At 44.1% G+C, this 67698-nt stretch overlaps 1 protein-coding gene and 1 pseudogene across 2 annotated transcripts; both read left to right on the top strand.

Annotated features, from left to right (window-relative positions):
- The first annotated feature begins 12402 nt into the window (after positions 1 to 12402).
- LOC101600505 lies at positions 12403 to 31637 on the top strand (annotated as a pseudogene).
- Positions 31638 to 44933: 13296 nt separating this feature from the next.
- Positions 44934 to 53373, top strand: LOC123457660 (histo-blood group ABO system transferase 1-like). 2 transcript variants are annotated; one of them, XM_045141801.1, is made up of 7 exons: positions 44934 to 45103; positions 46413 to 46482; positions 47140 to 47190; positions 48618 to 48668; positions 50617 to 50652; positions 51133 to 51267; positions 52084 to 53373. In XM_045141801.1, the coding sequence occupies exons 1-7, from the start codon at positions 45076 to 45078 to the stop codon at positions 52769 to 52771; spliced, it is 1059 nt and encodes a 352-aa protein (XP_044997736.1). In that variant the 5' UTR covers positions 44934 to 45075; the 3' UTR covers positions 52772 to 53373. The 2 variants fall into 2 exon arrangements, with proteins under 2 accessions (XP_044997736.1, XP_044997737.1); XM_045141802.1 differs by lacking the exon at positions 48618 to 48668.
- Positions 53374 to 67698: the final 14325 nt, after the last annotated feature.

Genomic DNA, 67698 nt, shown 5'->3' with positions numbered 1-67698 from the left:
AAGGAACCCACATTCAGTTCCCTAGGACCCACGTAAGCCACATTCACAGGTGGGTGCATGCATCTGGAATTTGTTTCCAGTGTCTTAAGGCCCTGGCATGCCCATTCTCTCTCTCTCTCTCTGTGCCTCTTTCTATCTCTCAAATAAATAAAATATATTTTAAAAAATCTCCCAACTAAAGAAAGTCCAGGCCCAAATAGCTTCACTAGTGAATTTTATCAGATCTTCATAGAACTGAGACCAATGCTTCTTGAGCTAATCCATAAAATAGAAGCAGAAGAAGTAATACCAAACTCCTTTTATGAAGCCAGTATTACTCCAATATCAGATAACAAATTACAGACCAATCTCCCTCATAAACATAGATACAAAAATTCTCAGCAAAATACTGGTAAACAGAATATAGGAACATATCCAAAAGATCATTAACCCTGATCAAGTGAGTTTTATTCTGGAGATGCATGGAAAGTTTTACATATGAAAATCACTAAATGTAATTCACTATATAAATGGACTCAAGGACAAACATTACATGAGCATTTCAATAGATGTAGAAAATACATTGACAAAATCCAGTAGCTCTTCATGATAAAAGTCCTAACGAAACTGGTAATATAAGGAACATATCTCAACACCATAAAGGTGATTTATAATAAACCTATAGCCAAAATTATACTAAATGGGGAAAAACTGGAAGCATTTCCACTAAAATCAGGAACAAGACAAGGGTGTCTACTTTCTCTACTCTTATTCAATAGTACTTGAAGTCTTAGCTGTAGAAGTAAGACAGGAAACACAAATAGAAGAGATATAAATAGGAAAGTGTGGTGACGTGAATCAGATGTTTCCCATAGACTCATGTGTTTTGAATGCTTGGTCCCCAGATAGTGGCAATTTGGAAGGAGGAGCCTTGTTGGAGGAGGTATGTTTCCTGGGGCATGTTTTGAGGTACTATAGCTAGCTCCCCCTTGCTAAAGCTCAGCTTATACTCTTATTGCTTTCTGCCAGCTGTTGTAGCAAAAAGGGATGCCCAGTCTCGGCACTACCATCCTTTCCCTGCCATCAAGAAGCTTTCCCATAAGAGTGTAAGCCAAAGTAAATTCTTCCCTCCTATCAGCTGCTTTTGATCAAGTGTTTTGTCTCAAGAACATGACGGTAACAACAACACAAAGAAAGAAATAAAATTACCATTATTTACAGATGATGTGATTGTGTGTATATAAGAGACCCTAAAGACTCTTCCAGGAAACTATTAAAGCTGATAAATGCTTTCAGCAAAATAAACAAAATAAACACAAAAAAATCAGTAGTCTTCTGCAGGGCTCCTTCCCGCTCAGGTAGTGCCGAGGGAAGGACCAGGCCTGCTGGTTCCTCCCTAGGGGTTGAGGCGGATGATGAGCATCGGATGACTCAGAAACCTCTCCTGGCCACCAGAGAAAAACCACACTGAGTCGGGAGTCTTTTCCATGCAGAAACAACTCGCTTTATTACTCTGAGCAGTTGCCTATATCATGTTGGGACAAAGGCGGGGATTTTAGGATGGGAGAAGAGGTAAGGGCCAATAGTAAACTTTAACTATTGAAATGGTAATTACAATTAACACATGGAAGTAGCAGGCCAGAAGCCATTAGGCGTCCTGCTGAGTCCTAGCTGGCCAGAGACAGGTCGCCAAACTTTAGCTAGGCTCAGGAAGTTCCACTAGGCTTCACGCCTGGCCCTTTAAGGGCCCAACATCTCCCCCTTTTGTTTTTGTAAGAGTATTAGTCACCGTGGCCCCTGTCTTAGGTTGTCTCCCTCTGGGATCTTACCCCGTCATTGAGTACCAGGTGTTTAGCTCGCTGGGAAGCCACTCCATGGCCTGTCTTAGGTTGTTCCCCTCTGGGGATCTTACCTGTCATTGGTCACATGGAGGGCAGGGGAAGTGGCAGTGGGTCATCTGAGGAACTTAATTCCTGAGTTGCCAGCCTGTGATATCTCGACCTGATGAAGTTTTATTGCCTCTAGCCATTGGTGAATAAATTGTGTAATTTTGTTAATTACACAAGGCCCGACAGTGAGGAGGAGAAGGGGAAGGAGGGGGAAGGGTCCAGGTAGAGGGAGGAGGTAGGGTAAGAAGTCATGTAAGCCCATCCACAGCAGGTTGTCCTGGGGGTCCCGTCGCCTCCTCTCCAAGTCTTCCTGGAGCTTCTTAATCTTGTCCTGGATGATTCCCGATTTATTGGCATAAAAGCAGCATTTTTTTCTGTAAAAACAAACATACGCCTCCCTTTTCGGCTGTTAGTAGGTCTAGTCCTCTCCTGTTTTGTAGGACTACCTTAGCCAGGGAATCTAGCTTCCAGGAATGATATCTACATCTGGGATTAAGGTGGCTGGGGCACAAAGGCCCGTCTAATTGCTGGGCAGAAAGTCATAGGCCATTTTGCCTCTGCAAACATAAGCCATTCCAGAAGGCAGGCAGCAGTGAGCATTGGGCTCAGTTTTATTAAAAGTACAGAAGGAAGGATGAATGTATCTCACATCTATACTGGAATTATTAGGGGAAGGCGGGGCCCAAATGCCCGGAGGAAACATTGGGAAAAGCTGGACGGGGATGGGGAAGGTGGCTGAATAGTTCTTTAAGGTCGTACGGACAATGGTACTGTAATTAGCCAGAGAGGCCCAGATCAGAGGCAAAACCTGCAATCGTCCACAAGGGAGGGAGTTATTTAGTTTAGCAGGGTGAAGGACCATTTTAGGACTAGTCCTCAGGGGTGGGACAAACACTCCCTAGAAGTGATTGTCAGTGTCCCCTTGTTGGGACAAATATTTTAGGTCTCTCGCTAGTAGCCAAATGGGTCTTTTTCTTTTTATAAAGTTTTTCCATGGACAACAATTTTATGAGCTTCATACAAGTTTCTATCAGAAAAACTCCTTTCTGTTACAGAGTTTTTGTATTTTAATTACTTCTCAGTACAAAAGACTATTAAGGCCAGCCAAATGGCTTCCAACATTGAATATACATAATCTTGCTTATATGCAAGTGCTAATGTCTTGCTGATGGAACGGCTTTCTGACACTGAATATACATAATCTTGCTTATTATAGGTGCTATAGTTTTGCTAAAGCCTTGCTATAGTTTTGCTAAAGTGTTGCTGTGGAAAGCCCAGAGCTATGGATGCAAGTCCAGCCAAAATGGCTCCCGACAATTCCCCCTGATTTATTTATTTATTTAATGAACTGGGCCCCTCTGGGCCTCGGTGCAGAAAGACTGTGTCTGTCTTAGGTTGTTCTCTACGATGTTTAGGCCTTACCCATCATCGGTACATGAATTCCATCATTCATGCCCTGTCTTAGGTTGACCTAACTTGAGAGAATCTTACCCGTCTTTGACTACCAGCTTCTGCAGGGGCTTTAAGATAATGTTTCAGGAAACTGAGGTCGGGTCTATAGCTGTATCCCATGTATTTCTGCACAGATATCCATAATGGATCTCAAAAGTCATTTAACGAGTATGGGCAGTAGACACAGAATGAGTAAAAGACAAACACCTGTAGCAGTAAAGCTTTCTATCCAAGAAGTGAGAGAATTTCATCTAGGCAAGGCAGACTTAAAAGTAGATATTAAGTCATCAGCAGCTTTAGCTGCACCAAAAATAAGCTGATTATTTTGTAAAGACAAAATCTCTGAATGTAACTGAATTAGATCTAAGGAAATATTATCGTTGTGCCAAATATCTCTTAAATGTATTTCCCTAATGCTGTTAACTGTTATTATATTTTTTAGAAGTAACACAAATCCATTAAAAATCTACATGACACTCCAAACGAGTTTTAACTTTTAATCCTAGTATATAGAGTATCTAACAGGTATCTATGTATGTATCTATGGTAAGGATCAAGCCCAAGATCTTAAAAGGAGATACAGTTTGAACTTTCTCAGGAATTACTTTAAAGTTGTGAGTATGAAGGATAGTTAGACATTAAAAGTACAAGCCTAAAGCCTAAAGCCACAGCACACTTTAGGAACTCCTGTTAGGCACACTTTGTATATCTTTAGATTGAAATCTGAAACCCACCATCACACCTTAAGATAAACAATTGAATATATTGGGGGCCATTTATTTAAATTATCACATTATGCTCCTGAAGCCCAATAGATTTATAAGCGTCACATTATAAATTGTTAGAAAAAAAATTAAAATATATTTAGGGTAAATAAGGCCCTTTTTAGTTGGTCTTGTGGGGGTATGGATTCCCCCTTTTGTTTTTGTAATTGAGACCTGAGAGTTTGATTATTTTTATTTATTTATTTGAGAGTGACAGACAGAGAAAGAAGCAGATAGAGAGAGGGAGAGAGAATGGGCATGTCAGGGCCTTTAGCCACTGCAAAGGAATTCCAGATGCATGCGCTCCTTGTGTATCTGGCTAACGTGGGTCCTGGGTAGTCAAGCCTTGAATTTTGGTCCTTTGGCTTCACAGGCAAGCGCTTAACTGCTAAACCATCTCTCCAGCCCATGATTGTATCTTTTAATAATAGCCTGGCCCCGGGGGTTGTATGGGATGCCTGTGGAATGTGAGATTTTCCAGGTCTGGAGAAAATCCACACAGGCCTTGCTTACGAAGTAGGGGCCATTATTTGTTTTAATTTGATCAGGCAGCCCAAGAGTGGTGAAACATTGAAGCATATAACTAATGACATGTTTAGATTTTTTTTTTTTTTTTTGGCATGTGCCAATGCCCAGTAGGTGCAGGAAAAGACAGTGAGCCCAGTCACCATGAGATGGCGGACGTCTCCCCTGTCCCCACCTGGGTCAGTCCAAGGGGGCCACGTAGTAGTCTCCTAGAAGGTGGATTGTCCACCATTTCCCAGTAGGGGAGGGTCTGGCACAAGCTGCCAGGAGGGGGCCATCTATTTAAATTACCAAATTTCACCCCTGGCTCCCAGTAGATTTATAACTATCATATATTATAAATTGCACTCAGTTTAATTTTAAAGGTCTCCACAGTCTTGACCAATTTAAGATATTGAGATTTGTAAAATTAAACAAATTAAACACTTTTAATATATAAAGGCACAGAGTAAACATTTTTAACTGGTATAAGGCATAGCAAGGAGAGACTAAAACAATGTAAACTGAATCATCATAACCTAAAATTAGTCTCAGTGCCTGTAACTTGCTTGAGGTGTTTTAGATTAAAATCTTAAGTCTCAGCCAGGTGTGGTGGTGCATGCCTTTAATCCCAGCACTCAGGAGGCGGAGGTAGAAGGATTACCATGAGTTTTAGGCCACCCTGAGGCTCCATAGGGAATTCCAGGTCAGCCTGGGCTACAGTGAAATCCTACCTCGAAAAACCAAAACAAAGAAAAAACAAATCTTAAATTTTTAAATCTAATATCTCTAGCTAAGCATATCAGTCTATTACAAATTTAACCTTGATTAAACTCTTTTTGGGCCTGGTCAGTAGGACGCAGCCAGCCCTTATGCCAGTAGCCCAGTTCCAATGAGGTTCCCTGTAGTCTTTCTTTCCTCTTAGAAAGCTTATAAGGCAAGCCTTGAAGTTTAATGCTGTCTGCACTTAGTATTTTTAAATTTTTATCTGAATATTCCATAAAATTTGGCTTACCATTCCAGAAGACACATTTAGTTGTAAGTATCAAGTCCATATCTATTTTTTAAAATATTTTTTGTTCATTTTTTATTTATTTAATTGAGAGTGACAGACACAGAAAGACAAGAGAAAGAAAGGGAGAGAGAGAGAACAGGCGCGCCAGGGCTTCCAGCCACTGCAAACGAACACCAGACACATGTGCCCCCTTGTGCATCTGGCAAACATGGGATCTGGGGAACCGAGCCTTGAACCAGGGTCCTTAGGCTTCACAGATGAGCGCTTAACCACTAAGCCATCTCTCCAGCCCCATATCTATTTTTTTAAAGCAAAGGTTCCAAAAGATTAACATCCACATGGTCAGGTTCATCTCAGCTTATCAGACACCTTTAGGTTTGCTGAGATAAACTTCCAGACCAGGTACAGTTTTGGAGGAAGGAATATTTACTAAAGCTTATAGATCCAGGGGAAGTTCCATTATGGCAGAAAAAGCTGGCCTGCCTTTACAGGCCCCAGCAGAGAGAGAGAAGCACAAGCCTTTAGAAATACAAAAGCCGCAGCAAACCAAAGGGGAAGGGGAAGAGAAAGGGAATGAAGAGATGTCGACAAGTCGGTACAGGTTATAGAAGCAAAGTTTCGTGCACTAAATATGAAGACTGCCTCATAGCTCATGAGGGTACACTCACCCGCACACACCGATTACCTCCTCAACGACTGCCTCTCATGGGGTGCACTAGTCTGTCGGGGTCCCAGAGCGGCACGTTAGGCGCCAGATGCGGGGCTCCTTCCCACTCAGGTAGTGCGGAGGGAAGGACCAGGTCCGCTGGCTCCTCCCTAGGGGTTGAGGGGATGATGAGCGTCGGACGACTCAGAACCTCTCCTGACCACCGGAGAAAAACCACGCTGAGTCGGGAGTCTTTTCCATGCAGGAACAACTCGCTTTATTACTCTGAGCAGTTGCCTATATCATGTTGGGGACGAAGGCGGGGATTTTAGGATGGGGGAAGAGGTAAGGGCCAATAGTAAACTTTAAGTATTGAAATGGTAATTACAATTACCATGAGGAAGTAGCAGGCCAGAAGCCATTAGGCGTCCTGCTGAGTCCTAGCTGGCCAGAGACAGGTCGCCAAACTTTAGCTAGGCTCAGGAAGTTCCACTAGGCCTCACGCCTGGGCCTTTTAGGGCCCAACAGTCTTCCTATAGACCAATAATAAACATGAAGATGAAATAAAGCAAAAAAAAAAAAAAACAAACATTCGCAATTGCCTTGAAAATAAAAAACCATGGAATAAACCTAACCAAGGCAGTGAAGGAGCTCTACAATGAAAGCTTTTCTACAATGGAAACTTTAGAACACTCAAGGGATAAATTGAAAGAAAATGGAAAGGCATCTCATGTTCATAGATTGGAAGAATCAATATTATGAAAACAGCTATCTTAAAAAAGCAATGTATAGATTTAATGCAAACCCCATCCAAATTCCAATGGCATATTTCACTAAAATAGAAAACATAAGTCCTAAAATTTATTTGGTAGCACAAAGGAGACTTGGATAACCAAAAACATCATAAGCAACAAAACAAGGCTAGACATGGGCTAGAGAGATGGCTTCGTGGTTAAGGAACTTGCCTGCAAAGCCTAAGAATGAAGGTTCAGTTCCCCATTACCCATATAAGCCAGATGTACAAGGTGGCACATGCATGTGGATTTCATTTGCAGTGGCTAGAGGTCATGGCATGCCCATTCTCTATTTATCTTCTATATTTATCTATCTATCTATCTATCTATATCTGACTTTTTCTCTGTCTACTAAATAAATAAAATAAAATATTTTATTAAAGTAAGGTTACAAGTATCACCATACCTGATTCTGAGATACATTACAGAGCACAGTAACAAAAACAGCTTAATACTGGCACAAGAACAGATATTCAGAACAAGGGAACAGAATAGACAACCCAAACCTAAATATAAACTTAGGCAGCTATATCCATCTGATTTTAGATAAAGATGCCAAAAATAATCATTGGAGAGAAGACAGTCTCTTTAACGAATGGTGTTGGGAAACTGGTTATCTCTATGTAGAAGAATGAAACTGGATCTCTATCTCTTTCCATGCGCTCGAATCAACTCCTAATGGACCAAAGACTAGAAACGCCAAAATTAAGGGAAACAGTCTTTCAGGTAAGATGGCAACATAGGAGCTGCACCAAGCCAGCCTAGGGAGGGAAATAAGCATAAACACAGCAAAATACACTCTTCTACTGAAAAGTGAAGGTATGTAAGTTATTATCAATCACAGCAAAGAAACAGGAGAGACCAAGATCTTTCAAAAATGAGGAAACCAGCCAGAGTCCTGGCAAGGCCCCAGTGACCTGGCCCATGCGTCTGCCCACTAAGCTGCAGGAACAGAAACCAAGTGAGGGGCTTTTCCAATCGCATCAGCCTCCTTCCAAAGTCAAGAAACCTGAAAGGGAAGACAGCAGGGACCAGCTGAGCTGCTGGCAAAGGACCAAACAGGACCAGCTGACCAGCTTCAGTACAACTCCAGGCATCCTGAACCCTCCCATCCCCGAAGTCAGTACCACAGCAGAACCACCAGATAACTCATTAACTCCTGCTGCAGAGCATCCAGCCCAACTGATCAGGTTACCAGATCCACAGGGATGGATCGAGGTGGGGACTCAGCACTGGTGAAATTGGAATCCATCCCAAAAGGTAACAGGGCTTACTCACCAAAAGAGCAGACACAGGTCTGCACCAGAAGTGTTAATCTGTCTTTCCATATCTGGGCAGGTTATGGGTTACGTATTTTTGGTTGGCTTTACCATTCTCAAGTAAACTGCAATAAGGGGTTGACTATTGTTGCTTTTGATGGTTTCTAATTTATAGGGCCTTTGTTATTTTCTTCTGTCATTATTAGGGCCAGGGTGTGATTCAGACTCAGGCTGACCTGGAACCCATTTCAGAACAGAAATCTCAACCTCACAGTTGATAGGATTAAGGGTGTGGAGCAACACACACCCTTAGGAACTTTGGTTTTATTAGGTTATTTGCTTTAATCACTACTCTGCCATAAATACTCTATGCTGGTTTTGATTATGTATATTGCTCAATTGAATTTTAGAATTTGCCATGAAATTGCTTTACCCAGCCTACTAGAATACTTGAATAGCAGACAATCTCAACATCTGGGTCACTCATGCTGTTTTCTTGGAGTATAAGACCTACACTTGGCACCTTAAACTCTTGCCCTGAAGGCATATAAAGTTGGATTTACATGGCTAAGAACACTGCAGATAATTATAAAACCCAAGCATCAAATTCACTCAAGATGCAAAATCTCTATGTTATAATACAAGAAAGATAAAGAATCCAGACAATACAATCAGGCTGGGCATGGTGGTGTGTGCCTTTAATTCCAGCACTTGGGAGGCAGAGGTAGGAGGATTGCTGTGAATTCAAGGCTACCCTGAGAATACATAGTGAATTCCAAGTCAGCATGGGCTAGAGCAAGATCCTACCTTGAAAAAACAAAAGCAAAATAATAATAATAATAAAAATAAAAATACGATAGAATCCCACCCAAAATGATAAATGCATAAGAAGTGAACCCATGTGAACGTGTTTTAGATGAAATGCTTGACAAAATTTACCCCACCCCAAAAAGATTATATCAATACTTAAATCACAGGAGCTGGGCCTGGTGACACATGCCTTTAATCCCAGAACTGGGGAGGCAGAGGTAGGAGGATCACCATGAGTTCAAGTGCACCCTGAGACTACACAGTGAACTCCAGGTCAGCCTGGACTAGAGTGAAACCCTACCTTGAAAAACCAAAAAAAAAAAAAAAGGAATCAAAGAAGAAAAGAAACTCCTGAAGGAGAACACAGGAAACCAACTTAATGAAATAAGGAGATCAATAGAAGACATGAGTAAGGAAATAGAAATAATGAAAAAAAATACCAGTCAGTTAGAAATATTCGAAATAAAAAACAGAGTAAGTCAAAAAGACAACTCTGTAGAAAATCTCACCAGTAGAATGGATCAAGGAGAGGACAGAATACCTAAACTAGAAGACCAGATGGAAGATCTAACACAGTCCAGCAAAGAGAAAGACAAACTAATAGGAAGGTATGAGTGGGAATTTCAAGACATTGAGGACACTCTGAAGAGATCAAACATAAGCATTCAGGGCATAGTAGAAGAACAATTTCACCCCAAAGGCATAGCAAGTATTTTCAACAAAATCACAGAAGAAAACTTCCCTCAAGAATGGAAAGTGATGCCAATACAGGTACAGAAAGCCTATAGAACACCAGACAAACAACATCAAGAAAGAACCTCTCACCATCACATTATAACTAAACTACAAGATACACAAATCAAAGAAAATATCTTGAAAGCAGTTAAAAAGAAAAATCAAGTCACATATAAAGGCAATCCCATAAGAACATCAGCAGATTCCTCAAGGCAAACTTTAAAAGCCAGAATGGCTTGGAAAGAAGTATTCCATGTTCTGAAAGGTAACAACTGTCAACCAAGATAATTTTATCCTGCAAGGCTACCTGCCAGAGCCTGCTGGCTGAAAGGGTTTGAGCCTGATGGGGAGTGAGGATTAAAGAAAGACAGGAGAAAGAATGAAAGCAAGGACTCTTGTCCAAGCCTGAAGCAAGGACTTGTTTATTTCTCAGCAGTCCTTTTTATCTTTTCTTACAAACAGTTTTCCCATGGACAAAAATCCCATGAGCTTCACACAAGTTTCTATCAAGACAACTCTTTTCTGTTACAGAGTTTTGCACTTCAATCACTTCTTGGTACAAAGGATTATTTCAAGGTAGGGGAACAAAACAAATGCTTTGATCACAGCAATACAAGCATAAGTCTTAAGGAATGGCCAGCTCTTATCAGTAACACTGAATTTGCATAATCTTGCTTACATGTAGGTGCCAAAGTCTTGCTGCCAAATGGCCAAGATCTATGGATACAAGGCCAGCCAAATGGCTTCTGACAGTTCCCCCTTTTTTATTTTTTATAAACCAGGCCCTTCTGGGCCTTGGTGCAGAAAGACTGTGCCTGTCTTAGGTTGTCTTCTATGATATTTAGGTCTTACCCATCATCAGTAAATGAATTCCATCATTCATGCCCTGTCTTAGGTTGACCTAACTCAAGAGAATCTTACCTGTCTTTGACTACCATCTCTGAAGGGGCTTTAAGATAATGTCTCAGAAAGCTAGAGTTGGGTCCGTAGCTGTATCCCATGTACTTCTGCACGGATATCCATAATGGATCTCAAAAGGCATTTAATGAGTATGGGCAGCAGACACAGAATAAGCAAAAGACAAACACCTGTAGCAACAAAGCTTCCTATCCAGGAAGTAAGAAAATCCCATCAGAAAGGCAGTTTAAAAGCAGATATTAAATCATCAGCAGCTTTAGCTGCATCAAAAGTAAGATGATTAGCTGGGTGTGGTGGTGCACGCCTTTAATCCCAGCACTCGGGAGGCAGAGGTAGGAGGATCGCCGTGAGTTCGAAGCCACCCTGAGACTCCATAGTGAATTCCAGGTCAGCCTGGGCTAGAGGGAGACCCTACCTCGAAAAAAAAAAAAAGAGATGATTATTTAAAAAAAAATTATTTTTATTTTTATTTATTTATTTGAGAGTGACAGAGAGAAAGAGGCAGATAGAGATAGAGAGAGAATGAATGGGTGTGCCAGGGCTTCCAAGCCACTGCAAACGAACTCCAGATGCGTGTGCCCCCTTGTGCATCTGGCTAATGTGGCTCCTGGGTAATTGAGCCTTGAACTGGGTTACTTAGGCTTCACAGGCAAGCGCTTAACTGCTAAGCCATCTCTCCAGCCCAAGATAATTATTTTGCAAGGACAAAATCTCTAAATGCAACTGAATCAGATCCAAGGAAATATTATCCTTATGCCAAATACCTCTTAAATGCATTTTTATCTTTTCCCAATGCTGTTGACTGTCATTATATTTTTTAGAAGTAACACAAATCCATTGAAAATCTACATGACACTCCAAATGAGTTCTAACTTTCAAAGCTAGTATCTCTTCACCCAAATATGTAACCTCATCATACAGAGCATCTATTTTTTCTTCCAATTTTCTAACTCTATTTACTTGAGTTCCTAGAGAAATGGAAACATTTCTGGATAATTCATTTACAAAATGTGCAGTTTGAACTTCTTGTGACAAAGCAACAGCTGCAGTAGTAGCAGTAGCTAACAATGTAATAAAAGCTAGGATGCCTGCAATTACTAATCCTATCACTCTTTTTGGTCTACTTAAAGTATTCTTTACTTCCTGTAACTCTTATATTCCCTTGTCAGACTACCAAGGCCTCATTACAGTAACAGGAATTATAACAAATGCTGGTATTTTAATTTTCCAAGTTCAGGAATATGAGTTACATCCATCTGCCACAGATGATTTGGTTTTAATCCTCTAGGGTTTACTCCATACTGAGGAATTGAGTGATATTCAGGACAGGTATTACATTGTCGCACAATTTGCCTAGCAGCTTCTCTAGTAATTTGAAACTGTTTTTGTCAACTTTGACTATTTTGATGATGTAAATTATGAGATCTCTGAGCTAATTCCAATTGAGATATACCTATGATCTGTGTGGCTTTATCTGCCATATCATTTTCCAATGCTAAAGGCAATCCTGGTTGCAAAGCTCCCATCAATTCCATTGTTTCATTTACCTTCCTAAGATCCTGTAATAACCTCCATTCTCCAGACTTCTTTTTTATAACAAAAATTGCAGAATTCCAACGTGAGTATGAAGGGGCAATATGACCGCTTTCAAGCTGTTCCTGTACAAACTGGTCTGTGGCCTGGATTTTCTCAGCAGTAAGAGGCCATTGATCCACCTACACAGGTTCCCCACTCTTCCAAGTTATGAGATCTGCATGAGGTACAGGTTGTCCAATGACCCCCTGTAAAAATATCCCAAGCCTGCCCTTGGAGGCCTAGGTACTGGTGATATGGGCTCTAACCGTCCTTGTTCATTCTTGCCCAAACCTTGAGCCAGCAAGAGCCCCTGATTTAACATTTGTTTGGAAACTGTATCACTAGGACTATAAAGATAAATTCCCATGCAACTCATGACATCCCTTCCCCACAGATTCACAGATAAACCTGGGACAATATATGGCTGAAAAGTTCCTCTATGCCCTTCTTCATCTCTTCATTGTAACAAATCACTGCTCTGTTCTGGGCTTTGAGTCTGTCCTATTCCCTGCAACTGACTCACAAAGAACTGTTTAGGCCAATTAGGAGGCCACTGATCAGCTGTAAGCACTGAAACATCAGCTCCTGAATCCAGTGAACCCTGGAACTTTCTACAATTAATATACAAAGTTAATTCTGGTCTCTGTGATCCAATGGCTTGGATCCAGTAAGCATCTGAAGAACCAAAACCTACATCACCTCTTTTGTCCCTTTTACTAGCATTCTTAGTTTGCAATTGGGGGAGTAATATTAATTGTGCTAATCATTGTCCCTTATTAATTACTGATATTCCGCCAGGGGAATGGGTCATAACTTTAATTTCCCCTTCATAATCAGAATCAATGACTCCAGGTGCTACTAAAATTCCTTTCATGGTAGAGCTACTTCTCCCTAACAGTATCCCAACAGATCCTTTAGTCAATGGCCCATAAACACTTGTTGGTAAGGCCTGCATTGCCATTTCTGGGGTTAATACTGTAGAGGTGGCGGAACTGAGGTCCAGTCCTGTGCTGCTTGGGGTTGCTCTGCAGAGGTCCTGAATGGATTGTTTTGCAGGGGGATAAAGTTCTGTAGTGCTCCATAACATTGTTGCGGGGCCTGGAGCTGGCCCCTCCTCCCATTTCCTGCGGGAGAAGATTCCCCATATAATCATATTTTATTTATTTATTTATTTATTTATTTATTTTTAAATTTTGTTTATTTTTATTTATTTCAGAGCAACAGACAGAGGAAGAAAGAGGCAGACAGAGAGAGACAGAGAGAGAATGGGCACCCCAGGGTCTCCAGCCACTGCAAACGAACTCCAGACGCGTGAGCCCCCTTGTGCATCTGGCTAACGTGGGTCCTGGGGAATCAAGCCTCAGACCAGGGTCCTTAGGCTTCACAGGCAAGAGCTTAACTGCTAAGCAATCTCTCCAGCCCTGGCCCAAATATTTTAATTTAATTTCTTTATTTGAAAGCAGAGGAAGAGAGAATGGGGTGGTGAGAGATGGCATGCCAGATCCTCCAGCCACTGCAAACAAACTCCAGATGCACATGCCCTTTTGTGTATCTGGCTTCATGTGAGTACTGGGGTATCGGACCTGGGATGTTAGGCTTTGCAGACAGCCACCTCAACTGCTGAGCCATCTCTCCAGCCCTGCCATATAATCATATTTAGATTTACATTCACTGGCCCAGTGTTTGCCCCTTTTACAGTTTGGGCACAACCCTGGTTCCTTCCTGGGTGAATCATTCTTTTGCTTCTGAGGACATTGTCTCACCTGACAATGTCCCATCTTACCATATCTAAAACAACTTCCTGGGGGACCATTAACTTTTCTCTTATTACCCTTTTGTTGCTGAAAAAGAACCTCCTTTACTGACTTCCCTTGAAGGGCAGCAACCAAAGCTAGCCCTTGTGTATAGGATGGACCTATGTCAGAACATAGTCTAATGTAATCAGTTATGTTCCCCTTTCTCCTAAATGGCCTCAAGGCAGCTTGACAAGCAGAGTTGGCATTCTCATAGGCTAATAATTTTACAAGTGCAAGTCCTGCTTCAGAATCGCCAACCAATCTGTTAGCAGCCTGTAATAATCTATCCACAAAGTTTTGATATGAATCATCAGGTCCTTGCCTAATTTTTGACAAATCTTCAGTCTCCCTCCCAATGGATGGAAGTTTACGCCAAGCCTTTTTAGCTTGTGCATTAACCTGAGCATAAACGCCTGCATCAAACTGCAATTGACTCTCAAGTTCCCGATATGGGTCCCTCTCCTGCCAGCACATCAAAAGTAATAGGTACCCCCTGAGCCTTATTCACCTCAGCAGTGGCCTGACAGTTTTCCATATAATCTGTTTTCCACAATAGTCTCCCCCTGACAAACATACCTTTGCTACTTGTTTCCAGTCCCCTAGAGGGAGTGTCTCAAATGCCATAGAGTCTATGATAGCAAGCGTGAAAGGAGCTATAGGGCCATACTGCACACAAGCTGCTTTTAATTCCTTCAACTGCCTAAAAGGTATAGTTATGAGATCTTACTCTATTCCCTTGACTATCTTTTTGTTCAAAAACAGGATATACATCAAATCCCTGCATATCTTCTCCTCTTTGCGCTGCTCCTGCAAGAGTGGCTCGCAGGGGAGAGACGGAAGGACGAATCAAAGATACAGGATGAAACTCACCCGCAGGTTTTGACACTTCCGCAATAGTGGGAGGTTTCGTTACGGCAGGAGGACTGGGAGTGGCTGTATTTCCTGGAGTACCCCAAAGAATTAATGAAACAAAGAGTTGGTTCTTTCAAATGATAAACAATATTGATAAATCTTTAGCAAATCTTACCAAAAGAAAGAGAAAAGAGACCCAAAAATAAAATTAGAGATGAAAAAGTCACCATCATAACAGTTACCAAAGAAATTCAAAAAATCACAGGGACATATTATAAGAACATATACTATACTAAGTTTGAAAATCTGAAATAAGTGCATGATTTCTTTGATTTATATGACCTACAAAAATTAAGTTAAGATGAGATTAATCACTTAATAGACCTATAACAAATATGGAGATCCAAGCAGTTATCAAAAATGTACCAACTGGGGCTGGGGCGATGGCTTAGCGGTTAAGCACTTGCCTGTGAAGCCTAAGGACACCGGTTCGAGGCTCGGTTCCCCAGGTCCCACGTTAGCCAGATGCACAAAGGGGCGCACGCGTCTGGAGTTCGTTTGCAGAGGCTGGAAGCCCTGGCATGCCCATTCTCTCTCTCTCTCCCTTTATCTGTCTTTCTCTCTGTGTCTGTCTCTCTCTAATAAAAATTAAAAAAAAAATGTACCAACTGGGCTGGAGGGATGGCTTGGTGGTTAAGCACTTGCCTGTCAAGCCTAAGGTCCCCAATTCGAGGCTTGATTCCCCAGGACCCACATTAGCCAGATGCACAAGGGGCGCACATGTCTGGAGTTCCTTTACAGTGGCTAGAGGTCCTGGCGTGCCCATTCTCTCTCTCTCTATCTATCTATCTATCTATCTATCTATCTATCTATCTATCTATCTGCCTCTTTCTCTCTCTGTCTGTCACTCTCAAAGAAATAAAAACATTTTTTTAAATCTCCCAACTAAAAAAAGTCCAGGTCCAGATGGATTTGCTAGTGAATTTTGCCAGACCTTCATGGAAGAACACCATTGCTTCTCAAACTTTTCCATAAAATAGAAAAGGACGAAATCCTACCAAACTCCTTCTACAAAGCCAGAATCACCCTGATACCAAAACCAAAGACAGAACAACAACAACAAAATTACAGACCATTCTCCCTCATGAACATAGATGCAAAAATTCTCAACAAAATATTGGCAAACAGAATACAAGAATATATCAGAAAGATCATTCACCCTGACCAAGTAGGTTTTATCCCAGAGATGCAGGGATGGTTCAACATACATAAATTGATAAAAATAATACACCATATATATGACTGAGGGACAAAAATGTCACATGATCAGAATCTCATTAGATGTAGAAAAAGCATTTGACAAAATCCAACATCCCTTAATAATAAAAGTCTTACAGAATCTGGGAATAGAAAGAACATATCTCAACATAATGAAGGCTATTTGTGACAAATCTACAGCCAACATATACTAAATGGAGAAAAACCTGAAGCTTTTCCACTAAAATCAGGAACAAGACAAGGTGGCCATAGTCTCCACTTTTATTTAATTCAGTACTGGAAGTCTTAGTCATAAAAACAAGGCAAGAGCCACACATAAGATGGATACAAATTAGAAAGGAAGAGATCAAATCTTTTATTTGAGAGAGACAATGGGCATATCAGGACTCTAGCCACGGCAGTGCGCACCACCTTGTGCATCTGGCTTACGTGAGCACACAGGAATTGATCCTGGGTTCAAAATCAAGCACCTTAACCACTAAGCCATCTGCCATTTCTACAGCCCTCCCCCTCCCCAACTTTTTTTTTTTTTTTTAACAGAAATAGCAGGCTCCCAAAGTATGGCTTAAGCAGATGGGCAGAAGAAATCTGGCCTCCAGTGTTTCCATTGCAGTGGCGATGCAACGGGATGGTTGTGGGGTGTGGGGAGATGGCTCAGTGGAGAAAGCACTGGCCTTGCAAGTTTGAGGACCAGGGTTCAGACACACAGCTCCCATGTAAACACTGGGTGCATGAGGTGGGTAACTCCTGCACTCAGGAGGTAGAGACAGGGTATGTGGTCGGTAGGGAACAACAAACTGGCTAGCTAAGGCTAGTCAACTTGCATCCTGGGTTCAAGTGAGAGATCCTGCCTCGGTAAATAGAGGGGAGGGCAATGGAGGGAGACACCCAATGTCAACATCTAGCCTCCACATACACACACACACACACATGAGCATGCATATATGTATGCATACCACATTCACCCATATACATGCAGAAAGAGAGAGAGAGAAGTTGCATTACACAGCCTTTTGTAACCCATCTCTATTGCTTTGACCTCTGGGCCTTGCCCCACAGAAACACCCCAGAGTTAGCCACTCCCTGGAGCTGATAAAAGTCCTGCCTGTACCCAGTAAGCCAAGCGTCACATGTTTTCTCTCATATGTGGATCCTAGCTACAAATGTTTGGACTTGTATGTGAGTTGGAATAAAACTCAGTAGCAGAGACCAGTAAGATAGAAAGGGGCTATAAGGGAGGGGGGGGGGGAGGACTTAATGTGTGTGTGTGAGTGTGTATGTGGGTGGAGGAACAGGTTAATGGGGGTGAAAAGGCCTAAATGAGGTCAGGGTAGGAGATTGAGTAAAGGAAGGGTGGAGGAAGGGCTAATCAAAATCTAAGAGGGTATGAATAAGCCATACAGAAACCTACTTTTGGGGCAATTGACACACCCAGAAGCTATAGATTTTTACTAGAAAAAATTCAGTGACAGGAATGGGAATCCTTCCAGTGAGTTGTTGGCCACATAGGTCCCTGATACACTCCAAATATTACAGGTCATTGCCAAGGCTCTTGGTTTCCCACCAGGAATAGATGGTGAGACCCTATTGCTGAAGACTCCACATGCTTGGGCTACAAAGTCACTGAGAAATCCTGCTGGAGCTGAGCTGAAAACTTCCTCCATGTAGACCAGTTGACAGAAAGCTGGAAAAAGCTACACTGCAGAAAGCTCCATGGGAGAGAGAGAAGTCATCAGTGGAGATAAACAAAAGTGGACACTGCAAGCCTTAAGTTTGGCCAGCTAGGTCAAATGAGCTAATGCGTGCAATAATGGAATGTGTATTATAGTGAAACCAACCACTCTCTAATTGGACTGGAGGCCCACTCCCTGGGAGGGAATACATGCCTGATACTGAAAACCTATGATAGGGCAAGTCATGAGCTCTAGGGGTGTAAAGCCTGCTGGTGTCCAACTAAATCCATATGTTATGCTGACCAAACTGCCTGGTAAGCACTTCTCTTAATGTTCATACCCATATGTTAATGCTTCTCTTCCTTTTGGTTAGAGAAGCTTCTCTTTTCAGATAGCAGTGACCTCTGGGATGACTCAAAAGGCACTGTAGTGCTGAGAAGAAGCGACAGAGGAGTGCTCAGCACGGAAATATCTCTATCACACCTTTCAAGCCTCAGGGTCCATTGCGGAAAAGGTAGTGGAAACAATTTAAGAGCCAAAGGAAGGGTAGTGCTCCTTACAATGCACTCTTCTAGATACAGAATAGCCTGGATCTCCATGACTTCGCAGTGCCTGGCATTACCTTACACAAGATCCTCATAATAGGAGAAAAAATGATGATATAAAAATAAAAGAGAGACTGAGAGGGGGAGGGATATGATGGAGAGTGGAGTTGCAAAAGGGAAAGTGAGTGGGGGGGGGAATTTTCATGGTTTCTTGTCTATAATTATAGAAGTTGTCCAAAAAAAACCCCAACCCTACCTGTATATTTCACATGCAAATCAGCCATTCCCAAGCCCTCACTGGCTGGACCAGTCTCCTCTGCTCTGATCATCCCAGGCTGGGCAACAAACAACTGGGGAAAATCCCAAAGCCTCAAAGCATTCTGAAATTGTTCAGATTAGCTTACACTACCTGCTTCCTCACTTCTTTTCATGGAAACCCAGTAATGAGCCCTGGCCCTCATAGTGCCCCTGCTTTGTGCCTCCTGACAACCCTCGAGCTTCTCTGAATGGCCCTGCGGGTTGTAGGAACTTCCTCCTCTATAACAAGCTCTTTCCCAAGCACAGTCCCTGACCCATTGCCTCACTGACTAAGAGTGTCCTGTAACCACACGTGTTTTAAGAGACAAGCAGACTGTGAGGGAAGCCAAGGTCCAACAAGTGGTAGGTGGGGGAAAGAGAGAGTGTGGAGCGGCCTTGGGGAGGTTGGGGAGCCTCACAGCAGTTCACCCTCTAAGGGAAGAAGCCTCAGTGTGGCTAGATGGTGTGTTGTGGAAGGTGGAGATGCAGAGGGAGAGAGAAATTGGGATCCCTGCAGGAAATACTATGCTGAGAGTTGTGAATTGAACTTGACTGAAAATGCCACACCTATGTTAAAAGTACAGAGAGACAGACTGGAGAGAACTTCCGTAACTGTGGAATGTTGTAAATCTCGACTCACAGTTATTATGGGCTGTCTTTAAATTGATTATACTCAGTAATACTTTTTTTTTAATCCCTACCACCAAATAACTCCCCAAAAGCAACTTTAGGGAGGAAGGGTTCAGTTTTGGTTTACAATTCAGAGAAATACAGTCCATCATAGTGGGAAGGCACAGGAAGAGGTGCCAGCATGGCCTGGGATGCCAAGCAGGAGGCAGACAAAGGAGAATGCTGGTGCCCAGCTGGCTTTCTCCTTTCTCCTTTTATTCAGCCAGGACCCAAGCCTCGGGGTGGCGTTGCTCACATTCAGGGTGAGTCCTCTTTACTCAATTAAAGCTCTTTGGAAATACTCTCAAAGACATGTACAAGGGTGTGCCCCAGGGCTGGGGAGATGGCTTATGAGTTAAAGGCACTTGCTTGCGAAGCCTGTCAACCCATGTTTGACTTCCCGATACCCACAGACAGCCACATGCACAAAGTGGTGCATGTGTCTGGAGTTCACTTGCAGCAGCAAGAGACCCAGGCATGCCTATTCTCACTCTCTCTCTCTTCAAATAAATTTTTAAAAAGATTTTAGGGGTGGACATATGGTTTAGTGGTTAAGGCACTTGCTTGTGAAGCATAAGGACCCATGTTTGACTCTCCAGATTCCAAGTAAGCCAGACACACAAGGTGATGCCAGCACCCAAGGTAACACATGCACACATGATGGCACACACGTCTGGAGTTCTATTGCAGTGGCTAGAAACCCTGGCACACCAATTCTCTCTCTCTTTCTTTCTTTTTTTTTCATTTTTAAAAATTATTAGATGTGGACATATTTTGTATGTGAACATCACACGTTGGTACCATCCTTTCCCTCCTCCCTGCCCCTTTTCTGAAGAGGCCTTCCTCATAAAAAGTAAAAAATTGGACTGGCAAGATTGCTTAGTGGTTAAGGCATTTGCCTGCAAAGCCAAAGGACCTAGGTTTGATTCCCCAGGACCCACGTAAGCCAGATGCACAAGATGGCACATGTATCTGGAGTTTGTTTACAGTGGCTGGATGGCCTGGAGTGCATATTCTCTTTCTCTCCTTCTCTCTCCCTCTGACTTTGACTCTCTCAGATAAATAAATAAAAATAATTATTTCTTTTCAATTTTTTATTAACAACTTCCATAATTATAAAAAAAATCCCATGGTAATACTCTCCCTCCCCCCACGTTCCCCTTTGAAACTCCATTCTCCATCATATCCCCTCCCCATCTCAGTCAGTCTCTCTTTTATTTTGATGTCATCATCTTTTCCTCCTATTATGATGGTCTTGTGTAGGTAGTATCAGGCACTGTGAGGTCATGGATATCCAGGCCATTTTGTGCCTGGTGGAAGCACATTGTAAGGAGTTCTACTCTTCCTTTGGCTCTTACATTCTTTCTGCCACCTCTTCCGCAATAGACCCTGAGCCTTGGAAGGTGTGATTCAGATATTGCAGTAATAAGCACTCCTGTCACTTCTTCCTAGCACTATGATAACTTCTGAGGCAATCCAAGGTCACTGCCATTTGAAAAGATAAGATTCTCTACCAAAAGTGAGAATAGCATTAATATAAGGGTATGAATATTAAGTGAAGTGCTTACTGGGCAGTTTGATAAGAATAGTATATACATTTAGCCAGACAGCAGCAGACATTACACCCCTAGGGCTCATGACTAACCCTGTTTCAGATTTTCAGTATCAAGGATATATTCCCTCCCATGGAGCGGGCCTCCAGTCCAATTAGAGGGAAGTTGATTTCCACCATGACAGCCATGCCACTATTGCACCCATTGGCTCATTTGGCCTGGCTGGCCAAGTATAAGGCTTGCAGTGTCCACCATTGAGTATCTTCACTGGTGATTTCTCTCTCTCCTATTGAACTGCATGCAGAATTGCTTCTTCCAGCTTTCTGTCAGCTGGTCTACATGGAGGAGGTTTTCAGCTCAGTTTCAGCAGGATTTTTCAGTGACCTTGAAGCCCAAGTGGAGTCTTCAGCAGTAGGGTCTTACCATCGATTCCTGGTGGGAAGCCAAGGGCCTCAGCAATGGCCAATAATGTTTTGGGGGCATCAGGGACCTCCCGGGCCAACAACTCACTGGAAGGTATCCCATCCTTGGCACTGAAAATTTTCTAGCAACAATATATGGCTTCTGAGTGTACCAAAAATAAAATGTTTTTAATAAGTAAATAAATAATTATTTTAAGGTGTGTATCACTGGGCATTGAAGGAGTAAGCAAATCTCTTCATGGAGAATCTCAGGAATTCATTATACTAATGGGTGCAGCTGTCACCCCAGGAGTCTGTCTAGAGACTTGCTTACTCAAAAGAAAAGCAGTCTGTGTAAACTTGTGATCTCAGGGGAGCTGGATACCTGGCTGGCTATCACGGAAGTTTACTTTGTCATTTGCTAATTCTTCTCCCTCCCTTCTCTGCCAGCACAACCCCAACCTTTTTTTATATAAACTCATCCCTTGCCAAAAGCTACATGGACACTTCATATTTGGACTGTTGAAATGTGATATGTCCCTCTGCTACCTCAAAATAAAACCCTTGTATCCCTGCCAGAAATGTCTACCTGCTCCTTCCTTTCTAATTCACCTCTAAAATCTTCTTCCTTACAGAGAGAACTTAGGAAAGAGCTCGAAGGAAGACTGGAGGACACAATGGACAGGCGCCACCTCCAGGGCAGTGAGGTGGGAACAGTAGCATGAATAAAAGGACATGGAGAAGATGAGAGGCTGGGCAGGCTGTGAAAAGCAAGGGCAGCCTGGTCACTGAGTATTGTTACAGACAAGGTGAGAACATTATATACCAACCTGCTTCTCGAGCCAATTGAGAGTCCTTCTATCAAGGGGGTGACTGAGAGGGGACTATCGCCTGAAAGAACGCTTGGTGAAGAAGCTTAGGGACACAGGGCTTTTAAAGTCTCAAGACCATAAAAATAATGACAACATCAGAGCCAGATGTAGGCCTAGGTCACCCTTGGGACTGCAGTTGTTTTGCTCGTCTATTCTGGAGTTAGCTTGGGTTGATACATCTGGGCCATGTTCGGAGTCATGGGGAGCCCTGAAAGTGCTGTCAACGTGGATGTCGCCCTCCAGGGGAGTTAGCGATTTCATAACTGAAAGGCTCGAAATGGGGTCAGGTCCTAATTAGGACAAAATGGTGTTATCTTAGCTATTTCAATATCACCTCCTGGACACAGAATCAAGCAGAACCAGCACTTAGGGAGGACCTTCCAAAAGTAAAGGCACCGTCGTTATAAGAAATGCACTCAGAGCTGTTGAAAAGGAAAATAAAATTGGCTTGTTTTCTCTGCCCTCGTGAGTTTTTAGCTGGGACAGATTTCTGTTAGTAAAAGACATTTTCTCCTGGTTCCCTCCACACCTCCCAATTCTCTGGTCTCAGTTCCCGTGCTGCTGGCTTGGGGCTTCCTGGACACTGCGAGCTTGCTGCTGAAGCAGGCCCCTTGCTCTGCCTTCCTGGGTTCCCAACGCTTGGATCCCCTGCCCCAGAGGGTATGCACACAGAAATCTGCCCTTCTTTTTCAAAAGGTAGCAAGACCCAAGGAAATATACTATTCCTTGTACTTCAGCCAAGCCACAGCTGAAACCACAGAAGAAGTGGGGAGATGATCATGTGTGCTTCTTCCATGCTGAACCTGATAATCAGTGCCAGGGTGAAGGTGACAGACCCTGAGGATACTCAACACCTACCAAAGCAGAGATCCAGAGGCTCCTAAGAGCTCATCACTGAAGTAAAGTTAAAACTCACCCACCACAGCTCAGGGAATTTTGTGGAAGAGGGAGCAGAAAGATTGTAAGAGCCACAGGTTGAAACATCAAGCCCAGGGGCATTCCAACTGCCCCCCCCCCCAATAATTGACTGATCCTCCCACAGTACTTAACCCACAATCCCATGGGCAATACTGTAACCCCACTGAGGATGGTCCCCAGTAGAATGGGAGAAGGGACAAGGGAAAAGGGGGTATCAACACATAATGTATCCATACAAAATATGCTGTTAATAATAATAATAAAGAATATAAGAAAGACATATTCATAAGAGAAAGAAGGGTTAAGGAGATAGCTCAGTCATGCCTTGCAAGCATGAAGACCTTAGTGGGATCCCCAGAACCTACATGCAAAAAGTAAATAAATGTAAGCTAGTCATGGTGGCCCATGCCTTTAATCCCAACCCTCAGGAGAGTACAGTAGGAGGAACACTGTGAGTTTGAGGCCAACCTGGGGCTACAGAATGAGTTCTAGGTCAGCCTGGGCTACAGTGAAACCCTAGCTTGAAAACAAAACAAAACAAAGGGCTGGAGAGATGGCTTAGTGGTTAAGGCGCTTGCCTGTGAAGTCTAAGGACCCATGTTCAACTTCCAGATCTAATGTAAGCCAGATGCACAAAGGGGAGGCAAGCACAAGGTCTCATGTGCCCACTAGGTGGCACAAGCATCTGGAGTTAGATTTCAATGGCTGAGGCCCCAACGACCCAATTCTCTCTCACTTGTTAAAAAATAAAAAGTAGGGCTGGAGAGATGGCTTAGCGATTAAGCACTTGCCTGTGAAGCCTAAGGACCCCGGTTCGAGGCTCGGTTCCCCAGGTCCCACGTTAGCCAGATGCACAAGGGGGCGCACGCGTCTGGAGTTCGTTTGCAGAGGCTGGAAGCCCTGGCGCGCCCATTCTCTCTCTCTCCCTCTATCTGCCTTTCTCTCTGTGTCTGTCGCTCTCAAATAAATAAATAAATAAATAATGAACAAAAAATATTTTTAAAAAAATAAATAAAAAGTAATAATTTTTTAAAATGTAGGTGTAAAAAAACATATCAGCATAGTGGTATCCCTTGAACGCTACCTTTGGGGAGGAGAAGATAGGCAGATACTTGGGGTTTGTCGGCTAGCCAGTCTAACCTAGTTGTTAAGTTCCAGGCCAGTGAGATCTTGTCTCAAAAATAGGGTAGACAGTTCCTGAGGCATGACACCTGAGGTTGTCTTCTGGGACACACACACACACACACACACACACACACACACACAAAGAGAAAAATAGAAATTTTATCACATGCGCAATGGTTCCTCATGTAGAAAAAGCCACTATTCCAAGAAAATAGTTGTCACTGGCATCTGAGGCTGGCCTCTATTGAAAGGACTCAGAAGAGACAAACAGAGCTCAGTGTAGAAGCAGTTTATCGTGGAGTAGAGCAGAGTGCACCTGAATGGTGAGAGTAAGCAACAGCCAAAAGGACCATTGTGCTGATAACATTTTAGGCAGGCTATATTCTATTTCTAAAACGGCAGATTTTCCTGAGGAACTTTGCCCTATCCAGGTGGCTGATAGATCTGTTTGATCTGAATAGTTATATACTAATGATTCTGGGAAGTTCAGGATGTCATGTCTCCTCCCAGAGATATGAAATGTAACTCATCCCATTCCTCTGACCTGCAATTAGAGTCCTGCAACCTTAATTCTTAATCCAACAGACTATGGGGGGGGGAGGGTCCAGCCTCAATGTCTTCTAGTTAACATTTAACTAATTACCTGACAATTTAGGCTCCAAAGTTGAGATCCTAAAATCAATTAGCATATAGATGATGGGTTGAACTGGCCTCTTGTACCTGAAATGTTGCATAAACATGTCAACAGTGCAGAGAGGTGTAGCCCAGCTCTGTTTCCAGTAGCCCGAGGAGTCTTTGCTTAGGGACCTCACTCAGATAAAACTGGGTCCTTGTGTGTGCTATGGGAAAGAACTTTAGAGTGAATCAGAGTGAAGCAAAGTTAGTATGTTTATTGACTAGAGATAAGAAAGTATACACTTTATGGCTGGGGAAATGGCTCGGTGGTTAAAGGCATTTGCTAGCAAAGTCTGACAGCCCAGGTTCAATTCCCTAGTACCCACATAAATCTGGATGCACAAAGTGGCCTTTGTGGGGCTGGAGAGTTGGTTCAACGGTTAATACACTTCTCTGCAAAGCCTAACAGCCCAGGTTCAATTCTCCAGTACCTACGTAAAGCTAGATGAACACTGACTCACGCAACTGGAGTTCATTTGCAGCAGTTGGAAGCTCTGGCAAATCCATTCTCTCTCTCTCCTTGCAAATAAAAAAATAAAAATAAAAAAAATAAAGTCAGGTTGGAGAGATGGCTTAGCAGTTAAGTCACTTGCTTGCAAAGCCAAAGGACCCAGTATTAATTCCCCAGGACCCACATAAGCCAGATACACAAGGTGGTTCATGCATCTGGAGTTCATTTGCAGTGGCAAGAGGTCCTGGTGTGTCCATAGGCTCTCTTTCAAATAAATAAATAAAAATATTTAAAATAAAGTTCACACTTTTGTTTTATGTATGGGAATTTAGACAGAGGTGCATTTAGGTCTATCTGTCTCTCATCTATCTATCTATCTATCTATCTATCTATCTATCTATCTATCTATCTAATCTAATCTATATGTTTCTGTGGCTTCTTAAGTTAAAATGATCAAAGGATGTAACTTATAAGGTTTAAAGATAAAGCAGTTTAAAAATTAAGTAATTTTAACAGTTAAATAAAAGGGGACTGGGAGATGGTTCAGCAATAAAATATATTTGCTTGCAAAACCTGCCAGCCTGGGTTTGATTCCCCAGTATTCACATAAAGCTGGATGCACAAAGTGGTGCATGGATCTGTGACCCTCTGAGAGAAGGAGGCGGAGCCAGGAATACCTGAAGCTCCCGGCCAGTTAGTCTGATATTTACTGAATGGCAATGGCAAGAGACATTCTCTAAAAGAAGGTGGGGCCCAGGCACCTCAAAGTTGCCCTCTGACTTTCACACAAGTGCAGTGAAATGTGTGTCTACAAATAAATAAATATCAAAGTCATAACTGACAGACTTGTAAATGGAATTAATCTTTTCCAACTTTTTTAACCTTCCAGACACAATTTGGCCTTGATATCCATGACCTTGCAGTGCTTGTCACTACATATATAAGACCATCATAAGAGGAGGAAAAGATGATGACTTGAAAATAAAAGAGAGACAGAGTGAGAGGGGGAGGGGATATGATGGAGAGTGGATTTGTGAAGGGGAAAGTGGGGGAGGGAGTTATTATTATTTATTATCTATCATTATGGAAGTTGTCAATAAAAAAGTTTAAAAAATAGTAATACAAGCATTTAGTGTTTGTTTGCAGTGGAAAGAGACCATGGCGTGCGCGCACACACACACACACAGGTGCATGTGTTTAAATAAATAAATTTTATTTTATTCTGTGTTTTCAAGGTAGGGTCTGGACCTGGAATTCACTATGTAGTCTCAGGGTGGCCTTGAACTCACAATGATTCTCCTACCTCTGGCTCCTGAGTGCTGGGATTAAAGGCGTGGGCCACCCAGCACAAATTTTATTTTTGAAAAGGGGGAGCCCGGCATAGAGGTGCACACCTGAGTTCCCCGTGAAGATTTATCATTTCAACCACCCCCTCCCCTCCCCACCCTATCCATTACCATTTTCTTTCGAAGATTCTTCTTTGTCAAGCCACCCCAGGGGGAGAGTGCGATGGCAGAAGGGGGTGCTTCTCGTTTCAGTGCTTCTTCTGGGGAGGAGAAAGTAGGGGTGTGCCTCAGCACTAATCCAAGAGTGCTGGCAACAGTGAGTTCCCAGAACACCGCAGGGCAAAACGCCCAGAAATGGACTCCTGCAAGAGACCGGAAGACAACGCGCAGCCAGCCGCTCCTCAAATGAACAAGGACGACACGCCGCAATCTTGGGGAAAGTAAGAGGCATGCTGAGCAAGCTGACTCCTGGCAAGTGTGACGAGCTGTACCTTGAGCTCCTCGATGTGGGTGTCCGGTCTAAACTCATCCTGGACGGGGTCATACTGCTGATTGCGGACCAAGCCCTGGAAAAGCCAAAGCAGAGCTCCCTGTACGCTCCGCTGTCTGCGATTGGCAGAAACTTGGATGACCCAGCCGCAGAGGGTCAGCCAGGAGGGAAGCAAAGCACAACATTCAGATACCTCCGAATTTCCAAATTACAGGATAAATTTGAAAACGTGTTGATGTCTATGATAGGCCTGAAACCCCCTTTCTCCCTGAGGAGGAGGTGGAGGAACAGAGAGCCCTTGCTTAGATCATGATGTCAGGGAAGGGGCTGGAGGGATGGCTGAGCAGTGAAGGCATTTGCCTGCAAAGCCAAAGAACCCAGGTCCCATTTCCCAGGACCCACGTACCAGATGCACAAGGTGGTACATGCATCTGGAGTTTGTTTGCCATGGCTGGAGGACCTGTTGTGCCGATTCTCTCTGTCTGCCTCTCTGACTCTCAAATAAATAAATAAAACTAAAAAAAAAAAAAATGCCCTGGAACATCAAATTCATTGGAGAACTTGGCAAGCTAGATCTCATTCATAACTCCATCAAAAAAGCTTCAGAAAAGGAGCGAGTACAACACAAAGGTATGGGAGAGGATTGGGAGTGCCTGTCGGATGACAAGGACAGTGGGATCTAGATGAGACCGCAAGCAAGCCAAATCCATCATAGATCAGTACTTTGCCAGAATGTGTCCTTGATGTTAAGTAAGGAATTACCAGCCAGATTTGTTTCCTACTGCCGGATACCATAGAGTTACAAGAACACCATTGGGTTCCTTGCAAGGCTTTTCTTGACAATGGACCAAAGACAATCAATAAAACCCTGCAAGTTGCAAAGATCTAGGAGTGTTTATTCTTGCTCCTATTGCTCAAGGGATGAGAGATGGTTGTGGGAAGCCATGCTGGCTTCGTCAGGCTTTGCCATGTCAGCTTGTTTACTGCTTTTGTATCCTAATTGTCTGCATGAGCACATGATGTTATTCTAATATGGTTGCTCACCCATCCCGATTGGGTGATGCAAAATCATCTGATGAGACTTAAGCCAATCAGACGATGCTATACAATCACATGACCATAAGTATATAAGCTTGGCGCTCCGTAGGGTCGGGGTCCTTCTCTCTTTCAGTTTGGAGCTCCCAATAAAGTGTGCTTGAGAAGAATCCTGTTGTTGTCGTTCTTCCTGCTGGCGGGAGGGGCGCAACAAGTGGTGCTGAAACCCGGGACTTGTCAACAAACGGCCAATTGAGAGGACCCCTGAGGATACTTCCGAGGGAGGATTCAGAACTCAACACATGGAGCGGCGGTACCGGTGAGTTCCCCTGGATGTGCTATATGCTAAGTTTTGGCTTGTAACTGATCTGTAAGTCTGATATACTTAAGTTAGTTGAGCGTCTCAAACGTATATAAGGTTGTAGAATGGGACACCACCACTCCACCTTTTTGGAGCCACTAGGTAGGGACATTGACCGCGAGGCAGAAACGCAAAAGTTGCGCGCAGGTACACAGCCCTTATGGCGCTTGGTGTGATCATGTTTGGAGGACAAACGTTGTGAAGAGGTGATCAGGGAAGGCCAACGCATATTAGCACATCATCAAGATAGCATGTCAGAGTCTGAAGAAAGTAAAAGGGGACAACAAAAAAAGGTTAAAATGAAAAGTGAACCTAGGTTTCAGATAGAACAGAATAAATGTGCACAGAATAAAAGTAAATCACAAAAGGAAGGGCCACATTCAGGTCCGAAGCTATATCCAGATTTAACGGAACTTGCAAATTTATATATAGAAAGTTCTAGTGAATCTGAGGGAGAAGAATTAACTCCAGAGGAAGAACAGGATTTTGAGGAAGTAGAGACCAAGTATGTTCGGGAATGTTCTAGACCCAGACAAGATGGCGTCTTTACTCCTCCTCCAGCTTATGCCTCTACAAGTAAAAAATGTAAACAACAAGATGGCCGACTTCTGTTCGGGGCGTGTCCTTCGTCCGGATGTAGTTTGATAAAACCAGAGACTTGGAGAAAGTTGGCTAGTGCTTATCCAGTTTTTGAGGACCCTAATACCAATACTAGATATCATGAAGCTATAGGATATAAGGAACTCAAGGATCTTGCAGAAGCTACTAGAACTTATGGGATAAATCCTTCTTTTACTATGGCTTTGTTAGAATGTCTTTCTAGCAATTGTATGACTCCAGCAGATTGGTTTGGAGTATCAAAGGCTTGTTTAAGCCTAGGACAATATTTAGATTGGAAATCTCTATATACTGATGCTGCTCAAAGTCAAGCCAGAATAAATGCAGCAAATAATCAGCCAGTATGGAATTTTGATATGCTTATGGGACAAGGACAATGAGCTAATAATCAGATTGCCTATCCTCTTCAAGTTTATCAGCAAATAAATGCTATTGCTCTCAGAGCCTGGAGGGCATTGCCAAATAGAGGGGAAGTATCAGGCAACCTTACTAAAATTATTCAGGGAGCTACTGAACCATTTTCAGACTTTGTAGCTTGCATGATGGAAGCAGCTGGTCGTTTTTTTGGTGATGCTGACCAAGCCATGCCACTTGTGGAACAACTAATTTACTTTTGTCCCCATTCCAGTAGAGGCGGATCCAACTACCTTTCCTTTAGTAGGACTTATTCGTCATAAGAGATTTTGGTATTACTGCAGCAATCATTTCAGCCATAGTCATTTCAGCTGCAGCAGCAACTACTGCTGCTCTTGCCATGACATCTCAAGCTCAAACTGTGGAAGTTGTTAATAACATAGTAGAAAAGACTTCTGTAGCATTAGAAACACAAGAAGCAATTAATAAGCACCTTCTTGCTGGTATTCATCTAGTTAATCAAAGAGTAGATCTGGTGCAGAATCAAGTAGAGGAATTATATAAAATAATACAACTTGGATGTGTTTCCCAGTATCAACATTTGTGTATTACTCCTTTGCAATTTAATTTTACTGCTTCTTTTAATCAGAGTCGCAAGTTAGCTAAATTTTTGGCAGGAAACTGGACACTTGAAGGAGAGCAGCTATCTCGGAAGTTATTGTTCCAGATTGTACAGCTGAATGGAACTCATCTGGAGCCAATCTCTTTGGGAGATTTTACTTCTTGGCTATCTTCTGCATTTTCTTTCTTTAAGGAATGGGTGGGGGTGGCTATGTTTGGAGCAGCCCTTTTGTGTGGTATGGTGTTCTGTCTCTGGCTTATCTGTCGAATCAGAAGACAACGTCAGCAGGATAACATAAAGATTGTTCAGGCACTTATGGCTTTGGATCAAGGAGCATCTCCACAAGTATGGCTGGCTAGCCTGCGTAATGGTTAGTTTCACCCTGTCTTATGTAAGGCCTTTGCACACCAAGTGACCTTGTTGTCATTGCACCTTGGAAGGCTTACATTCCTGCATGAGCAGCCTTTGCACCCCGAAGGGATTTTTCTCACTGCACTCGGGAAGGTGCTTAAGCAAGTTTTTGGTCTTGGGCTCTACCCTCGATCGGACTGGCCATCATGAGGGCTGGTCCTGGATCGGGTATCCTGAGGTTCAAAACAATTTTTTAAAGGGGGAACTGTGGGAAGCCATGCTGGCTTCGTCAGGCTTTGCCATGTCAGCTTGTTTACTGCTTTTGTATCCTAATTGTCTGCGCATGAGCACATGATGTTATTCTAATATGGTTGCTCACCCATCCCGATTGGGTGATGCAAAATCATCTGATGAGACTTAAGCCAATCAGACGATGCTATACAATCACATGACCATAAGTATATAAGCTTGGCGCTCCGTAGGGTCGGGGTCCTTCTCTCTTTCAGTTTGGAGCTCCCAATAAAGTGTGTTTGAGAAGAATCCTGTTGTTATCGTTCTTCCTGCTGGTGGGAGGGGTGCAACAGATGGCGCCTTCTTTCTGGAGGAACCTTTCATGCCACCAAGGATGACAATGGATAGGAACCCACTTGGAGGACTTGCTGACATGTCAGGGCAAATGCCAGGTAGTGGAATTGGCATGGGTCTAGGAGTTTTCCTGGATGGGTTTTCACCCACCATGGGACATCATCGTTCAAATCAGCTTTTCAACGGCCATGGGGGACACATCATGCCTCCCACACAATTGCAGTTTGAGAGATGGGGGGGGGGCAAGTTTCTGCAAAGCCAGGGGCTAAGCCAGCTCTACCATAACCAGAGCCAGGGACTCTTCTCTCAGCTGCAAGGACAATTGAAAGACATGCCACCCTGGATTTCTAAGAAAGGACAGCTTAATGAAGATGAGATTAGCTTGAGGCCTGCTCAGTCATTCCTGATGAATAAAATTCAAGTACCAAAGCTTCAGCCCCAGGTTACTGATTCCTCCTACTGCCTACTAGGGGCTGAAGTTGCAAATTAAATTTTTCTAAAAATATATTTTATTTATTTATTTGTGAGAGAAAGAAGGAAGAAGGGAGGGAGGGAGAGAGAGAATGGGCATGCCAGGGCCTCCAACTCCTGCATAAAATCTCCAGATGCATGGGACACCTTGTACATCTGCCTTATATGGGCACTGGAGAATCCAACCTGGATCCTTAGGCTTCACAGGCAAGCACCTTAACTATTAAGTTCTCTCTCCAGTCTTGCCTTTTTTTTTTTTAAAAAAAAATCATTTTATTTTTGAGAGAGAAAGAGAGAGAGAGAGAGAGAGAGAGAGAGGAAAGGCACGGCGGGGTGGGGATGGGAAGAGAGCAATAGAATGGGCACACCAGGGACTTTCCCTCTCTGTGAATGAACTCCAAATGTGTGTGCCCCCTTGTGTGTGTGTGTGTGGGACATTGCACACCTGCATCACTGTGAGTGTGGCTACATGGGACCTGGAGATTTGAACATGTGTTCTTAGGCTTAACCATTAAACCATCTCTCCAGCCCAGGCCTAGCTTTTTTTTTTTTTTTTTTTTTTAAAATTAAGATTGAATTTGCTACCTGATCTCCAGCAGGCAAAACCCTGCTGGGGAAGAAGTATACCACTGGGAGTGGACTTAATAGTCCAACCCTATGGTGTGTTCAGAGCAGTTTGTGCCTTGGCTGCTTGTGCTTGCTGGATCTTTGGTCATGTCTCTCTGCTATGATCTATGGAAGTGAGACAGCTTTTTATGCCACTGATAGTGTTTCCCCTGGATTCTGTAAGCTTGAAATAAACCCTTTCTTCCCACGAGCGGCTTCTGGTCAAATGTTTGTCCAGCAATTGGAAGGTAACTGTGACCGTATGTTACAAAGACATACTTGCAGAGATAGCCAGAGGTGGATTTTGTGAGGCTCAAAATTTATGTTTAATTTGGAGACATCTTTAGATAACCATAACAATTATGAATGCATTTTATAAAAATAAATATATAAAGTGATAAAATATTATAAAAGTAAGGAGTAAGTAGCTGGCAGGTCAGCACCACACAAGACAAGAACGTGTAGAATTACTGCCCAACATGACTCTGTGGTACTCCTTTTTCTCATAGCCTTTGATCCCCACTCCTCGATTCCTGCTTCCCATGAACCTGACATTTACACCATTTCCTGTCAGTAGAAAAGAGATTTTCCTCTGCCGTGGGTTCAAGTTTATTTTATTTATTTATTTTTTTCAAGTTTATTTTTATAACGATCAAGGTGATGGGTGACACTCACAGCTTTTACTCAGAAGCCCAGCTTGGGATTACAGAGTGAGTTCTGGGTTAGCCTCAGCTAGAGTGAGATCCTATCGTGAAGCCCCCTCCACAAATTACGAAAACTAGAAGACTGAGTTACCCACTGCCATTACTACATTGTAACCAAACCACCTAATGCTCCTTACCTGCTGTCACATGATTGTGTGTCACTGCCGACTTCAGGCTTCTAAAGCACACGCGGACACTTGAGATTTACTGGTGCTTCTTTGGGCCAAGTCAAAGTGCAGGAGCATAGGGAAGTCCTTCATACACATTAAAGCACACAGATCCCTTTTATATTACTGGGAGCAAGTTTGGAAGAGATTGCCCAGTACCTAAAAGGAAAAAGAAAATGCTGCACGCAGAGAAATCTGTCACAGGACTCACACACGGTAATTCAAGATGGATGCTGCCCAGCGCAGTCTCAGAGAGGCGCTCTCTCGTCTGCTGTGTGCATGCTACATTGCAGGAAAGAGCACTGTAAGATTTAAGTGTGATCAACTTTTTGTCATAATCATTTCCTACTCTAGAATTCTCAGAAGGATCCCACCCACAATCTATTCAAAAACTGCAGGCATATTTGTGCATCTGGTTTGACGTGGGTACTGGGGAATCAAACCTGGGCCGTCATACTTTGCAAGCAAACGCCTTCAACCGCTGTGCCATCACTTCTGCAGGTATATTCGAATGGCATACTTCTTCCTTCATTCTGATCTCTTTTAAGACCATTTCTCAGTTCTCTTCTTTCAAGTCTTGAAAATCATCCATTTACAAGATACCTTGATTTTGCCTGCTGTTCTCTTTGTCCCCATGCAGGTAACACTGTCATACTGTCCTCCTGGAGGGAAAGCCACCCCTGTCTCCTACAACACCCTTTTATTCTGTCCAGGGCCTGGGGCAGACGTTCTGGTGGAGGGGATACGAGCTTGGTACTAGGGTTAAGGGTCGAGTCGTGCAGGTCCTTTAACCACGTTTCTGAACATGAGCTCGCTCAATTGTCTGGGGAATTTTCATCACAGGACATCTGAAAAGACCCGGGGCTCATGGTTGAGTTAAGCTTTTGTGATTGCTCCATTGGCAAAGTGCTGAAGCCTCAACAAGTAGATCTGGAAAAGTCTGAAAACTTGTGCCTCCTAAAAGCAACCAAAGCCCCAAACCCCCACAGTGGCTATGACATAAGTCAACATTGTTTGTTTGTTTATTTTGAGGCAGAGTCTCATCTAGTCTATGATGATCTGGACCTCATTTTGTAGCCAGGCTGGGGTTGAATTCACTGTGATCCTCTCACCTCAATTTTTTTTTTAATTTATTTATTTGAGAGTGACAGACACAGAGAGAAAGACAGATAGAGGGAGAGAGAGAGAATGGGCGCGCCAGGGCCTCCAGCCTCTGCAAACGAACTCCAGACGCGTGCGCCCCCTTGTGCATCTGGCTAACGTGGGATCTGGGGAACTGAGCCTCGATCCGGGGTCCTTAGGCTTCACAGGCAAGTGCTTAACCGCTAAGCCATCTCTCCAGCCCCTCTCACCTCAATTTTAAGAGTGGGTCACAGCCCACAGCTCCTTCTCCCTGACACTTTTTGAGACAAAGTCTCACTCAGTCTAGGTTGACCTGGAATTTACTCTGTATCCCAGCAATCCTCCCACAGGTATAATCCAGGCTCCTGGAGGTGATTGGTCTTTAGCATCCTGCAATGGGATTGTAGCCCCAGGTGTGGGCCCTCCGGGAGTCTGGGAGACTGAGAGTGGGACTTTGTGACAAAGGAAGAGGAAAGCAATTGTGTTTACGCAGCAGGGCTCATTCAGATGGCTAGCAGGAAGTAACAGAATATACTGTACTGAAAACAAATCTTTTAAATTTATTTTTATTTTTTTAAATTTTTTTGTTTTTTATTTATTTATTTGAGAGCGACAGACAGAGAGAGAAAGAAGCAGATAGATAGATAGAGAATGGGCACGCCAGGGCCTCCAGCCACTGCAAACAACTCCAGATACATGTGCCCCGTTGTGCATCTGGCTAACGTGGGTCCTGGGAAATCGAGCCTTGAACTGGGGTCCTTAGGCTTGACAGGCAAGCGCTTAACCGCTAAGCCATCTCTGCAACCCTAAATTTATTTTTATTAGATAGGGACAACTTAGTATATTAACAACACATGTTGGTACCATTTCCCTCATTCCTGCCACTTTCTCGAAGAGGCCCTCCTTATCGGGGATCAATCCCATGGGACTGTGGGTCATGCATTGTGGGGGCAGCCGTCAGTTATGGGGAAGAGACAATGCCTCTGTGCATAATGTCCCATCTTGTGGCTCTAGCAATCTTTCCACTCCCTTTTCCACAAAATTCCCTGAGCCATGTTAGGTGCATTTTAAGTCTACTTCAATTATGGGCTCTTAGGAGCCTCTGGATCTCTGCTTCGGTAGGTGTTGAGTGTCCTCAGTGTCTTTCAGCCTTGTGCTGATATCATGTTCACCGAGAAAGCTGCACTCTTGCTCATTTTCCCAGTTCCTCTGTGGTTTCAGCTGGGGCGGGGGTGAAGTGTGCTGGGTCATTTTTCTCCTCTGGTCCCACTCCCATCTGAAGAAGAGAAGTAGAATGTCCAACGGAGACATCAGAACCTGTTAAATGAGATAACCACTATTAATTTAGAGAGAATTTAAAGGGTGTAGACCCTCTTATAGCCCAAGATTAGTGGGAGCTTGACATTGGAAAACAAAATTGTTATCTGGATATAATACTGATTTGTCTCCCAGTTCCAGATTTCCTTTCCACTGAGTGGATCCGTTAGCCAATCCAAGAGCGGTTGGTTTCCTAATGTGGCTGTATGCCTCTATTGTACCTGTGTGAGCATCATGTCTGGTTGCTTACTTCTGAGTAGCTTAGACTTTGAGTTGCTCTGACAGATGTTGGCCACTTTACCCTGGTAGCTCACATAGTGCCTTCCAACATTAGGTAGGCTAACTGTCTGGGGACGGGCTCTGTTTTAGATTCCAACCAGGTCACTCCATGGTCTGTGTCGATAGCATATGCTTTCTTCAGCAGTAGGGTCTTACCATTATCCTCTGGTGGGTAATCAAGTGCTCTGACAGAAGTCTGTCTTTGTTATTTTGGGAGACCTTGTAGGTCTCTCCAATCAACATGTTAACCATGTCTTGGTACAGGGAATTCTAGGCCAGTACCTTGGGGAAAGAAAAAAAGACAGGAAAAAATAAAAAAAAAAAAAGAAACAGGAGAAATTTAAAGTTAGGCTTCATCTCACCCTCTCCAGGGCCCTTCGATTCAGGTGCTCTCCCTAAGGTCCTGTTGAGGGTTCAATCTTTAAGTGTAACTTACAGGATATAGGATTCTGTAGTACCATTTCAATTTGGGTTCAGTCCCTCCTCCCCCGCGTGCACTTTCCCCCTTCTCCCAATTCCTACCTTCTCTATTGTACAAGCCTTGAGATGCTGTTCAGGTATGCCAGCAACTCGGGCTGATCTAGGTTAGGAACTGCAGATGAGGGAGACCATGTAATAGTTGTCTTTCTGTGATTGTGTGGGTATGATCACTGATTATGATCTTTTCCAAGTTCAACCATTTTTCTACAAATTTCATTGTGTCGTTTTTTTCTTACTGCTGAGTAGAATTTCATCATGTAGATATAACACATTTTGATTATCCATTCGTCCAATGATGGACAGTTGGGTTGATTCCAGTTCTTAGCTACTATGAATTGAGCAGCTATAAACATGGTTCAGCAAATATCTCTGGACTGAGATGTGGACCTTTTAGGGTGAATATCCAGTAAGGGAATAACAGGATCTGTTGGTAACTCTATATTCATCCTTTTCAGGAGTCTCCATATTGATTTCCATAGTGGTTGAACCAGCTTACATTCCCACCAACAGTGAATGAGGGTTCCTATTTCTCCACATCCTCACCAACATTTGTTTTCATTTGATTTTTTAATGTTTGCTATCCTTACTGGGATAAAGTGGAATCTTATAGTTGTTTTAATTTGCATTACCATAATGGTTAGGGATGTTGACCATTTTCTTAAGCATGTGTTAGCCATTTGTAATTCTTCCTCTAAGAACTCCATATTCAATTCTCTGCCACACTTTTGGAGGGGTTGTTTGATTTTTTTATTGTTTAATTTGTTTGAATTCTTTGTAGATACTAGATATTAGGCCTCTGTCAGTTGTATAGCTGGTGAAGATTTTCTCCCATTCAGTGGGTAATCTAATGGCTCTGTTTATGGTATGTTTGTCTGTGCAAAAGCTTTTTTAGCTTCATGAAATACCATTGGTTGAGTGCTTGTTTAATTTCCTGGAATACTGGGGTTTTGTTCAGGAAGTCTTTTCCCAGTCCCATATCATGGAGCATGCCTCCTGTTTGTTCTTCCAGTAGTTGAAGATTTTGAGGTCTTTAATCCATTTGGACTTGATTTTTGTGCATGGAGAAATGAATGGGTCTAACTTCATTTTTCTACATTTGGTCATCCAATTTGTCCAACACCATTTGTTGAAGATGCTGTCTTTTCTTCAGTCTATGTTATTGGCACCTTTGTCAAAGATCAGGTAGTTGTAGTTACTTGACCTAGGGTCTGGGTCTTCAATTCTGTTCCATTGGTCTGTGTTTTTGTTTTTATTCCAGTACCATGCTGTTTTTATTACTATGGATTTGTAATATAGCTTAAGATTGTGTATGGTGATACCGCCAGAAGTTTTATTTCATTTTATTTTTGTTGAGGATATGTTTGGATATCTGAGGCCTGATGCAATTCTATATGAATTTTGAGCTCATTTTTTAATCTCTGTGAAGAATGATGCTGGTATTTTATTGGTATTGCATTAAATCTGAATGTTGCTTTTGGTAGAGTTGCCTTTGTTACAATATTAATTCTACCTATCCAGGAGCATGGAAGGTCTTTCCATCTTTTCAAGTCCTCAATTTTTTTGTTGAGTATTTTAATGGTTTCACTATATAGGTGTTTCACATCCTTGGTTAGTGTTATTCCAAAGTACTTAATTGTTTTTGTTGCTATTGAAAATGGGACAGCCTCACTGATTTCTTTCTCTATATATTTGTCCTTTGCATATAGAAAAGCTACTGGTTTTTGTGCATTGATTTTGTATTCTGCCACTTTGCTGAAGGAATTAATCATCTTTAAGCTTTGAGATGGAGACTTTCAGGTTACCTATGTACAGGATCATGTCATCTGCAGATAGGGATAACTTGACTTCTTCCTATCCAATTTGAATTCCTTTTATTTCTTTTTACTAATATTTTATTTTATTTATTTATTTGACAGAGGCAGAGGAAGAGAGAATGCCCTTTTACTTCTTTCACCTGTCTTATTGCTTGGATTAGTACTTCTAGTACCATGTTGAAGAGCAGTGGTGAGAGTGGGCACCCTGTCTTGCTCTCAATCTCAAGGGGAACTCCTTGAGTCTTTCCCCATTAAGTATTATTTGGGCTTTAGGTACTTTATATGTAGCCTTTATTTGGTTGAGAAATAAATCCTCCATGCCTATTCTTTCCTGTGTTCTGACCATGAAGTGATGTTGTATTTTGTCAAAGGCCTTCTCTGCATCAATTGAGATAATCATGTGGTTATTAAGGTTAAGTTCATTTCTGTGGTGTATTACATTGATCAGTTTCCATGTATTGAACCATCCTTGCATCTCTGGGATGCAGCCTACTTGGTCAAAGTGGATAATGCTTTTGATGTGTTGTTGAATTCGCTTTGCAAGGATTTTATTCAGGAGCTTTGCATCTAAGTTCATCAGGGATATAGTTTTCTTTTCCTGTTGCATCTGTGTCTGGTTTTGGTATTAGGGTGATGCTAGCTTCATAAAAGGAGTTTGGGAGAATTCACTGGTCTCCAATCATGTGAAACAGTTTGAGAAAAATTGGTTTCAGTTCTTCAATGAGGAATTGGTGGAATGTGGCTGAGAAGGCATTTGGTCCTGGAGTTTTCTCTTTGGGAGGTGTTTTTTTTTTTTTTTTTTTTTTTTTTTTTTTTTTTTGGTTTGGCAAGGTAGGGTTTCACTCTAGCACAGGCTGACCTGGAATTCACTATGTAGTCTTAGGGTGGCCTTGAATTCACAAGGATCCTCCTACCTCTGCCTCCCAAGTGCTGGGATTAAAGGTTTACACCACCATGCCTGGCTCTTTGGGAAGGTTTTTTTTTACCTTTTCAATTTCCATGGATGTGACAGGTTTGTTTAGGAGATTAATATGCTCTGGGTTTAGTTTAGGTAGGTGGTATTCATCCATTCCTTCCAAATTATCCAGTTTTGTGGAGTAGAGGTTTTGGAAGTATGCCCCAGTGATTCTTCCGATTTCATTGATGTCTGTTGTGATCTCTACTTTTTCATTTCTGATTTTGTTAATTTGAAACTTCTCTCTCTTTCTCTCTCTATCTCACTTTTGGCCTGATAAAATTGACCAGGGCTTTGTCAATCTTGTTTGTTTTTTCAAAGAGCCAGGTCTTCATTTCATTAATTTAAAAATTGTTTTCTTAGTTTGCAATTCATTAATTTCTGCTCTAATCTTGATTATTTCTTTCTGCCTTGAGTTCTTTGGATTAGATTCTTCTTGGTTTTCCAGTGCCTTTAGGTGGACAGTTAGGTTATTAATTTGGGATCTCTCTGTCTTTTTAATAAAAGCATTTAGCACTATGAATTTTACCCTTAGTACTGCCTTCATTGTGTCCCAGAAATTTTGGTAGGTTGTGTTTTCATTATCATTCAACTCTATGAATTTTACCATTTTTTAAAAAAATTCTTACACAACCCATTCGTTGTTTAAAAGTATTATTTAGTCTCCAGGAGCTGATGGAGTTCCTGATGGGTCTCCTGTTGTTAATTTCTAGCTGTAAAGCATTGTGATTTGACATTGTGCAGGGATTACTTCAATTTTCCTGACTTTATAAAAGCATGCTTTATGGCCTAATATATGGCCAATTTTGGAGAAGGTCCTGTGGGCTGCTAAGAAGAATGTATATTCTGTAGAGTTAGGGTGGAATGTTCTGTAGATGTCCATTAGGTCTAGTTGATCTATGATATTGTTGAGTTCTATTATTTCCTTGTTGATTTTCTGCTTGGATGGTCTATCTATTGATGATAGTGGAGTATTAAAATCTCTGACTATGATAGTATTGGTGTCAAGTACATTTTGGTTTATAAACTGTGGTGCACCTGTGTTTGGTGCATCTATATTTATGATTGTGATGTGCTCATGTTGGATCATTCCCTTGATGAGTAGGAAGTGATCTTCTTTGTCCTTTTTGATTACTTTTGGTTTGAAGTCTATTTTACCAGATATTAATATAGCAACACTGACTTATTTTTTATTTCCATGTGCTTGGAATATCATTTTCCATCCTTTTACCCTGAGGAGGTGTCTATCTTCAGTGGTGAGGTGGGTTTCTTGAAGACAGAAGCTAGGAGGGCCCAGTTTATTGATCCACCCTGACACCCTGTGTCTTTTTATGGGTGAGTTAAGACCATTAACATTTAACATTACTGTGAGGATTGAATTAATCCCTGCCATAATAAGGTGTTTTATGGGGTCCAGTGCTCTCTTGTGTTTTGTACTATGTTGAGCCTGGTCTATTGTTGGTTATTGTGTTCTTCTTCTTGTTGGCTCTTGAGATTGGTTGTTTGACTGTCCTGTGTGGAGTATGCCCTCAAGTAATCTCTGTAGGTTTGGCTTTGTGTTCATATACTCATAGAGTTGACTTTTTTCATGGAAAATTTTCTTTCACCTTCAGAGGGATACTTTTGCTGGGTAGAGTAGCTTGGGTTGGAAGGCATAGTTTTTTTTTTGTTGTTTGCTTTTTGGTTTTTTGAGGTAGGGTCTCACTCTAGCTCAGGCTGAACTGGAATTCACTATGTAATCTCAGAGTGGCCTTGAACTCATGGCAATCCTCCTACCTCGAGCCACCCAAGTTCTGGGATTAAAGGAATGTGCCACCATGCCCAGGTGGAAGCCATAGTTTTTTAAGACATTGAACTGTTCCATTCCAAGCCTGTGGTGGTTTGATTCAGGTGTCCCCCATAAACTTAGGTGTTCTGAATGCTAGGTTCCCAGCTGATGGAGATTTGGGAATTAATGCCTCCTGGAGGGAGTCTGTTGTTGGGGGCGGGCTTATGGGTATTAAAGCCACTTTCCCCTTGCCAGTGTTTGGGCACACCCTCCTGTTGCTGTGGTCCATCTTATGTTGGGCAGGGGGTGATATCCACCCTCTGCTCATGCCATCGTTTTCCCCTGCCATTGTGAAGCTTCCCCTCGAGCCTGTAAGCCAAAATAAACCTCTTTTCCCAGAAGCTACTCTTATTGGGTGATTTCTACCAGCAATGCGAACTGGACTGCAACAGGAAAGGCTTCTTTTGGCTTTGAGGGTTTCCACTGAGAAATCTGAGGTAATTCTGATTGGATTACCTTTGTATGCTGTGAGTTGCTTCTCTCTTGCTGTGTTTAGCATTCTCTCTTTGTTTTCATTGTTAAGAGTTTTAAGTATGATGTGTCTTGTAGAGTTTCTTCTTTGGTCCTGTCTGTTTGTTGTTTTGTGGGCTTCTTGTAATCTCTTTTAAGAGATTGGGAAAATTTTCTTCAATAATTTTATTGAATATGTTCTGTATGCCTCTGGCCTGGATTTCCTCTCCTTCTGGTATACCCATGATCCAGATGCTTGGTTGTTTTAGGGTATCCCATGGTTCCCTAGTATTCTCTTCACTTGATTTTTTTGAACCTAGTGAAGATTTTGGCCTCCCAATCAACTTCTTCTGTCTTGTCTTCCAGGTCAGAGGTCTGTGTATCACATGAGTAACTGTGTTGGTGAGGGGTTCTAGACAGATTTTTATAATTTCTATTTGATTTATGTTTTCTATTGTGATATTCTGCACAATTTCAGTTTGAGTTCTAATTTTCTTGATGCTTCCTGGAATTAATTCTTGCATTTGATCATTTCTTCATTAAGTTTAGTCTTCCATTTCTTGACTCACCTTCAATTCGTTCATATCTCTTTTGAGGATTCTAACATTTTCTTCAATCAAGTTTAGCCTGCTGTCAAAAGCTGAACACTCTAAGAGACATTTCTGTTCAATTTCATTGATACAATTGTTGGTTCTTTGATGATTTGCTTCCAGTTCAGCAATTTTTTTGATTAGGGTCTCATTGCCTGTTGTATTTTCATTTTAAGAATGAATTTCTGTTGATTTCTCTGGAGGCTTCCATTGTAGGACTAGGCATCCTTGGTAGAGATTTCTCAGTTTTCTGACTTTCCTTGCCCTCTTTGCATTGTTGTCTACCCATTTTAGGGAGATTCTATTTTATTAAAGATGAAGCAAGTTTTTATCCTTTGGCCTGTGCACCCTCTGACTCAGGTGAAATGGGATGTTAGTACGTACCCAGTGTTCTGTCAGGATACAAGAACAAAAGACCTGATTGCACAGTCCATACAGGGATCAGCCTTCCCCAAGCAAGGCACAATGGGACCTTCTAGGACCAGAGAACTGGGAGGAGCCAAGAAATGGGGATCTGGCCTACTCACTCCTCACAGTGCTTGCCAGCACACCCTCTAGCCCAGTGAACCTAGACCAGAGAGCTGGCAGGAGCAGGGGAAAAGGGGCCTGGCCTACCCATTCCAGGCCACGGCCCTGCACACACACTGTCCCACCAACTGGCAGAGTGAACCTGGATCAGGAAGCTGGGAGGAGCAGAGACACAGATCTCTGGAAACAAATCTTTAAATATTTTTATTATCAGCCAGAGACAGAGAGAGAGAGAAAGAGAGAGAGAGAACCCAACTGAAGGGGTCGAGAGGTATGCTGTACCACTGCAAATGAAATCCAGATGCACGTGCTACTTTGTGCATCTGGCTTTAGGTGGGTGCTGAGGAATTGAACTCAGGCTGGAAGGCTTTACAAGCAAGTGCCTTTAACAGCTGAGCCATATCCCCAGCCTCCTGGAAACAAATCTTTAATGTACAGATAACAGGCTTAAGTGACAGACTGCAACAACTTAATCTTCATTGCAAAACCAGAATATGAAAAACCAAGATGCCCTAACTCCTCCAGAAATGAATCCTACAGTGGGGTGTGGTTGTGCACACCTTTAATCCCAGCAGTTGGGAAGCAGAGGTAGGAGGATTGCTTTGAGTTTGAGGCCACCCTGAGACTCCATAGTGAATTCCCGGGCTAGAATGAAACCTCAAGCCTCCCACCCCCCCCCCCCAAAGAAAAAATATCCTACATACATTGTCTTTCATAAGATTGAATTTGATGAAATCCAGGAAGCTAAAACAATATTATAAGCATGTTCAAGGAAATCAAAGATGGAAATACAAATGAAAGGTGCATTGAAATAAGGAAGGAGATAAAGGATATGAAATAAGAATACAATAAAGGAGTGGAAGACCTGAAGAAAAACCAAACTGAAATGCTGGAAATGAAAAACATAGTCAATCAAGTCAGTTATGGTAGCAAGTGCCTTTAATCCCAGCACTTGGGAGGCAGGGGTTGGAGGAACACCATGAATTAATGGCCACACTGAAACTACATAGCGAATAACAGGTCAGCCTGGGCTAGAGTGAGACCCCCAACTCAAAAAAAAAAAGAAAAGAAAAGAAAGAAAAATAACATTCAATTACAGAATGCTTGAAAAGGTATGCTTCATGCAGCCCTAGAGAGAAGAGAAGCCATCAGTGGTGATAAACAACAGTGGACAAGGCCAGGCTTAAGTTTGGCCAGCCAGGCCAAATAAGCCAATGGTTACAATAGTGCTATGTCTGTTATGGAGGAAACCAAAGGCTCTGTAATTGCCCTGAGGTCCTCTCCATGGGAGAAAGGTACTGAAAACCTAGGCCCAAGCCCTAGAGGTATAACACCTACTATTGTCTGGCTAAATGCATATATTATGCTCACCAAACTGCTCTGTAAGCACTTTCCTTTACATTCATACCCATATATTAATTCTACTCTCACTTTTGGTTAGCAAAGTTTCTCTTTTCAGATGTTGCTGACCAGTGGGATGACTCAAAAGGCACCACAGTGCTGAGATGAAGTGACAGAGGAGTGGTTAGCACTGAGACATCTCTATCACACCTGACTTGTGCAATGGGTGTTGACCTGACCCTTGGAAGTGACAGGGCTTTGCCTAGATGGCATCTGGTGGCCAGTGCTGAAGTCTGTGAGCTGACTCCAAGCTTCATTCCTCAGGGGAGGCCAAAGTCAGCTGTGCTTAACAGGGACTTGAGGTTGGCTCTCCACAGGTTCAGAGAACTTGGTTGATACCAACTTCCTCATAGAAAGGCAAGTGACCCAGCTGGGGATTGAGTATGTGGCTTAATCACAGACACATGAAGATGAGGGGACAATTTAATGCCACAAACAGAGCCATCACCCTGCTAGGGTTTTGCATTTGTATGTTTGTTTGTTTGTATTAATTAATTTATTCATTCATTTGTTTGTTTGCTTTGCTAGGGTCTCACTCAACCTATGCTGACCTGGAACTCATTCTGTAGCTCCAGGCTATCAGTCATGGTGATCCTCACTCTAAACGTGAGCTTAGCTCAGGTTCAGGGGATCCCCTAATCTTCCCTGGCGGGCAGGGGCGCTGGCCTGTACCAGGGTCCCCTGGCACAGTGTGGTCTCCCTGGCCAGCAGAGGGCGCCTCGAGCTCACCTTGTTCCCTGGACCCTGGAGGAGGAGGGTGGTGTGAGGTGGAGCCATGCCCAAGCCCAGCTGGACGTGGTTAGGAGAGTGCAGGTCCGCAGCGCGGCATCATGCTCCAGGCGGGCTGAGCGCCCAGGGCGTACACACAGATCTGCTGGACATGGCTAGGAGGGGTGGCCCAAGGACTCCAGGACGGTCCCCACGCCTCCCCTCCTCCTGCTACCCCCCCCAGCCCCCCCACCCCCGCTGCCTTGGCCTATCTGGAATCTGCTGAGGACAGGGGACCAGAGGCGGGGCACAGGTGACCCTCCCAGGAAGAATTGATCCAGGAGAGAGGTGGCCACACCCTGCGTAGCTCAAGTGCCAGAGTCCTCTAGCTCTCCTCCGAGCTGCGGTGTTCCCTTGGGCTCCCTTTCCCCATTGTGCAGTGTGGTCTCCGGTCCAGCAACGGGCTCACCCTGTCCCCAGGACCGTGGAGGAGGGTGGGCTGGAGTGGATGCTCCAGATGCTGCGGACCATGGTCGGTGAGTGCAGCTAGGCAGCGGGCGTCGAGCTCCGGGCGGGCTGAGCGCCCAGCTGTCTGCGGAGAGACGCGAGTGGGGGTCCCGGGCGTGCGCGACCCTCGCAGGCCCCGCTCAGGGCGGGCGCGCCTGTCTGCCAGACAGACAGACCTCCTGGACCGGGGCTAGGAGGGGTGGCCCCAGGACTCCAGGATGGTCCCCACGCCTCCCCGTCCTCCCTCCACACTCACCTGCCTTGGCCTAACTAGGACCCCCAGAAAGACCACGGGGGACCGGGCAAGAGAGTCACGAGAAGGTTCTTAGCAAAGGTGCTGGGTGTCCTCTCGGGCCAGCCTGTCCTTTGGGCTCAGCAGGCGCAGGCGCTTGGGGACAGCGCGGCGGGAAGTGGACCTGCCCCCAGCAGGGAAAGCAGGGCCTGGGGACACAGGGGCGTGGGGGCGGCGGCAGGGGTGACCACCTGGGCGGGAAATGGACGCAGGTGCCAGAGCAGGTGCGCATGGCTGATGGAGGGCTCTGCCTTGAAGACACGTTGGGGAGGGAGACGCGGTGTGGAAGCTTGACTTGGGGGCGGGGGGAGGCCCGGGAAAACTCAGAGAGGATCTATGGGGGTTTGTCTGCAGGCCAAGTCTCTTCACTCACTCAAGGGTAGGTGAGTGCTCATCCTGAGCCAGGCTGTGCCCAGGGTCAGTGAGCTCCAGGGAAAGCTCTGGAAGTTGAGTGCTGCCTTCATTTTGCTTTGGGAAGACCTGTGTGGCCACAAGTCTATCCCCAGTCTGTCCTTGGTGGTAGAGGACAGAGAATTTCTGGGGCTCACTGACTGACAGTAGCTGCTGGCTGAGGCAGAGACCCCCCTCAAGGAAACGTGAGAAGCAGGAGGAGACGTTTTTCTCTGGTCTCCTCACACATGTGCAGAGGTGATACACATCTGCACACACGTGTATACACCACACACAGGTGCGTGTGTCACACAATGATCAATTATTCAGAAGTGAACAAAATTTTTTTTCACTTAAATGACCCCACAGGCAAACTACCAGTTACATGAAGGGGAAAGATGATATAATCCAAACCTGTAGCCTTCAAATGTTAACCCCCCTGTTCTGAGTAAATACATTAAAGCCATAGGAAGAAAGACATCCAGTAGTTCAAAAGCACTAATTTGGGAGAGGCAACAGGTGGAAGAGGAGGCAGGTGGGGGAAGAGAACACGTGGAGGAGGTGGGAAGGAGGAGGAGGAGCAGGACAGGTGGAGGAGGAGTTGGGCAGGTGGAGGAGGCAGACAACTAACTGGATCTTGCACTGCTGTTTTTCAGGAAAGCCAAAATCTTACTCCCTTTATCCTGGAACCGTTCCCGTGATAATTGTCATCGTGGTCTTCTTTAGGTAAGAATCCGGGCTTGTGAGGTGACTCATGAGACCCTGTTCAGAACCTGAGCTGGTCCTGTCCCACTGCCCCAGCAATGACGAAGGCACTCTCCACAATGACATACTCAGTTGTCAGTGTGGCTCTGGTGGTGGCCTGCCCCGCCTTCTCCTGTACCCTTAGTCAAGCCTCAACCTGGGCACACCTGTCTCCCTCCCAGTTCACACGGGGGACCTGAGGTCAGGACCAACTCATTTCCCCCATCCTCAAGGTCTGCTCAGGGAAAGGCAAGCCTGGCGGCTGAGCTGCAGTCGCTTCCAGGCGCAGAAGCGGTCCTTGAGTCCTTGCACATCACTGCCAATTTCTGTGGACATAGCTGGGAAGCACTATCTGGCAAGGCCTTGGGCTGTGTGTGCCAGGCTGGGGCTAGGGTGAGGGGCTGTGGTAGCGCCTGTGGGTGTCTGGCTGCAGGCCCTCTTCTCAGGACACTCCCTCCTGCCCAACCCCTCCCTGGATGTGGCTGGTGTGGCCTGGGCTGTGCAGAGTGTGCTCAGACTGCAGCGTCCCGTGGCAGGTCTGGTCACTGTGATGGCTCCAGCTGCATGTTGTGAGCAGGAGTCTCTGGGTCTCAGCTTTGGATCCTGAACAGTTGCCTCCCATGTCCTCCCTTCCCACAGCTATGGGTTCCTGAGCCACTTCCTGGGAAGCCCAGGACCCTCTGAGACCAGGTGAGGAAAAGATGCCGGGTAGGGAAGGGGAGATGGGACAACAGGTGGGTGACTTGTCTATTGTGCTGCCCTGGGGGCTCTGCCTGGTCCTCCACATGGGTGCTTTTAGCTGCCTGGATGCCTGGAGCAGCCTCATCTGCTTCTTCATGCCTTCTGCTGCGTCCACATATCTATTCACATCATTCTCGTTCCTGACCTCCAATCCTAAATCTGGGCTTACCTGAGTTGGACACCCCAAGAGCAGCTCCTCCACTACCCCCACCAGAGCACTGTGTAGCTGCCTAGGTGTGAGGCCAGCCCCATCCTCACTGTCCTTGATCCTGTCATTCCATCTTTCAGGAGGCACCCCTGGGCTTCGTTCTGCCCTCCTGGGCCTGTCTTCACCTTGTAGCACCCTCATGCTTGCCTTACTACCCTGACCCTCTCTCCTCACAGTCGCTAGTGACCTTCTAATACAAAAGGTAGGTGGCCCTGTGGGGTCTCATCTTGCCTGCAGGTCCTTACCATCAGTGGCTTGTGTCTGAGCTCCGACAGGTGCAGGAGAAACAGTTGGGTCTGAGCTCCTGAAATTTGCCTTTGCTGTGCCAAGACCAGGACCACTCTTGCCTCCTTCCTGCTAAGTCTTTCTCATCTATGAAGCACTGCCGCCCAGCACCCTTTCCTCTCCCTGTGTGTGGGGAGACGATCACTTCTTTGTTGACTCTGAGCTGAGGGGGTGGCCCTGGGTGTCTCTTATATTTCCAGTTTTTGAGGGTGGATCTCAGATGAGACACCTTCACTGTTAGGGACTCCTTGTGACCTGGGGTTCCTTTTAGCTTGTCTGGGAGTCTCAAACACCACTGGCCCATTAGATGATAGGTATGTCACCTTCAGAACTTGTCACCACTTCTGCCTCTGCTTATCTCTCATGACCATACATACCAGACCCAACCTCTTTTTTATTATATTACATTTATTTATTTGTGAGAGAGACACACAGAGAGAATGAACACTCCAGGGCCTGCAATGAACTCCAGATGCATGTGCCACCTTATGCATCTGGCTTATGTGGGTCTTGTGTAATCAAACATTGGTCCTTTGGCTTTGCAGTCAAGTGCCTTGACCACTAAGCCATCTCTCCAGCCCCAGACCTCACATCTTGATGGGTAGGAGTTGAGAACCTCCACCCTTTCCCCGCTCCATTCAGAAGCAGGTGATGAGCATGAGAGCTGGGCTGCTCAGCGAACCTGGGCTGCACTATTTGACACTAGTGTGTCGGCGTGTGACAGGGACACAGGCAGGAACCAGGCAGTTCCATGGCAATGCCGGTCTGTGACTCTCCCAGACGAAGTCCACTCTCAGGAACCACAGGACCCTCCACGGAGCTCGCGTGCCCGCGCCGTCAATACCCCAGGTGTAGACATGTCTCTTGTGGTCTCCTTTTACAGTGTGGTCACTGCTGGAGAGCGGGATGCTCGGGAAGTTGTCACCTTGTCAAGGTATACTGCCCTTACGTCCTGGGATGAGAGGATGGGGGCAGAGGGGAGCGCCTAGCTGGGATATGGGAAGTTCGGTAGTCCCCCTCCTGTGGCTGAGGTGACACAGAGAGACAGACTGTGTCTCTGGCCCAGGCTCTGCTGTGGTCTTGTTTGTTCTGCCAACACTGAGAGACCAGAGAACAGCCAGTGCTTTGTTTAAGCAGCCACATGTCATTGGCACTTAAGAGGGTGACTGTCAGTCTGCTTCCTGGTACTGGAAAGCAGCTTACAAGTAGTGATGTGGAGCTTTTAAAGCTAAATCCATCTTGAGCAACTAGATGGAACTGGCCCCTTTCTTGCAAAAAGAAAAAAAAAAAAAACAAACCAGGTATGGTGGCCTTTAATCGCAGCCCTGGAGAGGCAAGGTAAGAGGATTGCTCTGAGTTCAAGGCCAGCCTGAGATGACATGGTGAGTTCCAAGTCAGCCTGGGCTAGACTGAGACCCTAGCTCAAAAACAAAAACAAAGAAACTCTTGCCTTAATTTTTATTTGTTTATTTAAGTGTGTGTGTGTCTACAGATACTCCATTACTTCTTTACACAGCAATGAATGCTCTTTTGGCTTTATGTGGATGGCTTTATGTGAATTCAACCTTGGTTGGCAGGCTTTACATGTGAGCACATTTAACCCCAGAGCCATCTCTGCAGCCCACTCCTCTTCTTTTACGTCACCTTTTTTTTTGTTTTTCGAGGTAGAGTCTCACTCTAGCTCAGGCTGACCTGGAATTCACTATGGAATCTCAGGGTAGCCTCGAACTCATGGTGATCCTCCTATCGCTGCCTCACGAGTGCTGGGATTAAAGGTGTGCACTACCATGCCTGGCTTCATTACTTTTTGGTTTTGGAGACCTGGTTTTGCTATGCAGCCCAGAGTGACTTGGAACCTGTAGTCCTCCTGTCCCAGAATTCTGAGTGCTGGGGTTACAGGGGGGCCATTGTTTCACTTGTGGTGAAACGTGTAAAACATGAGCTGACCATCATCATCTCAGCTGCTCGGCGCACTCAGACATTCAGTCTATTCTGCGGCCATCACCACCATCCATCTTGCAAAACTGCCCCATGAAACAGACTCTTTTTTATTTATTTGTTTTTTGTTTGTTTGTTCGTTTGTTTTTCAAGGTAGTGTCTCACCCTAGCCCAGGCTGACCTGGAATTCACTCCGTAGTATCAGGGTGGCCTCGAACTCATGGCAGTCTTCCTACCCTGCCTCCCAAGTGCTGGGATTGAATGTGTGCACCACCACATCTGGCTTGAAACAGACTCCTTTTCCCCTGCACACCCAGGCCCTGGCATCCACTCTCCACCTTCTTTCTTACTGGAAATGACCACTCTAAATTGGCACCTCCGCTGGGCAGAATCTTGCAGGCTCTGTTCCGGATTTTTCAGACTCACTCCCAGCCTGTAAAAGCTGTGACAGGAAATGCAAGTCGAGGCTGTGGCTGGCAGGTAGAAAGAGCCCTGGATGTTTTGGGGGAGAGAGGCCTTACGTAGTCCCAGACTTGCATGGACAGCACTTTAGGTCCCTGTTTTGGCTGATATGACATCAGAGATAGGAGGCCTTGGTGCCACCAGACCTGCCCCTGTCCTCAGCCAGGGAAGGGCCAGATGGGATGACGGGTATCTAACAGGGACAGAGACCTTGTTCTGAACCCTCCTGCTTGAGGGTTAAAGGAGTTCTTAGATCTGTCAGCCTTAAGTGGGGGTGGGGGGCTCTGAGTTCATCTCCTCACCTTACAAATAATGAATCAGAGACTGAGCTCCTGCTTTCATCTTTCCCTGTTTCCTGTGATTCCGGGCTGATTGGACAATATCGTCTGCTCAGGGTGCCCTGTGTGGGTGTTTGTCTGGACTGCAAGGTTCCTTGTGATGTGCATGCCAAATGATCCAGTTACCATGTTCTGTTTTTGCAGGATGATCTACACCCAGCCAAAGGTGCTCACACCTGCGTGAGTAGATGCACTGAAATTTCCCATCATGTAAAACTTGCTACAAAGACTCTAAGAAAATGATTTCCTTGGCCTGGGGAGTAGTTAATATGCATAAGGCTCTGGGTCAGAAAGACTTGCCTTAAATCCCAATTTAGCTGCTATGTCAGCCTGTCTGGTTCCCGAATCTGGACACCCACAACCTGTTCTATTTCTCGCTCTCCTGCTCCTGGTGGCTTGTTTCTCATCGCTTGCCCATCAAGGCATCTGCAGTGGTGGCGGGTACTCGTGATGAGTGCTTCCTTCCTACCCCTGCTGACAAATCTCGGCTTCCTCGGTGGCCCAAGAGCCCTGATGGTCAGGGGAGCCGCTGCTGCTGGCCGAGTCCCGGTGGAAGGTTGCTCAGCCTGGGAACTGGGGAGAAGAGAGCTGAGGAAGGGGTTCCCAGGCGGGGTGCAGGCGCGTGCGTCACATCCTGCATGTGGTTCTCTCCCCGTGCAGTAGGAGCGATGTCCTTATCCTGACTCCATGGCTGGCTCCCATTGTGTGGGAGGGGACCTTCAACATCGACATCCTCAATGAGCAGTTCAGGCTTCGCAACACCACCATTGGACTGACCGTGTTTGCCATCAAAAAGTAAGACATGACCGGGGAATGAGGCCAAGGTAGATCAAGCCCTGCCTGTGATCAGGATGCCATGGGGGAGAGGCTCGTCCACTGGGCCACCTTGCTGAGCTCAGGCGGCACTGCACCAGGCCTGGCAGCTCCCAGGGATGAGACCTCTGGGCCAGCTGCCCCTCCCTCTGTGTCTACCAGGAAGCACCTGCACCTGTTCCTTCTCCCTAGTGACCATCTCCCCTTCTCTGCCTACCATGAGTCCTGACTCTGGCTGTACTGCAGTCCATATGGGACCTTGCCTCAGGACATAAGTGCTTTACTTGTTTTCTCCCCAAGATAGCCTCTGTGTAAGGAACATTTGGGGAACTGAGACCCTTCTTTGCCTAAAACGAACTCCCAGAAAGAGCAACAAAGGAGGGGTGCAGATACCCAATTCTCCAGAGTTCCCACCAAACCCACCAAATCACAGAGTGGAGAGGACTGTGAACTGGTGCAATGCTCCGGCCAGGACAGACATGGGGGTGTGGGTTGTGGTGGGATGAAGGTGCCATGGGGTGCCATGGGAGAGGTGGTCTGCTGAGGGGAACCTGCAAGGGTTCTGCCCGCAGCCCCTAGCTCTCCTTCCTCAGATGATTACCAATGCCCCCCCTTCTGTGATAGATTAGGTGACGTGAGATGGCCGCAGATTGGTCAGGATGGCTGGAGAGTGAGGCTGTGCTGCCTACAGCCGTCAGGAGGTCGGGGATTCTGCAGCGGGGGTCTGGGGCTCTGTGTCCCTGGCTCCTGACGATGCTGCATCTAAGGCTCTCCTTGCCCTCTCATCCCCCCTCACAGATATGTGGTCTTCCTGAAGTTGTTCTTGCAGACAGCCGAGCAGCACTTCATGGTTGGACACAGGGTCAACTACTATGTCTTCACTGACCGGCCAGCAGACGTGCCGCAAGTGCCCTTGGGAGCAGGACGGCGGCTGGCGGTCCTGACCGTGCGCAACTACACTCGCTGGCAGGACGTGTCTATGCACCGCATGGAGATGATCAGCCGCTTCTCGGAGCAGCGCTTCCAGCACGAGGTGGATTACCTGGTGTGTGCCGACGTGGACATGAAGTTCCGTGACCACGTGGGTGTGGAGATCCTGTCGGAACTCTTCGGAACTCTGCATCCGGGTTTCTACAGAAGGAACCGAGAGGCCTTCACCTATGAGCGCCGGCCCCAGTCTCAGGCCTTCATACCTATGGATGAGGGTGATTTTTATTACATGGGGGCCTTCTTTGGGGGATCTGTAATGGAGGTGTATCACCTCACCAAGTCCTGTCATGAAGCCATGGTGGTGGACCAGGGCAATGGCATTGAGGCCGTGTGGCACGATGAGAGCCACCTGAACAAGTACCTGCTATACCACAAGCCCACTAAGGTGCTGTCCCCAGAGTACATGTGGGACCAGCAGCTGCTGGGCTGGCCCTCCGTCATGAAGAAGCTGCGTTTTGTGGCCGTGCCCAAGAACCACCAAGCAATCCGAAACTAATAGCCAAGGTCTCAGGAGTGCTGGGGGGCCAGGCCTGTGGCCCTAGTTCTCTCAGGTCAGCACAGAACTGGAAGTGTTTGGAGGAAATTGCCACAGTGTCCCCCTCTACTCTACCTCTGATCCAAGCAGGTCCAGCTCCACCTTGCCTGTCACACACTCAGCCCCAGGCCAGGGCATCACAGAGTGGCCACCACTTTCAGCTCCTAAGACCCTCAGCTCTGTAAGGCGGTGGTCTCATTCCCTGACCTGACAGAAGAAGGTACGGAGTCTTCCCCAATGAAGAAGAAACCTTGTTACTCCTTCACCTGAGTGACATGTTTGCCTGAGGCCAATCCTTTCCTTTCTGAATGTCCTGACTACTGGACCATCAACTCAGGAGCAGGCAGACCAGGAGGATGAATCATGACCTCAGGCACCAGCCATGCTTGGCTTTGATCTAGCCCAGTTTGGGTAGAGTAGTCCCTGTTGGCTATTGTCTCTGTCTATTTTTGGTTTACTTAGAATTTTTCAGCTCTGTGCTAGAGAGATGGTTCAGTGGTTAAAGGTGCTTGCTTCTTAAGCCTAATTGCCTGGATTTGATTCCCCATCATCCACGTAAAGCCAGATCAACAAGGTGGCACATTTTGTCTGGAATTTGTTTGCAACAGCAGAAGACCCTTGCTTGCCCATTCTCTCTCTTCTTTCTCTCTCTCAACAATCTCTCAAATAAATAAATACGTATTAAATACATTTTGAAAGCTGGAGAGATGGTGTAGTAGTTAAGACATTTGCCTACAAGCCAAAGGACCCAGGTTTGATTCCCCAGCACTCACATAAGCCAGATGCGCAAGGTGGCACATGCATGCGTCTCGAGTTTGTTTGCTGTGGCTGGAGGCTCTGGTCTGCCCATTCTCTCTCTCTCTCTTTCTCTTTCTCTCAAATAAATAAAATATGTTTTGGGGTCTGGATAGATGGTTCAATAATTAAAGGTACTGGCTTGCAGAATATGATCTGCTTGAAAAAATGAAATGAACATGTAATGGGCTGTAGCAACTTAATCATTGCTGCCCTTTTTCTTTCAAAATAAAGGCTTGGGTAAGTCATTCCTAATCTATATTATTCCCTCACTTAAAGACAGAAAGCCATGTATGACCAATACATTTAATTTCATCGTAGAGATTACAAATTGTCCCTCTTTGCCAATGTTTCCCCATCAAAACAATTTTATAGCTGATATAAACAATTACAAATACATGATGATTTTTCTTACAGTCCTTTTAAAGGCATACATTAAGTCATGCTACTACCTTTGGGTTACAGAGCATAGAAACATAATATGTACATTTGTGGTGACTTTCATAGTAATGGTGGATCCCTTACTTTACTGATAAACCCATGATAACTGATGTCTTAATCTGTTGCAGGAGTTAATGACACCCCTATGTTACTGCAGAACATATTTCCTGACACCTGTACAAATACTGCATGATTGATTTTGACTGTTTGATCAGTAATTCAACATGTAACAATGCACTCGAGTAAATATGCAGTGAAAAGAGTAATCTTTGGGCTTGCAGAGCCTGACAGCCTATATTCCAATGCCCAGCACCCATGAAAAGCCAGGTGCACATTCGTCTGGAGTTTGTTTGCAGTATCAGTAGGCCCTGGCCTGCTCATCCTCTCTCTCTCCCACTTCTCAAGTATATATATGTATTTTATTTTATTTATATGTATTTCCTTGCTTATATGTCGCTTTCTTTTAAAGGTTAAAAGGTTTAAAGTTCAGAGACTGATCAAAGTGCTCATTTTCTCAGTAGGACTATCTTCTATTAGGATAACAGTGGCACCCAAAAGTTTCATCTTGGTACTACCATTTTGTTTTCTTGGGACTCTTGTTACATGTGCACACATAAAATGAATGATCTGGTGGTTATTCTTTCTATTATCAGTTATGTATATAGTGTGTATACAGCCATGATGGTACCATTGTTAGCCTTCTCCCTGTCGACCCCCATGAGGATTGTGGGTGTTGCATTGTGGGAGTGGCCATCAGTTATTGGGGAGTGGTGGTTATTCTTTAGGGCTGCAATGCATGCTAATAATGCTAAGACAAAGTAACTGGACAGAACCATGGGATACTTTTTATAATCATGGAAAATGTTAATAAAAATTGAGAAAAGACTTCCGGTTAAGATGGCGGCATAGGAACCACGCCAAAGCAGTCTAGGGGAGAAAAAGACAAAGAATGCCCAGCAAAATACACACTTTTACTGAAAAGTGAGGTGTGTGAGAAATTAGAACAGCAGCAGAGAAGTAGGAGAGTCCAGAGCATCCAGAGCCCGCACAGGCAGGCCGAGCAGCTCCGGCAGCGGCACCCGGGCTCTGGCAGCGGAAGCGGCGGTGGAAGCCGTGGCTCTGGATCGGCAGCAGCAGCGGCTCTGGCACTGGCAACAGCGGCCCCAGCAGTGGCAGCAGCAGCTCCAGCAGCGTGGCTATAGCAGCGGCAGTGGTGGGCTCAGCAACAGCAGGGGAGGTTCCAGCAGCGGGGGTGCCCATCTGCAGGGCCCCAGTTGCCAGACTCGGTTTGCCCCGCAGGAAAAGCCAGTGCCCAGCTCCAGAAATCAGAACAGCGGCCCAATGACCCAGCCAGCAACTTGACTGAGACCAAAATCATCCAAAAAGGTAACTGGGATTGCACCAGGGAAGGGTCTCACTTGGTCGCAAGCTGACTTGGATCCCTCAACATACCAGAAATCTTAACCTCTTTGTTGATAGAGGATCTGGTTGTTATAATACCTACTGTTACATAAATACTCGGTGCTGTTTTTGTTTGAATGTGTACAGTGTACATGCACGTACCACTTTGTGCATCTGGATTTATGTTGGTACCTGGCACTCAAACCCAGGTTGTTAGGCTTTATGGGCAAGCACCTTCACCACCAAACCATCTCTCCAGCCCAAATTATTTCTTTATCAAAGAAACAAACTCTAAATTTGCTGTGCCTGAAACATTTGAAGCAATAAACATGTATACTTTTGTCTAGCCAGCAAACTAGACACAATATATGGTAATAATTTTGTTTTGAGGTAGGTTTCACTGTGATATAATTTTGAAGAAAAATATTATTGTTGTTATTATTATTATGATTATTATTATTTTGGGGGGTGGTTCGAGGTAGGGTCTCACTCTAGCTCAGGCTGACCTGGAATTCACCATGTAGTCTCAGGGTGGTCTCAAACTCACGGCAACCCTCCTACCTCTGCCTCCCAAGTGCTGGCATTAAAGGTGTGCGCCACCACGCCCGGCCCAAAAATATTGTTTTTATGACTAGCAAATTTAAATTAGCTAGTTTGTCAAAGATTGAGTTTAATCATGTGAACAGGGTTGTTTAGGGAGGACTGGATGTCTCCATTCTTTTTGGCCTTCCAATCTAAAGGTGAGCTATCAAGTCTTTAGTTCCCTCTAGTTTTCATGGAAGGCTATTAACCCTTCATTTCCCACAGTTATTTCCACACGAAACATGCTCAGCTTCTTATGAGACCAAACCCCGTGGAAGCATAAGCTACTCATGAATGCCTCAGGCCGGCCTGGGCCCTGCCCATGGACAGGTATGTTGCTGAAGGCCAGGCCTACTTAACCAGAGACTTGGGGAAAGAGACAACTTATCTGTCCCCATCCCTGTCCCTGTATGTCAATGCAGGGTGCATGGGCACTCCAGTGGACATACTCCCTGGAAGAGGGATGGTGAGGGAGGACTCAGAAGTCCAGCCCCTCTCAGGATGAGCATATCCATGGGACAGACTGGGAGAGGAGTTCTTATCATGGATGGGGTCCCAGGACCCAGCAGCCCCTCTCCCATTGTATTGTGCCCTCTAGTGATCCTTCCAGGGTTGTTGTAGGGTGAGGGTGCTTGGGAGCTTCTGAGCTCAGTTTGTACCTTTGCAGGGAGTTACTGCTCTTGGTTGGGTGATTTCTACCAGCAATGAGAACTGGGCTGCAACAGTAAAGCGGTACTGAGGAGTGGGGTTGCTGCTAGACACCTGACTATGTGGCTTCGGCCTTTTGGAGCTGATTTTCAAGAGGAAAGTGGAAGGAGTTGAAACCTTGGCCTAAGAGTTGTCTTGCAGTGCTGTAAGTACAGCTTGATGGACTATTCTGGTCTGAGCTGCAAGACCTGAATGCAGTAAGAACTATGGACTGTGAGGTTTGGCTTATGAGGATGAGAAAGAGCTTTGCTTGAACTGGGCTAGCAGTTTGTGTAAAAAGCTTGCTGTTATGCCCATGTCCTGAGAAGTTGTGCAGGGTTGCTTTGCATAGAAATGAACTGGTGTGAGCAGAGGGATATGACACAGAAAGAAAAATCTTTGGGTGAATTCTTGCCCATTTAGCTGCAACTGAGAGATTACAACCTTTGAGACTGGGCCAGCTGACCTACGCTGGGGCAACAAGAAGAATGTAGGCTCTTTTGAAGGGGCCTGAGTGCTCAAGGAGTGTCCTGTTCTTCAAAGTCTGCTTTATTCCCCCCTGGATTAACAAATTGGCACCCTACCTGGTATCGTGGAGTATAAGAAATGCTAGAAAGAGGGTCATTGAGTTTGCAACACGGTCTTGTGTTTTGGAAATGGCCATGGGCAGTGTGAAGCGGGTTTGCTGGTTGCCTGCATAGAGACTCCATGGGGCCATGAGGATGAACCGTGGCTTACAGTGGAGACCCAGTGGAGATGCTGGGACCATGAGATGGCTGCCAAGGAGCTGCCGGCCCTGATGAAATTTCCCAGGACTGTGAGTAGCCTAGCTGGAGGGGCGGAATTGGAACTCTAAAGACTTGTTGCTGGTCAGAATTATCAGATTTGAAGATTTGTCACTGGTTAGAGTTGCTAGACTTGAAGCTACAGAGTTTGATGTTTGTCCTGGTTGTTTTAAATCTTGTATTGGCTGAACGTTTCTTTGCTATGCTCAATGCCATCTTTTGCAGTGTGACTATTTATTCTGTGTCATTATGGGTTTTTTTGAGGTTATTTTTTGGTATTATGGCTCAGTTAAAAAATCTTGGACTATGGGGATGTATGAACATCATTGGGATTGATAAAAACTATGAGGACTTTTAAAATGAGATGAATGCATTGCTTTTTACATCATGTATGATTATCAGTTTATGGGGGCCAGGGGCGGAATGTGGTGGTTTGATTCAGGTGTCCCCCATAAACTTAGGTGCTCTGAATGCTAGGTTCCCAGCTGATGGAGATTTGGGAATTAATGCCTCCTGGAGGGAGTCTGTTGTTGGGGGCGGGCTTATGGGTATTAAAGCCACTTTCCCCTTGCCAGTGTTTGGGCACACCCTCCTGTTGCTGGGGTCCACCTTATGTTGGCCAGGGAGTAATGTCCACCCTCTGCCCATGCCATCGTTTTCCCCTGCCATCGTGGAGCTTCCCCTCGAGCCTGTGAGCCAAAATAAATCTCTTTTTCCCAGAAACTGCTCTTGGTTGGGTGATTTCTACCAGCAATGCGAACTGGACTGCAACAATAAGTAACCTTAAAGTCTCCATCTCAAAGATTAAAGATAATTAATTCCTTCAGTAAAGTGGCAGGATCAATGCACAAAAACCAGTAGCTTTTCTATATGCAAAGGACAAATATATAGAGAAAGAAATCAGTGAGGCTGTCCCATTTTCAATAGCAACAAAAACAATTAAGTACTTTGGAATAACACTAACCAAGGATGTGAAACACCTATATAGTGAAACCATTAAAATACTCAAGAAAAAAATTGAGGACTTGAAAAGATGGAAAGACCTTCCATGCTCCTGGATAGGTAGAATTAATATTGTAACAAAGGCAAGTCTACCAAAAGCAACATTCAGATTTAATGCAATACCAATAAAATACCAGCATCATTCTTCACAGAGATTGAAAAAATGATCTCAAAATTCATATAGAATTGCATCAGGCCTCGGATATCCAAACATATCCACAACAAAAATAAAATGAGGGCTGAGAAGATGGCTTTGTCGTTAAGCGCTTGCCTGTGAAGCCTAAGGACTTCGGTTCGAGGCCTGATTGCCCCAGACCCATGTTAGCCAGATGTACAAGGGGTCGCATGCGTCTGGAGTTCGTTTGCAGTGGCTGAAGGCCCTGGCGCACCCATTCTCCATCTAGCTGCCTCTCTCTCTCTCTCTCTCTCTCTCTCTGTTGCTCTGCAATAAATAAAAAAATAAACAAAAATAAATAAATAAAATGAAATAAAACTTCTGGCGGTATCACCATACACAATCTTAAGATATATTACAAATCCATAATAACAAAAATGGCATAGTACTGGAATAAAAACAGAAACATAGACCAATGGAACAGAATTGAAGACCCAGACCCTAGGTCAAGTAGCTACAGCTACCTGATCTTTGACAAAGTTGCCAATAATGTAGACTGAAGAAAAGACAGCATCTTCAACAAATGGTGTTGGACAAATTGGATGACCAAATGTAGAAAAATGAAAATAGACCCATTCATTTCTCCATGCACAAAAATTAAGTCCAAATGGATTAAAGACCTCAAAATCTTCAACTATTAGAAGAACAAACAGGAGGCATGGTCCATGATATAGGACTGGGAAAAGACTTCCTGAACAAAATCCCAATATTCCAGGAAATTAAACAAGCACTCAACCAGTGGTATTTCATGAAGTTAAAAAAGCTTTTGCACAGACAAACATACCATGAGCAGAGCCAATATATTACCCACTGAATGAGAGAAAATCTTTGGCAGCTATAATGTTGACAGAAGCCTAATATCTAGAATCTACAAAGAACTCAAAAAAACTAAACAATAATAAAATCAAACAGCCCACTCCATAAGTGGGGCAGATAATTGAATATGGAGTTCTTAGAGGAAGAATTACAAATGGCTAACACATGCTTAAGAAAATGGTCAACATCCCTAACCATTATGGTAATGCAAATTAAAACAACTATAAGATTCCACTTTATCCCAGTAAGGATAGCAAACATTAAAAAATCAAATGAAAACAAATGTTGGTGAGGATGTGGAGAAATAGGAACCCTCATTCACTGTTGGTGGGAATGTAAGATGGTTCCACCTCTATTGAAATCAATATGGAGACTCCTAAAAAGGATAAATATAGAGTTACCAACAGATCCTGTTACTCCCTTACTGGATATTCACCCTAAAAGGTCCACATCTCAGTCCAGAGATATTTGCTAAACCATGTTTATAGCTGCTCAATTCATAATAGCTAAGAACTGGAATCAACCCAGCTGTCCATCATTAGACAAATGGATAACCAAAATGTGGTGTATCTACATGATGAAATTCTATTCAGAAGTAAGTATGTTTAGTCATGAACTATCTCTCCAGCTCCTCTGTATAAATGATTTACTTCATCTCTGTTTAAGTCATGCAGATCATGTGTCAAGAAATTCATTGATTTCTGTTAGATTTTTCCAGTTTAGTGGAATATAGCTTTTTGAAGTATGACCTTCTCTCAATGTCATTGGTATCTGTTGTAATCTCTCCCTTGTCATATTTATTTATTTATTTACTTATTTGAGAAAGAGATAGGGGAAGAGAGAGAGCAAGCGAATGGGCACACCAGGGCCTTTAGCCACTGCAAATAAACTCCAGACGTGTGTGGCACCATGTGCATCTGGCTTACATGGGATCTGGAGAATTGAGCCTGGGTCCTTAGGTTTCACAGGTATGTGCCTTAACCACTAAGCAATCTCTCCAGCCCTCCCATTTTGATTAGGGTTTTCTCCTTCTTTTGCTTAGCTAATTTGACTAATGGTTTGCTAATCTTTTGGTAAATATTGTTTATTTATTTATGTATTTGAGAGAGAGAGAGAGAGAAGATGCAGATAGAGATTGAGAATGGGCACACTAAAGCCTTTAGCCACTGTAAAAACCTCCAGATGCATGTGCCATCTTCTGTATCTGGCTTACATGGGCAGTGGGGAATAGAACCTGAGTCCTTAGGCTTCACAGGTCAGCATCTTAACCACTAAGCCATCTCTGGATTGACAATCTTGTATATCTTTTTTTTTTAAAATTTTTATTTATTTGAGAGCGACAGACACAGAGAGAAAGACAGATAGAGGGAGAGAGAGAGAATGGGCACGCCAGGGCTTCCAGCCTCTGCAAACGAACTCCAGACGCGTGCGCCCCCTTGTGCATCTGGCTAACGTGGGACCTGGGGAACCGAGCCTCGAACCGGGGTCCTTAGGCTTCACAGGCAAGCGCTTAACCGCTAAGCCATCTCTCCAGCCCTTGTTTATCTTTTTAAAGAACCCAGTCTTTGCTTCATCCTTGAATCAATATTTTTATCTTCAAAGTCTGAGACGAAGCTTTGTGCAGGCCACTGATGACGCCAGGGAAGGGTTATCTGGGACGTGGCTTTTGCTGTTCAGTAAAAACAAAATTCAGACAAGTATCGCTTTAAAATCTGGGGCTGAAAAGTAGTTCAGCAGTTACAGGCACTTGCATGTAAAGCCTGCTAGCCTGGGTGCAGTTCCCTAGTCACCCACGTAAGCCAGATGCAAAAAGTGGTGCAAGAAAATCGCATTCATTTGCAATACCATGAGGCACTGGCACACACCCCAGCCCCCCCCACAGACACATGCAAATAAACAAAATTCACATTTACCACACCAGAAAACATACTATTCCAATGCTTATGATAAATTTTCACTCATAGTCCAGGGAAGATTTATCATATATTTTCACCATCAGGCAACATAATGAACTCAAAGAAAAAATTAAACATGTTCTCAAATTAACATAGCAGTTTTTCATGTGTTTGGGTGAAAGTGAAAACTGAGTAATTTTAGTTTGTAGCATTGTAGAAAAAAAAGGACCAAAAAGATCTCTTTGGTTTATTTTTCCAAGTTATGACTAAATATTCAAGTGAATTCTTTTCTCCTTTATTATTATTTTTGCTTATTTAGTTGTGACCAGAGAGAGAGGGAATGGGTATGCCAGGCACTGCAAATGAACTCTATATACATGTGCCACTTTGTGATTCTGGCTTTACATGGGAACTGGGGAATTGAACCTGGATGGTAGGCTATACAAGCAATGCCTTTGACCACTGAGCAATCTTTCCAAGTCCTGTAAGGATTTATTTTTCTAATAGCTGTAAATGAGATCTATGAGCTAATTAAACAATGCATGGTGCAATCAAATTATAAGCCAGGTTTACTTTTGTGTGCATGCCTAAGACTGCATGCACAAAAGCGTCTACATAAGAGAAGTTTTTAAAACACAGAATTGATTTCTATCTCGAGCTTATTTAGCACATAAAGAAACTATCACATAATAAAACTGGTTCTCTTAAAAATAAACAACAGAGCATTATTTTACAATAGTCTCCTCCCAATTGTAAAATCAGGCTCCAGACAGTATTGCTCGCGTCATCCTGTTACGTGGGTTTCAAGGTTCATTTATTGAGCACTAAGGTCATTATGTAGAATTGTACATAAAACATGTAACACAACCATGAGAATTGCTTTAAATATGCCTTTTTCTCTGAATATATTCTGCACTGAGCCTAGTTTTGCCCTCGCCCATGAGTGTAGAAGATACGGAACTGTATCTGCCTTTGGCAGTACCTCAAGGTTTGCTTCTCATTTTCCAGCTGTGAGAAGGCTGCCTTGTATTTGATAGGGTTTCATGAATGGAGACCTAAATAAAACTAAGGCATTATTGGATATCCATGACCTCACAGTGCCTGACACTACCTACACAATACCATCATAATAGGAAGAAAAGATGATGACATCAAAATAAAAGAGAGACTGATTGAGAGGGGGAGGGGATATGATGGAGAGTGGAGTTGCAAATGGGAATGTGGAGGGAGGGCATTGTTGCAGTCTGGGTTGCACTGCTGTTAGAAATCACCTAACCAAGAGCAGCTTCTGGGAAAAAGAGGTTTATTTGGCTTACAGGCTCGAGGGGAAGCTTCACGATGGCAGGGGAAAACAATGGCATGAGCAGAGGGTGGACATCACCCCGTGGCCAATAGAAGATGGACCACAGCAACAGGACGGTGTGCCAAATACTGGCATGGGGAAATTGGCTATAAAGACCATAAGCCCGCCCCCAACAATACACTCCCTCCAGGAGGCATTAATTCCCAAATATCCATCAGCTGGGGAGCTAGCATTCAGAACACCTAAGTTTATGGGGGACACCTGAATCAAACCACCACATTCCGCCCCTGGCCCCCATAAACTGATATCCATGCTTGATGTATTCAGTCTAACTTTAAAAGTCCCCATAGTTTTTTATCAATCTCAATGATGTTCATACATCCCCATAGTTCAAGATCTTTTAACTGAGCCATAATACCAAAATATAACCTCAAAAAACCCATAATGGCACAGAATAAATATTCACACTGCAAAAGATGGCATTGGGCATAGCAAAGAAACATTCAACCAATACAAGATTTAAAACAACCAGGGCAAACATCAAACTCTGTAGCTTCAAGTCCAGCAACTCAAACCAGTGACAAATCTTCAAGTCCGATAATTCTAACCAGCAACAAGTCTCTGGCATTCCAATTCCGCCCCTCCAGCTAGGCTACTCACAGTCCTGGAAAACTTCATCGGGGCCGGCAGCTCCTCGGCAGCCATCTCATGGTCCCAGCATCTCCACTGGGTCTCCACTGCAAGCCACGGTTCATCTTCATGGGGTCTCTATGCAGGCAACCAGCAAACCTGCTTCACACTGCCCATGGCCATTTCCAAAACACAAGACCGTGTTGCAAACTCAATGACCCTCTTTCCAGCATTTCTTATACTCCACAATACCAGGTAGGGTGCCAATTTGTTAATCCAGGGGGGAATAAAGCAGACTTTGAAGAACAGGACACTCATTGAGCACTCAGGCCCTTTCAAAAGAGTCTACATTCTTCTTGTTGCCCCAGCGCAGGTCAGCTAGCCCAGTTGCAAAGGTTGTAATCTCTCAGTTGCAGCTGAACGGGCAAGAGTTCACCCAAAGATTTTTCTTTCTGTGCCATATCCCTCTGCGGTTGCACTGCTGTTAGAAATCACCTAACCAAGAGCAGCTTCTGGGAAAAAGAGGTTTATTTGGCTTACAGGCTCGAGGGGAAGCTTCACGATGGCAGGGGAAAACGATGGCATGAGCAGAGGGTGGACATCACCCCCTGGCCAATAGAAGATGGACCACAGCAACAGGACGGTGTGCCAAACACTGGCATGGGGAAATTGGCTATAAAGACCATAAGCCCGCCCCCAACAATACACTCCCTCCAGGAGGCATTAATTCCCAAATATCCATCAGCTGGGGAGCTAGCATTCAGAACACCTAAGTTTATGGGGGACACCTGAATCAAACCACCACAGGCATCATCATGGAATATTGTTTGTAATTATGGAAGTTAAGAAAAAAATAATGACTAAGGCATTAATAATAGACTGGTGTCTTTCTTGTCCTTCACTGACCCTCTTCACCCACCCTACCTCCTCCTGGCTCTTGCCCCATCAATGGTATATTCTTTAACCAAGGGAGTCTTAAAAATCAAAAAATAGAAACTATAGCCAGGTAGGTGGCCTAGCAGGAAAAGGCACTTTCTTAAAAAGCCTGCTTGCTCTTGTTGAATTCCCAAGAACCCAAGTAAAACCAAGTATACAAAGTGACACGTGTGTCTTGTGTTCATTTGCAGTTGCAAGAAGCCCTAGTGCATCCAAACTCACTGTTTGCCTTTCTTCTCTCTCTGCTCACAAATAAATAAATAAAAATACTTTCAAAATTGAAAATAAAAGAACAAGGGGCTGGATAGATGGCTTAGGGTTGGTCACTTCCCTGTAAAGCCTAAGGACCCAGGTTTAATTCCCCAGTACCCATATAAAGCCAGATACCCAAGGTGGTGCATGCATCTGGAGTTAGTTTGCAGTGGCTAGAGGCCCTAGCATGCCCATTCTCTCTCTCATAAGTAAATAAAAATAAACTTTTTTTTAAAAAATGAACAAACTGTGACTCTAATGTATCTATAGTAACTATTACACAAAAGATGACATGATTCTCTATATAAAGGACCCTAAAGACACTACCAGAAAACTGTTAGAGCTGATAAACACCTACAGCCATGTAGCAGGATACAAAAAAAATCAGTAGACTTCCTATATGCTAACAACAAACACACAGAGGATGAAATCAGAGAATCACTCCCATTCACAATTGCATTAAAGAAAATAATGTACCTTGGAATAAACCTAACCCAGGAAGCAAAGGATCTCTACAATGAAAACTATAAAACACTCAAACGAGCAATTGCAGAAGACACAAGGAAATGGAAAAACATTCCTTGTTCCTGGATTGGAAGAATCAGTATTGTGAAAATAGCAATCTTAGAAAAGCAATCTACACATTTAATGCAACCCCCATCAAAGTTCCAATGGCATTCTTCACTGAAATAGAAAAAAACAATCCAAAAATTCATTTGGAATCACAAAAAACCCTCGAATATCTAAAATAATACTGAGCAACAAAAATAAGGCTGGTGGTATCACCATACCTGATTTCAACCTATACTACAGAGCCATAGTAACAAAAACAGCATGGTACTGGCACAAAAGCAGACATGTAGATCAATGGAACAGAATAGAGGACCCAGATGTAAGACCAGGTAGCTATAGCCACCTGATATTCAATAAAAATGCCAAAAATACTCACTGGAGAAAAGACAGCCTCTTCAGCAAATGGTGCTGGGAAAACTGGATATGTATCTGTAGAAGGATGAAAATAGATTCTTCTCTCTCTCCATGCACAAGAATTAAGTGCAAATGGATTAAAGACCTTAACATCAGGCCTGAAACTCTGAAACTGCTAGAGGAAAAAGGAGGGGAAACCCTTCAACATATTGGTCTTGGCAAAGACTTTCTGAATATAACCCCAATTTCTCAGGCAATAAAACCACAGATCAACTGCTGGGACCTCATGAAATTACAAAGATTTTGTACTGCAAAGGACACTGTGAATAAAACAAAGAAACAACCTAAAGAATGGGAAAAAAAATCTTTTCCAGCTATGTATCTGATAGAGGATTAATATCTAGGATATACAAAGAACTCAAAAAGTTAAGTAATAAGAAATCAAACAAGCCAATTAAAAATGGGCTATGGAACTAAATAGAGAGTTCTCAAAGGAAGAAATACGAATGGCGTATAAGCATCTAAAAAAATGTTCTACGTCACTAGTCATCAGGGAAATGCAGATTAAAACTACACTGAGATTCCATCTCACTCCTGTCAGATTGGCTACCATCATGAAAACAAATAATCATAAATGCTGGTGGAGATGTGGAAAAAGAGGAACCCTTCTACACTGTTGGTGGGAATGCAATCTGGTCCAGCCATTGTGGAAATCAGCGTGGAGGTTCCTAAAACAGCTAAAGATTGATCTACCATATGACCCATCTATAGCACTCCTAGGCATATATCCTAGGGACTCATCTCGTTTCCTTAGAAGTATGTGCTCAACCATGTTTATTGCCACTCAATTCATAATAGCTGATAAATGGATCCAGCCTAGATGTCCCTCAACTGATGAGTGGATAATGAAGATATGGCACATTTATACAATGGAGTTCTACTCAGCGGCAAAGAAAAATGAAACTATGAAATTTGCAGGAAAATGGATGGACCTGGAAATGATTATAGCAAATGAGGTAACCCAGGCCCAGAAAGCCAAGTGCTACTTGTTCTCCCTCATATGTGTATCCTAGCTACAGATGATTGGGCTTCTGTGTGAGAAGGAAAAACTCAGTAGCAGAGGCCAGTAAGCTAAGAAAGAGATATAAAGGGAAGAGAAAGGAAGGGAGGAGGGTACTTAATAGGATGGTATTGTATATATGTAAGTAGAAGAATAGATTAATGGGGGTGAAAAGGCCCAAAGTGAGGTCAGGGGAAGAGATTGAGTAAAGGAAACATAGAGGGAGGGCTAATCAAAATGTAAAAGGATATAAATAAATCATATGGAATTCTCTAATTTTGGACAATGGAACACTAAGGAGCCATAGATTGTTGCCAGCAAATTTCCAGTGGCAGGGATGGGATACCTTCCAGTGAGTTGTTGGCCAGGGAGGTCCCAGATGCCCCCAAAACATTATAGGCCATTGCCGATGCCCTTGGTTTCCCACCAGGAATAGATGGTAAGACCCTATTGCTGAAGATTCCACATACTTGCACTGTAAGGCCACTGAGAAATCCTGCTGGAGCCAAGCTGATAACCTCCTTCTGTAGACCAGCTGACAGAAAGCTGGAAGAAGCCATCCTACATGTTCATTGGGAGAAAGAGATACTACCAATGAAGATACTCAGTGGACACTGTAAGCGTTATATTTGGCCAGCCAGGCCAAATGAGCCAACGGATGCAATAGTGGCACATCTATCATGGTGGAGACCAACTGCCCTCCAATTGGACTGGAGGCCTTCCATGGGAGGGAATACATCCCTGATACTTAAAACTTAAAATAGGGATAGTCATGAGCCATAGGGGTGTAACATCTGCTGATGGCTAGCTAAATGTATATACTATGCTTATCAAAATACCCAGTAAGCACTTCTCTTAATATTCATACCCTTATATTAATGCTACTCTCACTTTAGGTAGAGAATCTTTCAGATGGCAGTGACCTTGGGATGACTCAGAAGGTATCACAGTTCTGGAAAGAAGTGACTAGAGTACTAAGTAACATCTCAATCACACCTTCCAAGGCTCCGGGTCTAATGCTGAAGAGGTGGAGGAAAGAATGAAAGAGCCAAAGGAAGGGTAGGACTCCTTACAACATGCTCCCTCTGGATATAAAGTGGCCTGGATATCCATGACCTCACAGTGCCTGACACTCCCTACACAAGACCATCATAAGAGGAGGAAAAGATCATGACATGAAAATAAAAGAGAGACTGATTGA

The sequence above is a fragment of the Jaculus jaculus genome, chromosome 1 (genome assembly GCF_020740685.1).
Source record: "Jaculus jaculus isolate mJacJac1 chromosome 1, mJacJac1.mat.Y.cur, whole genome shotgun sequence".
Classification (NCBI taxonomy): Eukaryota; Metazoa; Chordata; class Mammalia; order Rodentia; family Dipodidae; genus Jaculus; species Jaculus jaculus.
Note: the sequence above shows the minus strand (reverse complement) of the source record. Positions and strands in the feature narration are given on the sequence as shown.

Coding starts and splice junctions, on each gene's coding strand:
- LOC123457660 (XM_045141801.1), top strand. CDS start 45,076: ATGCTCCAGATGCTGCGGACCATGGTCG. Junction 45,104..46,412: donor GATGCTGCGGACCATGGTCG/GTGAGTGCAGCT, acceptor GCTGTTTTTCAG/GAAAGCCAAAATCTTACTCC. Junction 51,268..52,083: donor ACCGTGTTTGCCATCAAAAA/GTAAGACATGAC, acceptor CCCCCCTCACAG/ATATGTGGTCTTCCTGAAGT.